A 72,089-nucleotide genomic window follows, 5' to 3' on the forward strand; every position below is an offset into this window, starting at 1 on the left:
CGATCTGTAATATATCTTAAAATCCCAGTTTTGCTCACAATTGTTTTGGTTATTTGGGATTTTTGTGCTTCCATGTGAACTTTAGGATTTTTTTTCCACTTTCTGTGATGTTTTGGTTGAAATTGCATTGACTCTGTAAATATCTTTTGGTAGAATGGTCATTTTTACAATGTTAATTTTACCAGTCCATGAGCATGGGATGTCTTCCTTTTTTCTTTGACTCTTTCTTCAGAGGTTTAAAATTTTCATTATAAAGATCCTTCACTTCCTGACTGTTTATTCTTCAATACTTATTTTCTTTTAGGCTAGTGTTGATGGGTTTGTGTCTATAATATCCTATGAATATTTGTTTGTTTTGTGTACAGAAAGAATATTGGTTTGTACAAATTGATTCTGTATCCTGTCACACTAATGTGTTTGTTTATTGATTCTATATTTCTAGTAGAATTTTGGGGATCTCTAATGTATTGGGTCATATTATTTGCAAACAGGAAGAGTTTGACTTCTTCTTTCCCTATTTATACCCTTTTAATTTCTTTCTTTTGCTTTATTACTCCAGCTACAATTTCAAGCAAAATATTGAAAAGGAATGGGGATGCTGGACATCTCTGCCTTGTTCCTGACTACACTGAAATAACTTCCAGGTTTTCTCAATTTAGGAGGATGTTAGCTGTTGGTTTCTAATGTACAGCTTTTATTGTGATGAGGTATGTTTTCTCTAGCACTATATTCTCTAGGATTTCTATCATAAAGGCATGATGGATTTTGTCAAAGGCTTTTGATATATCTATTGAGATTATAATGAGATTTTTATCTTTTTTATCATATTTTTTATTTATTTTACAATACTATTCAGTTCTACATAATAGCCACAGATTCCCTTGTTCTCTCCCTTCCTGTCCCCCTCCCCTTCCCCCCAGCCCACCTCCCATTCCCACTTCCTCCAGATCAAGGTCTCCCCTGAGGACTGGGATCGACCTGATAGACTCAGTCCAGGCAGGTCCAGTCCCCTCCTCCCAGACTGAGCCAAGCATCCCTGCATAAGTCCCAGGTTTCAAACAGCTAACTCATGCAACGAGCCCAGGACCTGGTACCACTGCCTAGATGCCTCCCAAACAGATCAAGCCAATCGACTGTCTCACCTATTCAGAGGGCCTGATCCAGGACAGAAATCCACAAAGATACCCCCACAAAAGACTGCTGGCAATGGTCGAGAGACAGCCAGGACTGACCTACTCTGGTGATGGGATGGCCAAACACCCTGATAGTTGTGCCATAAACCCCATCCAAGGACTGAGGAATCTGGATGCAGACCTCCACGGCTAGGCTCCTGGTGGAGCGCTGGGAGTCTAATTAGTGAGAAAGAGGAGGGTGTATATGAGTGAGAATTGTTGAAATGAAGGTTGGATAAAGCACAGGGACAAATAACCAAATGAATGGAGATTTTTATCTTTATGTCCATTTATGTGGCTTTTTATAGTTAATGAGTTAGGTATGTTGAGCCATCTATGGATTTCAGGGAGAATGCCAAAACTGGGTGATGGCACATAATCTTTTTTATATTACTTAGTTTGCAAGAATTTTGCTAAGTTCTTTTGAGTTTGTGCTCATCACGAATATGGCCTGGAGTTTTCCTTTTCGTTATCTCTACCCTGTTTGATGGTTAGAATGATACTGGTTTCATAGAAGGCATTTGGGAGTGCTCCTTCTGTTTCTATTTCTTTGGTTAATTTAAGAAGGGTGGGTTAAGCCGGGTGGTGGTGGCACATGCGTTTAATCTCAGCACTAGGGAGGCAGAGCCAGGTGTATTTCTGTGAGTTCGAGGCCAGCCTGGTTGACAGAGAAAGATTCAGGAAAGTCACAAAGCTACAAAGAGAAGCCCTGTCTCAAAAAAAAAAGGTGGGTTATAGATCTTTGACATTCTGGTAGAATTCTTCTGTGAACCCATCTGGAAATGATTTTGGGGGTGGCTAGAAGGCTTTATAGTAGTATTTCAATTTCCTATATTTTTAAAAGAGAATTCAAAGTTAAGAGGGGTTGGAAAGGTGGGTAGTGGAATTGAGAGGAGTTATGGGGAGAAGTGAGAGATATATATGACTAAAATATATTCTATGAAAATCTATAAAAATCAATAAAAATTATATTTTAAAACACTAGTTTCTATTTTCTATACTATACTAAGAGTATATTTGTTTCCTTAAAGAATTTCACATGCTTAGTAAGAGATATTAGGCTAACTCATAACATTTATACTTGGAGAATGAAAAATGAAGCATTCAATAGATCAGGTTCCCTGTTCTTCCTCTTAATCCCTGATCCTACTATCCTTAAGAGCTGAGCGACATGCTTCAGCTTACAAGCCTAAACTCTGTTTTAAGCTAAGCTATATATACAACTTTGGGGTCAATAACACAAGCTAAGAATCTGAGCACATGATCCCCACACACTATTTATGCTGTATGTACATGTCAGTATAGTTTTTAAAAGCTCACAATCAGCCAGGGGGTACGTGGCACATGACTTTAATCCCAAGCACTCAGGAGGCAGAGGCAGGAGGATCTCTATGAGTTTGAGGCTGGCCTGGTCTACAGAGTGAGTTCCAGGATAGCCAGAGCTACACAGAGAAATCCTGTCTCAACCCAACCCTCACCCCCTCCACAAAAATTAAAAGCTCATAGTATACTTTTTATATCTCTGTGAATGGCTGATCTGCTCCTTTGTCATGGAGAATCATTCTTTTCACTTGGTAATATTCTGCTAAGAAACTGCTTAAGGCTATCTCTTATAGAGAACACACCAATTATGTCCTTGATGGGGCTTGTTACCTCTCTGTGTTAAAACACTCTGAATGCAGTCACAAAATACACTTAAAGACAAATGTTTAAATATTAAATTTTTAGTGCTTCATACACATGGTAGACCTTTGAAACTGTTAAGAATTGAATTTCCATTAAAATACTAAGAGGGGAAGTGGGAGAGAGAGAGAGACAGAGACAGAGACAGAACCAGGGCAGAAGAAGGGTAAAAGAGGAATGGAGGAAAAAGCCTTAAGTTTCTTAAAGACAAAAGGGCATTTTGGGTGCCATTTCAAACCTAGTTTGCAAATAATTTATAAGATGAACATAGCTCTCCATCTTCACCATTAATGGCTTGTTAGCCCACATGGAGGACAGGCCAAGAGCAAAGTGTGGGGCACAGGTTAAACATGTTCAATTGCATAGCCCTAAAACTGAAACAGCCTTTGTAACACTCTCAGCAATTCTCAAGTGGAGTTAGTGAGGCAGGTCTAGGAAAGGGCACTCTGGCATTACATAGACTAATTTTAATAGTTATGCTCATGCCCAGTGCATTGAACAGACTCATTTTCTGGCTGAAATAACTATAAAGGCAACAGAGTTGTTATAAACGTGGCTAATAAAGTTTATTTGCCATTTTTGTTCCTTTTATAATCATAGTGTTTGAGAACACTGAAGCATTGGTGTACTTGAAAGACTTTTAATGACTACATTAAACTTATAAAGGGCTGTTGAACTTATACATTTAACTATTTTTTGTGTGTGGTGAATTTATCACATGGAACAATTAAGCAGAATTATAATGATGAGCACATGTGGAGGCTGACATCTTAATAGAGAATAATTTAGTGAATGGCTTAGTGAATAGGGATTGCATTTTAAAACAAAGTCAGTGTGTCAGTAAAGCAGTCCTGGAGTTAGGAAGACTTCTCAACTACAACAACAACAATAACAACCTCAAAATCACTGGAGACTTGCTTTCCCATACCTGCCAACTTAGACCTTTTATTTCCCAAGTTACTTGTGGAAGATCATCAGGGTGGGGTGTCCATCTCTATACTGCAATCCAGAGAAAAAGAATTAGGACATAAACTGTGTACATCCGACGCCCTAGAAAGTTATGAAGGATGATCAACACAAAAGTCATACACTTACAAAAATTATTAGACATTTATGTGCTTTTGTTTTTGAGACTCTAGTGTACTGTTTTCCCATGTAAACTTTGTAGATGACAATGTTGTGTCTCAGAATCAACAGATTCACCACTTCATCTATGTGTTCAATTATGTGGATGAAAGTATCCTGTGGGTATCAAAGGAGCAATTCCATGCAGGTAAGGAACCATATTTACTTGTTACTCAGGTTTTTTTAAATCGCGGTATTATTATAAAATCTCAAGGGAAGCTTAGGCTTAACTTTCCAGGAAAATAGAAGCAATAAGCTGATCTTACTGACACAAAGCAACTGTAAAATTGTGATTAATAATTCAAGTATATAATAATATTTTATGCTGTTTTTCCTGATCTTCTAGGAAAATGTTCATTAATTAATGATTTTAAAATTTGAAATAACTTATTAGGCTACTATGATCATTTGGAATAGTCTATGTAAGGATATTGATTATTTATATCTCTTTTTTTCAATATCCCTGCAGTATTATGTAAAATAAAATGTATCTATTAGATACAATTCTATATCATAATGGGCTTACCAAGTTTTCATATAAGCTCTTTAAAAAGTGAATGAATTAATGATTAGCATATATCGTTTTGTGTTTTTGACTATCATAGATTTTTCACTTCAATAGAATTTTCAAGTAATATAATTAATATAGTCTCATAATAATATAAAACTAAAACACTGAAAAAGTACATTATCACCATCCCAAATCACTAGTTACTTAAACAACTTTTTGAAATTCTATTTTTTTTAAAATTTTCTCACATATATTTACCAAGAAGCCTGGCTTTATAACACTGTTGCCAATTATGTCTTGGAACTTATTTTTGACATGAGCTTCAACTAAGCTTCAGTGGAGGTCATTCTGCACTTTCTCATGCCAGATTAAACTGAAATGTATGAAGTGATCTAAATAGTGCACAATTTGATGATATTTATGCTCCAAAGTAAGCATGTGTGTGTGTGTGGGGGGGGTGTATATTAAAATTTCTTTTTAATGACTTGGAGAGATTAAAAGCATAAATTTTAAAGTTAGCTATAGGTAAAACCACTCTAAAATACTTCAGGGAAAATGAAATGTATAATAAATTATCTTTTACTGCAAATTAAATTAAGCACTCATTTTTTTAAATACCTGAAGCAGTTTTCCTTAGTTTTTCTCTTTGACTCATTACCTGATTTAATCCAAAAGAAAGATGAAAAATATGCTGGATTGGAAATACTTAAAAACAACAAGGTACTGTTCCATTTTCAGTGAAAAAGCAAAGGATTTTTTCTCTAATTAAAATCACTGTCAAAACCAGGTTGGCTGCTGGCAGATCTTCCCTTTGTTCTCCTTCTGTTCCTCCAGATCTAACCCCCTAGTCTGGTCTCCGGCTCTGTCCCAGAAAACATGCTCTGTCTACCTTTCCTCTCTGACCCCATCCTCAAGTGATCAAAAAGATCTTCTCCTCCAACCTCCCTTCTGCATCCACATCCCAGTATCCCAGCATCCAACACCAGCAGACATTCCCTGGGAACACAGCAGCTGAACAGGCCAGGGAAACAGATAAGTAAACTGAAGACCTGAGCCTCTCCTCTCCTCTGAATCCAACCCCACAGTTCCATCTCCAGCTCTGCATCAGTGCACCTGCTGCATCCCTCCTTCCTCTTCTGTCCAAATCTCCTATGGACCCCGCAGACCTTCCCCTCCAAACATCCCTCTCCCCAGCTGTTGCTTTATTCTATCCCACAACTCCAGCAGGCACTCCCTGCTAACCCTGGAACTACTCCTGCAAAAGAAGAAGATAGGCTGTCTGTAGATCTCCTCTCCTTCTGTTCCTCTAGATACAAAACCCAGTCTCATTCCCAGCGTTACTGCAAACCCTTTGGGGTGACCTCTCATCTCTGGCTTCCCCTATTCCAAGGAGATCCTGGCTGAGCACTCTACACCCCTCCCTCCTGTAAACTCTTCTAAACTCCTAGCCTATCCCCATTCTTGACTGTCAACTCTCAATACCCAGAAAAACATTTTACATGGAACCATAGTGGCCACAACTATCTGTTTAAAGAAAATTTCCTACCAAGCAATACATAGCCATCACACACACTCTGAAAGTTCAGAGAGGAAACAGAAATCATGGAGCAAAACAACCATCCAACAAAGACAATCCAGAAATCAGCAACTAGGCCTTTAATCATCCTAATCCCACATATAAAAAATGTAAAATCCTACAGTAGAACAAAACAAAACACAATGAGCAAATAAACAACAACAAAACCATTAATAAAGCCAGGGAAGTATGTCTTCACTAGAGTCCAGATCTCTCACCACAGTAGGCCCTGAGAATTCCAGCATAGATGAACCCAAAGAAAAAAACCTCAAAAGTGCTTGTAATGAGGATGATATTTCTTAAAGAGGAATTTAATAAATCTCTAAAAAAAATGCAGGAAAACACATGCAGTTGGAGGAAATGAATAACCCATTAAATAAATCCAGGAAAACAGTAGAAATAAATAAATAAAAAGGTCCAGGACCTGAAAATGGAAATACAATCAATAAACAAGTCCTATTCTGAAGGAATTCTGGAAATTAAAAATTTAGAAATTCAAGCAGGAACTACAGATGCAAGCTTCACTAGGAAAATATAAGAGATGAAAGAAAGAATCTCAGGCTTTGAAGATACAATAGAAGAAATGGTACATCAGTCAAAGAAAATGTTAAATTGAGAAAATTCTTGGCACTCATATCTGGGAAATGTGAAACACTATATAAACATACCAAAAGTAAGAATAATAGAGGAAAGAGAATCCCAGCTCAAAAGCCCAGAAAATATTTTTTTAAAAAATCATAGAAGAAAATTTTCTTAACTTAAAGAAGGAGATGCCTATAACGATATAAGAACACCAATTAGACTGGATAAGAAAATGAATTCCCCTGGGCACATAATAATCAAATACAGAATGAAGAAAGAATATTTAAGGCCACAAGGGAAAGAGACCAAGTAACATATACAGGCAGACATATTAGATTTACAACTGACTTTTCAATGAAGACTATAAAGCCCAGAAGGGCCTGGACACATGTTATATAGACTCTAAGAGACCATAGACTACTATATCCAGCAAAAATTTCAATCACCACACATGGAAAAAATAATATAGCCCATGATAAATCCAAATTTAATAATATCTATCTATAAATCTAGCACTATAGGAGGTATTAGAAAGAAAACTCCAATGTAAGGAAGTTAACTACACTAACAAAAGCACAAGGAATAAAAAAGCTCAGACCAGCAAAATTAAGGAAAGGAAACCACACACTACCACCACCAATAACAACAAATTGACAGGAAACAAAATTCATTGGTGATTGCTATCACTCAATATATCAACGGTCTCCATCAGCCTATAAAAAAGACACATATTAACAGAATTGATGCAAAAATAGAATACATCCTTTTGCTGAATCTGAGAGACTCATTTTAACATCAAGGATAGATATTTCCTCAGGGTAAGAAGTTAGACAAAGTTATTCCAAGCCAATGGATCAAAGAAGTAAGGTGTTCTAGCCATTTTAATAATTAACAAAATAGACATCAAATGAAAATTAATAAAACCAATAGGGAAGGACCCTCTATAGTCACTAAAAGAAAAATCCACCAAGAGGACATTACAATATTAATATCTATGTCCCAAACACAAGAGCACCAAAGTTTGTAAAAGAAACACTACTACAGTTTAAATCTCATATTGACCCTCACACATTGATAGTAGGAGACTTCAATACCCCATTTTTATCAATGGACATGTAATACAGACAAAAACTAAACAGAAATGCTGCTGTTAACTGACTTTATAAACCAAATGGGCCTAACATTGTAATAGAACATTTCACACAAACAATGAATATACCTTCTTCTCTTCAACTCACAGCACTTTCTCCAAAATCGAACACATATAACAGCACAAAACAAGTCTTAACAGACACAAGAAAATATAAATAACTCCATGTATCCTATCAGACCACCACAGATTAAAGCTGGATATAAGAAAGAAAGAAAAAAAAGAAAGAAATAAAGAAGGGAGGGAGGAAGGGAGGAAGGAAGGGGAACAAAGAAAGAAAGAAAGGGAGGGAGGAAGGGAGGAAGGAAAGAAAGGAAGAAAGAAAGCTCACAAAATCATAGGAAAACAACAACTCTACTGAATGAAAAAGGGGTTAAAACAGAAATAAAGAGATTAAAGACTTTCTAGATGTGAATGAAAATGGATTCACAACATACACAAATGTATGGGACATAATGAAAGCTGATCTAATTGCTGTGGAGTAATGCTTTTGTACACTGGTTTATTAAAAAGCTGATTGGCCAGTAGCAAGATGGGAAGGGAAGGTAGGGTGAGCAGACAAGGAGAATTATGGGAAGAAGAAGGGCTGAGTCAGGAGTTGCCAGCTAGACACAGAAGAAGCAAGAAGTCAAGACAGAACTGAGAAAAGGTATCAAGCCACATGGCTAAACATAAATAAGAATTATGGGTTAATTTAAGTGTAAGACCTAGTCAGTAGTAAGCCTGAGCTAATGGCCAAGCAGTTATAATTAATACAAGCTTCTGTGTGATTATTTTATAAACAGGCCAAGGGACTGCTGGGGCTTGGGGGGACCAGAGAGAAACCTTTGTACTATGTCTAAAATAATCAAATTCATAGAACTAAGTAATTACATTTTTAAAAAATGGATATCGCTCCTACTAGCAACTGAACTTCGCACATGAAAGCTCTAAAATAAAAAGAAGCAATCACACCGTAGAGAAATAGATGGAAAGAGATAACTAAACTAAGGGCTGAAATCAATAAAACAGATTCAAAGAGAACAATAGAAGGAATCAATGAAGCAAAGGGTTGATTCTTTGAGAAAATTGAAAAGATAGACAAATCCTTCTCTAAACTAACTAAAAGGCAGAGAGAGACTATGCAAATTAACAAAATCAGAAATGAAAAGAGGAACATAACAACTGACCCCTAGGAAACCCAGAGAACCATAAGGAGATACTTCAAAAACCTGTCTCTACCAAATTACCAAATCCAAAAGAAATGGATAATTTCCTTGACAGGGACCACCTATCAAACTTAATGCAAGTTCATATAAGCAATATATAAAGATCTATAAACCCAGTGAAATAGAAGCAATTGTTAAAAGTCTACCAGCCAAAAAAATGCCCAGGGCCAGATGGTTTTAGTGGAGAAATCTTCCAGACTTTCAACTAAAAGTTAGCACCAATACACTTCAAATTATTCCACAAAGTAGAAACAGAGGAACATTGCCAAATTCATTTTATAAAGTCACAGTTACCTCGATACCCAAATCACAGAAAGACCTAACACAAAAGAGTATTACAGACAAGTTTCCCTTAAAAACATAGATGCAAAAATACATAAAATGCAAGTACTTTATTTGCAAGCCAAATCCAAATAGACATCAAATAGTTCATCCACAGTAATCGTATAGGCATTACCCCAGAGATGCAATGATGGTTCAATATATGAAAATCAATAAATGTAATCCACAATATAAGCAGACTGAAAGTTAAAAAAAAACACATGATCATTTCATTAGATGCAGAAAAGTCCTTTGACATAATCTAATACCACTTCATGATAAAAGTCTTGGTGAGATTAGGGTACAAGGGACATACCTAAACATAATAAAAAACAATTTATAGAAAGTCTATAGTGTGATGGATGAGCCCCTACCTTTACCTGGGTACTCTTTAGGAGTGAGGAATAAGAGATTTAGATAGAAGGATAAAAGGGAGAGAAACAGATAGAAACACAGAATAGCCTCAGGAGGGCCTGGACCCTTATCCACTGGCCCCTTCTGTCTCTTATTTTTTTAAATTTATTTTATTATACAATACTACTCAGTTCTACATAACAGCCACAGATTTCCTTGTTCTCCCCCTTCCTGTGCCCCTACCCCTACCTGCAGCCCACCCCCCATTCCCACCACCTCCAGATCAAGCCCACCCCCGAGGACTGAGATCGACCTGATAGACTCAGTCCAGGCAGGTCCAGTCCCTTCCTCCCAGATTGAGCCAAGCATCCCTATATAAATCCCAGGTTTCAAACAGCTATCTCATGCAGCGAGCCCAGGACCTGTTACCACTGCCTAGATGCCTCCCAAAGAGATCAAGCCAATCAGCTGTCTCACCTATTCAGAGGGCCTGATCCAGTTGGGGGCCCCTCAGCCTTTGGTTCATAGCTTTTTAAAGGAATGCCAAAGGGTAGAGCAAAAGACCTCTCCCTAGCACAGCCAAGTACAGAGCCTTCCAAACACCTGATAACCATGCATGTGGTCAATCCATCCCCTTATGCAGCCCTGCTGGGTAAAGCAAGCTCAGGTCTCACTAAGAAACCTCTGTGGTCTCCCACACTCTGGCCAACATCAAATTAAATGAAGAGAAACACAAAGCAATTCCACTAAAATCAGGTATAAGACAAAGTGATTCACTTTTTCTATATCTATCCAATATAGTATTTGAAGTCCTAGGTAGAACAATAAGACAATTGAAGGAGATCAAGGGGATATAAATTGGAAAGTAAGTAGTCAAAATAACATTATTTGCAGATGATATGATAAAATTCATAGTGACTCAAAAAGTTTTACCAGGGATTCCTACAGCTGAAAAACATCTTCAATGATGTGGCTGGATACAAGATTAATTTTTAAACGTCTGTAGCCTTCCTATGACAAAAGGACTAAGAAAGAAATCAGAGAACACCTATTACACAGATCTTAAAAGGACAATTCTCAACTTCATATGGATTAATTAAAAAAAAAACCTGCTGGGGGAGGGGGCTGGGAAGATGGCTCAGCGGTTAAGAGCACATACTGCTCTTGCAGTATGTTCAAGATCAATTCCCAAGTTCAACTCCCAACACCTGTATCAGGCAGCTCACAATTGCCTGTAACTCTAGCTCCAGGGAATCTGACACCCTTCTGTCCTCATCAAATCAGACATATACACATACACATACAACATAAATAATAATATAATTAATTCCAAAAATGTATGCATGGTGGCAAAAGCAGACAGATCTGTGTGAGTTCAAGGCCAGCCTGGTCTACAAAGTGAGCTTCAGGACAGTCAGGGCTGTCATACAGAGAACCAAAGTCTCAACCCCCACCCCCGGCCAAAAGCAAAAGAACTGATGGAGGTCTCACCATTACAAGTTTCCAGTTATACTGCAGAGCTATAGTAATAAAACCACATTGTATTTCCACAAAACCAGGCATGTTCATCAACTGAATCAAATTGAAGACCCCAACAAAGACATAAGTCAACATATCAATGGAAACTATTTTTTTTCTTTTTAATAGAAAAGCCAGAAATATACACTAGGGAAAAAAATCATCTTCAACAAATGGTGCTGGTAAAACTGGATGTCTGCATGTAGAAGAATGCAAATATATCCATACTTATCACCCTGCAAAAAGTCAAATCCATTTGGATCAAAGAACTCAATATAAAACCAGATACACTAAACCTCCTAGAACAGAAAGTGGGGAACAGCCTTGAATGCATTAGCACAGGAGACAACTTCCTGAACAGAACACCAATAGTGCAAAAATAATTAATAAATGTGACCTCATGAAACTGAAAATCTTCTGTAAAACACAGGACACTGTCATTTGGACAAAGTGGCTACCTAAGGAATGGGAAAAGACTTTTACCAACTCCACATCCATTAGTGGATCAATATCCAAAATATATAAAGAACTCAAGAAACTAGATATTAAAAAACCAAATAACCAGGCTGGAGAGATGGCTCAGCGGTGAAGAGCACTGGCTGCTCTTCCAGAGGTCCTGAGTTCAATTCCCAGCAACCACATGGTGGCACACAACCATCTGTAATGAGATTTGACACGCAGGCAGAACACTGTATACATAATAAAAAAAAAATAACCTAATTTAAAATGGGGTACAGATATAAATACAGAATTCTCGATAGAGGAAACTCAAATGACTGAGAAACAATTAAATAAACATTCAATATGTTTAGCCATCAGTGAAATACAAATCAAAACTACTTTGAGATTCTATCTTACACTGGTCAGAAGGACTAAAACTAATAACACAAGTAACAGTTTATTATGTTTTCAGAATAAAAAGAACACTCCTCCACTGCTGGTGGAAATGGAAGCTTATACTGACACTATGAAAATCAATATGTTGGTTCATCAGAAAGTTAGAAATCAATCTACCTCAAGATTCAGCTATAACACTCTTGGGAATACACTCAAAGAAATCTTTATTCTACCACAAGGACACCTGTTTAACAATGATAATTTCTTCTTTATTCATAATAGCCAGAAACTGGAAAACAATTATATGTCTCTCAATTAGAAGAATAGATGAAGAAAATATGATAAATTTACACAATCAAGTATTTCTCACCTGTAAAAAAATAGACATCATGAATTTTGCAGACAAATGGATGGAACTAGAAAATAATCATCCTGAATGAGGTAATCTAGACCCAGAAGGATTGATATGGTATGTTTTCACTTATATGTGGATATTTGCCATTAAATAATAACCAACCTACAATTAGTAGACCCAAAGAGATTAGTATAGAGGAAGTGACTAGAAGGGACAAACAGACCTCCCTGGGAGGGGGAAATAGAATTGATTTTATGGGTAGACTGGATGTGGATGGGGATGTTAATGGAGGATCAGGTGGGGAGAGGAAGGAGAGATAAGGTTGTAGGAGAGAATTTGGGGAGAGAAAGCTTGCATTGAGGGACATTTGAGGAATCATAAGGAAACTCAGTGCAGTGTAAACTCCCTAAAATGTATAAAGGCAATATTAATGAGGCCTCCTAATAATGAGGATGACAGAGTCCCAAGTGGCCACCTCTTGTCTAAAAGAGTCTTCTAGTACTAGGACTGGGTTGCATTTAATTGAGTCATTGGCCAAGAGAATCCCATGGAAATCCCCAAACAACTCAGCTGTTGCTAAGCTAAGAGGTTGCTCTCTGCAAACCAATAGCAAAGCCCCTTTGCTGAGGAAAACACCCACACAATTCATTTAACATGGAGAAGTAGAGCTGGACCCTTCACCCCTAAGTTTTAGTGTCTTTGGTGCAGGAAGATGCCCTATACACTACCAAAGGAGAAACATAAACCCAGCCACCAAACCTTTGACTTGTAATTTGTACTCCCTGAAAGCTAGAGCAATGGTGCCAAAGAACTAGTGTGAGTAACCAACCAATGTGTGATTTGCATTAAGGCCAACAGCATAGATGGAACTCATACCTGATACTGCTTTGTAACCAAAAACCAGAGGCCAGATATCCCAGAGACCAAAGATAAAATCAAGCAATATTGGTCTGAAAAAATATTGGTAAAGTACTCCCATGATATTCTTCTATACTCAAAAATTGATGCCTTATCCAGTCATCATTAGAGAGGTTTCCTCCTACAACAGATGGAAACAAATAAAAAGACCTATAGCCAGATGCTACAGAGAGAGAGAGAGAGAGAGAGAGAGAGAGAGAGAGAGAGAGAGAGAGAGAGAGAGAGAGAGAGAGAGAAACTCCTTGAAATACATAACTCTAAATAGAATGCCTCCATCAAATCTCTTCTCTCAGAGCTTAGAGCACCCCAAGGAAGAGGAGGCTGAAAGAGTGGCAGAGTCAGAGATGGAGGGCATCAGAACAAGATGCTGTAAACCAATTGAGCAAAGCTCATATGAAATCACAGATATTGAACCATCATGCACAGGGCTGACAAGGGTTTGCAGCAGGTCCTCTGTGCATATATTGTAGCTTTCAGCTTAGCATTTTTATGGGATTCCTGAGTGTGTGAATGAGTGGTTATCTGATTCTTGTGCCTGCTCTTGGGCTCCTTTTCCTTTACTTGGTTGCTTTGTCCAGCCTCAAAGTGACGCTTTTTGCTTTATCTTATTATGTTTTCATTAAAAAAAAAGAAAAGAAAGAAAATGTGGAGTGAAACCCTAACATGAACTGTAAGAGAACTGTCAGCAGTGTTGGCAGTGACTGCTGGGGATTGGGAGCAGAGGGAAATCATACCCAGCGGTGTTCAACCAATTAATGTATGGTGAAGAATATGTCAGGTAACATAATCAAAGCTAAAAGATTACCAAGTATATTAATGGATTCTCAATATGAGTGGCAATTTCAAAGGTGAATTAAGTAAACAATATTTTCCTTTACAATTGTTACCTTAGTAAGTTCTAGTGTGGAGGATAAGGATACAGGCTGAGAGGAATGTAAGCATGTACGGACTTGTGTATACCATCTGTGTAAACTGATACACTATAATAAAGAGCAAATTGGCTTCTCAAAAGCATTTGTCATTTTTATAAATGAGTCCTATTTTGCTCTGGACAACACTAAAAAATATGCTAACACTATTTGGCTTATAAACTTCAAATGGCTTCCCTATGGTCTTTGCCTAAATATTACTAATGGAAGTAAACAATAAACCTCCTTAAATACATACAAATACTCTAAAGATTTACCTGATCATCTTTACTTTCTCAAAAGTACAAAATGGCCTCCAAAATAAATTAATTACACAAGCAATCCTTCAGCATTACTTATTACAAAATTCAGAGAGGCTTCCTCTGCCCAATTAAGTCCAATTAATTTCTTTATGCTAGCTTTCAGCAAACCAGGTTTAACTTGAACTGTATTTATATCTTAAACTCTTTCATTTATTACCAAGCATGTATCTTACCTAAAAGTGACATTTTCAGCACAGAGCTTCCTTGCTTTGGAGTTATAAGGATTTGAACAGGAAGAAGGTCAGTGTGTGTCCTCCTATTAGGCTGAAGGATTGAATAAGCTATTGGGTTCAATATGGACCCAGTGTAGGTTGAAGCAGTTACAAGGACCATGAGGAAACTGGAGGCAAGAGATGATACAGAGGCCATGGAGGGGTGTTGCCTACTGGCTTGCAATTAATGGTTTTCTTGGCCTGCTTTCTTTTAACCCTAGGACCACCAACCCTGGAATGGCTTCATTTACAGTGGGCTGGGTCATCAGTCAACAATTAAGAAAATTATCTACAGCTAGATATTATAGAGGCATTTTCTCAATTGAGGTTTCCTCCTTTCAGACAGCTCTTGCTTGTGTCAATCCAACATAAAACTAGCCAGCATGGGGACCACTGGGCCATTTCTGTGATGCCTGGTTAGCATGAAAATCCCTACTCCTGTATTTGTTTCTTTCCCTGACAATCTTTGTATAAACTGTATAAGAGATAATGAGAAGGGCAGCAAACTGTGAGTGAGGTTCAGGCTAGCAGGGACCTTTATTGTGAATCCTGACTATGGAGTAGGTAGCCCTGACAAATACTTATGCAGCTCAGCAGGCCCATTAGTCTTTGTCTGTAGTGGGTACTTGCCACTTCTAATATACAGCAATGGCAATGGAGAACAGTGTGACCTAGACTCTTCAGATTTGGGGGAAAGGCATCCAAGAAATCATTTTAACATGTGTTTTAAGAAACAACTTTGGCAGAGATTGGATATATGAAACTGAGGCTTTCAAACATGAAGGCAGCACAACTGTTCATCTACTATGTGTGATAAGAGAAATGACCCAGTAAAAAGGTATACAAAACTGCCCAGTACCAGTAACTTATATATGCTTCGAAAGTCATTATTACTTATAAAATGTAAATTTGACTGAAACCTCAATCTGACAAGAATGCATGGATAAGCTGAGCACATATCCTAGATTCTACAGTCATTCATGATAGCTGTTTCAATGTCATCCACACAGGTTGTACTACATGCTGTGCTGCAGAAGAAAACACCCATTTCCACACCTGAAAGAGGAGGAATTTCCTCAAAGTTGGTGGGTTGCTTCTTCCAGGATATGGGTATAAGTTGAAAATTGGTGGGAGCTACACTTAACCCACATTTTAGTACAGTTTCATGTTGGCAGAAGTTTCTGTCCCCCAAGCCATTCCCAAGTAACCACACAGAGTCTTAATATTAATTAGAAATGATAGGCCAATAGCTCAGGCTTGTTCCTAGCTAACTCTTACATATTCAATTAATCAATATTTTTATCTATGCTTTGCCATGTGGCTTGGCACATTTTCTCAGTACTACATGTCCTTCTTGCTTTTGTTTGCATTGTCACTCCTCTGACTCTGCTCTTCTACTTCACAGCATTCTCTGTTTAGCTCTCCCCTTGACAATATTCTGTCCAGCTATTAGCCAGTCGGCTGCTTTATTAAACCAGTTACAGCAGCATATATTCACACAGTGTAAAGGAATGTTCCACAGTTTCACATGTAGAAAAGAAATAGTTCAGTGCCTGGGTTACAGGTCCTGTTTTTCAAGAATACCAGAAGCCGATTAACAGCAAGATGATGACTCAATTTCTTTATAACTGAAAGGATCTGTTGTTTAGCTTCAGAATAATCTAGAACATTTTCTGGGTAAGTGTTTACCTTTGTCTTCCAAAGCTCTTCAGCCAGTAATATGACCCAGAGACTTATGGTCCCAAGTATGTGATCTATCATTACACAGAATAAAAAAAAATACCATTTCATAATATTGAAGAAGTAGAGAAAGACTCATGTCCACATTGTTAACTGATCAAATATTTCATCCCAGAAAAATGTTCACTAAATTTGCAAGTGACTTCTAAAAGCCCAGTAAATTTTACTCCAGAACACAACATTCTGAAATATAGCAATCATAGGATATCCTCAAACTGCAATGTATACATTAAATAAAATGAGTGTTTATGCATCTTAACTATTATATGTATGTCCCAGGAAACAGAATTAGAAATAAGAGAGTCCCTACACATTCAACAGAGGATTTTTCATTTCCTATGTTCCAACATGTGCTTCTTGAAGTATTGGAGATCAAGACTCCACCACCACAAAGCCCTTAAATAATACAAACATTTACAAGATATTATTCCAAGGAACTCTGTATGCATATGCAAGCAATTAGAAAAAGTAGACATGATCATGGTTGCTTTGACACAGTAAAAACAGGAAGGAAATTTTTAAAATGCCAAGTGATCCATTTATGTACTTCTTCCCTCAGTTGACCCATTGCAAATGTAAACAGGAATAAATAACACACTTGACTTGAAATTAATATAATTTCACATAAACCACAGCAAATGCTTGGGGGGTACATCATGAAGCAAGTCAACAAAGTCTACCAAGGTGAAAAATGAGGACAGAAGACCTTTAGAACAGAGAGTCAAGCAGTACGATAAACTACAGTTTTACTAAGAAATTGAAAGAATGGCTGGGGGGTGGGAGGAGGGAAGATAGCGAATGTGTAGTTGATATGTGAAATGAATAGAAAATCTCTTAGTTTAAAAAAATAGAAAAAGAAAGGAATGACAATTAAATTTCCCTGCATGAAAATAAGGTAGAGGGCTTGGGCACCATGGATATGTTGTGCTAAAAACATGGTTCAATTACCCCATATTGCAGTCATGTAGTGTTTTGCCCATGTAAAATCCTAGTAGTTGTCAGCTCAGAGTTATATTCACATTCTCTTCAAGGATCTACTTCCATTAGCCCACATTCAACAAGAGGGGGTCTGAATGGGACAGTGGTGTCATGGTACCCTTCTTTCACAAAACATGGAGGTTTTCCAGGGGATAATTTTGATTTGAGGATTCCTTGTTACCCTGGTTTAAACAACAACAAAAAAAAGCAAACTAAGAAATAGATATTTAGGAATAAATTCTGGATTTAAAAAAGAATAATTCTGAAAAACAAAAACACCAGTAAAATTATAATATATATATGAATAATATATATATTATATTATGAATATGAATATATTGAATAATATGAATATAACTGAGCTACCAGAGAGTTTTGAAATATCTAAAAATAATTCATGAACATAAATTTAAAAATTACTAAAGAACTAATAAATTAAATAACTAATAAATTAAAATTCAATGGGATTTCATAAAGGTGTTAAGTATATTAATTTGGTAGAAACATGAAGTCAATTTTAAAAGACACCTTGTAATATTTAAATAGTTAAAAAGAGAAAACTAAACTTTTAATAGTAGGATAATAATGCAGATTTATCTAATTTGTGATATGTCAATATATATTTCAAAATTATATTAAATAAAAAGAATTTAAAAATAAACACAAGCTAAAATTAGTGATAGGGCACACAAATTAGAATACACATATAATCGTTTCTATACCCAAAGGAACTATTACAAATAGTTATAAATAAATATATACCATTTAAAAGTTAATAAAATTCAATGCATGTAAATGTGAATGTGAAGCAAGATCTGTCCTAAGAATAAATAAAAGAAAAGAATACAAAGAAATCTATTTGTCTCTGGGAGCCCATAACTGACTCAGTTTCCCAGTTTTAATCTGAAGTCTATTCTGAGTCATTAGAGTTCAAGCTTGCTTTCTCCAGGGCTGTGAGAAAGTCCTGATTAGCCCACAGAGTCTTCTTGAAGGGCTGTGAGAAAGTCCTGATTAGCCCACAGTGTCTCTTTGAAGGGCTGTGAGAAAGTCCTGATTAGCCCACAGGAAGGAACACACTATCTAACTAGACGCAGGCTGCTGATGCCAGCCAGAGGTACATGGAGATAGAAAATGAAACTGCCTGCTCCTTGACGCAAGGCAGTAATAGATAGTGGTTGAAGGCCTGTGTTGTGCATTGTTCTACCTCTGTCCGTCAAGATTGTATATAAGCTGGCTGTGAAATAAACTCAGGGCTGTCCAGCATTGACCAGCAGAACTCTTGAATCTTTTCTGTCTTCTTCATTGTCTCTACAATCCGCCCGTCTTTACCCGGGTACCCAGGTGTGCTGTGGGATGTTCTGTATGTCCTGTGGGAGCCCTTCTTGGGTTCTTTGTGGCATTACCCAGCAGGTCCGTATAGAGGATGATTAGGACCATGAGCCTGAGTGCAGGTGTTTGAGATGGTCTGCACTTGGCTGTGCTGGGGGATGGTCTGTATGTCAAGTTGCTCTGATTGGTTAATAAATAAAACCTGATCAGCCGTGGCTAGGCAGGAAAGATAGGCGGGACTAACAGAGAGGAGTAATAAAAGGACAGGAAGGCAGAAGGACTGACTGCAGCCGCCGCCATGACCAGCAGCATGTGAAGATGCCGGTAAGCCACCAGCCACGTGGCAAGGTATAGATTTATGGAAATGGACTAATTTAAGCTATAAGCACAGTTAGCAAGAAGCCTGCCACGGCCATACAGTTTGTAAGCAATATAAGTCTTTGTGTTTACTTGGTTGGGTCTGAGCGGCTGTGGGACTGGCGGGTGACAAAGATTTGTCCTGACTGTGGGCAAGGTGGAAAACTCTAGCTACACAGATGACTGTCGGCAGCCTCCGACATTTGTCACTTATTTAGAAGACTATAAAAATTGTTTAAAAGGTGTGTAAAGAGAATGAGAAATTCCCTTGAGACTTGGAGGTGGTCCTAATAAGACAAAATTTAATTAGATAAAAATTGCAGTCTGTGAGAGAAGCTCTATATTTGATCCACTGAGACAGGATTAACCTCTTTAGCAATGGTTGTCACCTTTACATGGGCTGAGATCCTGAATTTATTAAAATCAGAAAACAACTGATTGCCCTCTTCACACAACATCCTATCTGCCATGAAGGAATAGATTCCTTCACACTGTGAACCATTGTAAATCATTCCTACATTAAGTCTCCCTTGTCAGTTATTTTGCTGCTTCAGTGAACTAATTAACTAATTAATAGCCAAGAGCACTGATCTAAAGGAAACCTTGCAAACACACCTTCAGTTTCTCCTGTTTGTCTATTTTCTCTTCTCCTTTTCCACCATCTTGTCATGCACCCAGATATTGTATTATAAGCATCAACATCATATAGCATATTTCCTACAGAATTATAAAAGCATGAAGGCAGAGAATACAAAATATAAATTATACTAAGATGTGTTTTACTTGCACTTGATGAAAATGGTTCACATGGCAGATAATAACCTATATAATTGTTTCAAATTTTAAGGTTCAGTATGCAACTCAGTTGTAAAAAATTGCCTAGAATGTACAAAACCCTGATTCTGATCCATACCACTAGATAAATAAACCTCAAGCTTTAAAGATAATTATTAATTAAAAGATATTTATTTAATTTAATAATAAAGATATTATTTAATGATTTATTTAAAGAAAATTTATTAAATGTGATGTTGATTCTAGGTGTGGTGACTATGACAAAGTAGCTTACATAAAGCAGTTTATTTTCTACACACCCTTAGGATTTATTAATGCATTATTTTAAAAATATATTCATTTTTCAGCTATGAGAATAGGAGGGAAGTATACATGTTTAACACTAGGAAATTAGGTTCAAATTTTTTAATGCACTCCACAGTAAAAGCCATGTTAACAATGATTTTAATGAGAAATATTGAAATATTCATAATTTGGGGGTAAGAAGATTACAATTCAGAAACTTGAATATGTAATATATATCTATTTTCTAAAACGAGCTCAGCTGAATGTGTGTAAACTTTATGAAATGTACATTTACCCATTTAATTATTTAATTTTACATAGTTTTCTCCTGTTTGGATGGCTTATTGATGTATGTAAATAAACTGTGTGTGCGTTATCAGCAGAATCAGTTCCCTGATTTTTGCAAGGTTTCTTGATAAGCAGTTAAAAGACTAGACATAGAGAATACATCCCACGCACTATCTTTGTTGTTGAGCTGTAAGGATGTAGAGTGGGTGTTTTCGCTGAGAGCTATTTAGTAAAATAAAATCACTTTGTTGCTTGTTACCCATCGGAGAGCCAGTGTATACCCAGAATCAACCACAGTAAAAATCCCCACACAGGATTCATTAGGTTTTATATGCTTTAAAAGAGTTGTCATGGCATTTTAAAAACAAACAGCACATGATAATAAATTCATAAAACAGTCCCACAAGCTCAGTAGAATATTGGTCTTGGGACTCTATTTGCTGTGCAAAGTTCTGAGTTAGAGGTACCATTAAGAAATAAACAAAACAGAAACAAAACTACTTATTCTAGGACAGAAAAGGATAAAATATGTGAATAAAATTTTGTCAACAATTAATCTTTCAGGAAGCATTTGGTAACAGGTTTTGAGACACAGTGACTAATTAATTGACTGTTCCTAGTCAATACAATTACATCTATAGGTAATGTATACCCAGTCATCATCATACATGGGATATTTTGATAAGTTGACATATGTCACTTATATTTCTTTATGTAATAAAGCTCCTTTATTTATGAATATCAAAAATACTAAACATTTTAACCCTGTATTTAAGGGAATGTGCTGAGCAGACCTGGTCTGAGAAGGAATGAATACAGCATCAGAAGGCAGAGTTTCTTAGAGAATGAAGATTTTAACCTTTGTGAAATCATCGAATCATTAAGTCTGACTCCACAATTACACTCAGAATTTCTTTCTGCTCTTTTTTCTTGACTCTACTATATAGGTTCAACCTTTTAAATATTTAAACATTCTATTGTAAGGTATTAGGAGAAATTAAGGAGGAAGAGATTAAAAGAAATTTTATTAATTTAACCTGAAACTTTAGAGATATCAAGGGGCTGAGGTCTTAGAAACCAGTGTTATGATTTACAGACATGAAAATAGCATCCATGTTCCTCCTTTCCCTCTCCTTACCTCATACAGAAAAGCAAAATCATATAAACTCTCTCAGGTAAACAGAGACTCACACATGCACCACACACACACACACACACACACACACACACACACCACAATCATTTTACGTTGACATTTGCAGATACCTACAAACTAGATAGCTCTAGTCTCAGTTTCTGCACAAGAAATCAACACAGAGAACAGGGTAAATGTCATAGTTTCACAATGTGTTATCCGGAGAGAGATCTACACATAACAACTTGTTTCAGTGCTTTCTGCTCCCTTGAAGGATAGAAAGTAGAGTAGCCAGAATGTCTGAGGAATTCTAGTAAAAGAAATATTACTGTAGGTCTCGATATCCTCAGGTGATAATGGTAGTTTTGAAAAGAAATCATAAACCAAAATTACATTAGAAAGGAAAGGGTCAAGAGAGTGGTTCTGTCTACAGTCAAGCTGGCTTACAGCTCTTGTAGACAATCCAATTTTTATTCCCAGCCCCCACATTGATCAGCACATAACTACTTGTAACTCCACCTCCACGGTATCTGACACCCTCATTATGATAATGCAGGCACCCCTGTATGTGCATAGGCAAACCCACACAGACACATACATAAATAAATAAATAAAATTTCAAAGAAGCAGAAAGCATAGCTATATGAGATTAGGTAGGTAACCTTAAGACATTTCAGTTCTAAGCAAAAGGAAGGTGAAAAACTAGAGAATTTTTACATTTGGCTTGAAAGCAACTGCAACAACAGATAACCAGTGCCCAAGATATGGTTCTGGAGACACCATATGTTTGGCCAAGACAATGTTTGCACAAGAAGTTCAGCAGCAGTGCTCTAGCCCCTTCTGAACTAGGGCATTTTAACTGATAAGACACTCTTCTCTACCGTGGCTTTCAGACCAAACATGTATAAACAAGTTAATTTAGATCCTGAGGTCTCGAGACCTAATTTTGGGAAAATACCACATTTGCAAATGCCCTTTATTTCAATGAATTATCCATGAAGCCATTATATAGATGATAGATATCCCATTTAAAAATATTGAACTTATACTGTTCAATAATATGAGATGTCATTTGACTGGAGAATTTATTAAGAGCATTGTAAAAAAATAAACATGTCTAGGAGAATATTAAGAAATTAGTATATCTTGTTATTATAGAATGATTACCAAAATCATCGTAACCCAGAAACACTTAATAATTTTTACCATGACCAATTGTAGTCCATGAATGCTCAATCTACACCTCCAATTTTCAATTATTGCATATTTGCATATATGAGGAAATCCATTACCATTATTCATATTTTTTCTATTTCTTTCAGTTGAAAATGCAGGCACATTTTCAAAAATTTTTGCATCATTTTCTATTTTTATAGTATTATGGGTTAAGTATGAAGGGTGTTTCTAAAAGCCCTATGTATGGAAAGTTTGAAATTTGGTTGGTTATACTGTCAACAGGTGGTTTGAGCCTGATGATGCTAGCTCATTGATTATGTAATGCATCGATGGATTCTTATTGAATGACCTATTAATGTATGGAGCCCATGTGGAGAATATAAGCCACCAGCATGTGTCTAGAAAGGATAAACCTGGACTCTTTAGATGTTTCTGGAGGCTACAAGATGAAGAGAATTCTTCTTGTGCCCTTCTGATCTGATGTTTGTGACTTGCCTCAGATCTAAAGCAATGAAGCCAGCTGATCACTTTCCAGAACCTCTATACCCACACTTCATGTCCCTGAAATAGTTTGCTTCTGGCATTTTGTTAGAGTGGGACAGTGGCTAACACAGATTAAGATACATAAAACAATCTTCACAGTTGATCCCCTTACTTTCTGGCCTTCATAATTACTTATCACTACATATCTGCCATGTTTGACCCATCAGCAAATCTTCTGTCTACAATCCATCCAGTGTTAGCCCAGAGTGTGAAACCTCAATGATGTTAACTTTATCTTCATGGTTTAATGATAAAGACATTCCAATTTAGGAGTGAACACAAATGAGTAACCTCACCTTGGATTTGTATGTTTATTTTACATATGTGAATTTAAGTTGTTATATGAAACTCAGAAACCTCTGAGAAAATAATATTTCATATACATTTTTCATTAAAATGAACAACTCTTACTGTGCATTTTGATTCCTCCTCCTGGATTCTTGAATGTGTTGTGGTTTATTTCAATAATAATTCAAATTTAAATATTTACTATTCTATGAAACATTAGTTTATCTAACTTCATAGTAAAAAACAAAAACATGCCTAAGAGAATCTTCTACCTTTTGAATGGAGTTACTTTACATTGTATTTGCTAAGATGGGAGCCATTTTCATTAAGCTAAACTAAGTTTAAAGCATTTCATAATAAAATAAAAATGAAAAATTCTGAGTTAGAGTTTTATCTCTTTGAAACACTCTTCCTTACGCTTAACCTTCCTCATGTGTACTATCACAGAACACAGTTCAATATTTGACACAAATGTAATTATTTAAATTTTATGTATATTAAAAGCTTTAACTTCCTCTAAAGACACCAGTGAGATATGAGGAAAAATGTAGGTGACTACAGAAAAATACCAGGAGACAAAAATGAGCATTATCTGCTGAAGAGAAAAATGTGTAATTGCTTTGGAGATTTGTAGGACTATTTGATATAATCTGTATTGATTTCTGATGTTTTGAAGCAAGAATTGCATTTTTAATAATACCTTGCAAAAGAAGGTTTCAGGTAGTACTGTTATTTATTTACAATTTATATCTGTACTTACAATATTTTATAGGTAGCATTTTTGGTTTTCCAAAAGTGTACACTATTTTTAAAGTTTGCTGGAAAGATTTTATATAGTTTTGTTGATATCTTTAAATCTGCTATTAATCCACAGCCAGAGATAAGCAATTGTACTGATATTTCTGTGTGTATTTCAAAACCCTTTGTATGCATGCTGTCAGTGGCTGGAGAGATGAGGATATTGTACAAATCGGAAAGGAAAGGAGGATTTAAAACATCTAGTGAATCACTAAGAAGAGGAGCAATATAATGAAGAGATTTTTTTAAAAAAAATATAGGGTCTTTTCAGATGTGAATATCTCATTTTAACATAGATGCAAGATTACTCAATAAATAGTTTGGTAGAGCAGATGACTATGGGAACAGGAAATGGAATAGCTATATATGTATGTATTATAAATTAGATTCATTAGTTTGGCTTTTAAAATCAGGGATGGTTAAGATGATAGTTGATTGTCCATTGAAGAGGCAAAAAAACCAGTAACTGCCCAGCCCAAGAACCTAGATACCACAGCAGCCAAAAATCTATGTTGAAAGCCCGGAATTTCCAAAGAATCACAACTATAGAGTCCTTATTGGTACTAGTAGCCCCTTGTCAGTAGCTGAAAGGCAGCATCAGAGAAAATCACACTGGCTCAGAGGAACGCAGGGAAGGTAGCCAGGCAGACCTGTTTCTTAGACCATGTTCTAGACTGGTCACTAGACAGAAGGTTCTACCCTCTTTGAGAATGGGTCTTCCCTTCTCAATTATTTCTCTTTGGAAAACTGTTCACAGACACATCCAAAAAATTATTTCCTAAGTGGCTCTCAATCTCATCAAATTGACAAACAAGACTATTCCATACTCAATATGTAAGTAGGAAGATAGGTACGTAGACTGGTAGGTAGTTGACAAGATAGATAATTAAGGGATGAAATTTATATGTGAAAGCACAATAAGTAGTTCTTTAGAAATCAACTGTATTTGGAGACGGGTGTTTTTCAGAAGTAATTATTTTAAAAATAAGTATTTAGGATAGTCTCTAAACCCATCTCCCAGGTAGTTATACATATATGTTCCTTGAGTTTTTGTGAAGACCCAGAGTGTGAATATTTCAGATATTCTTCAATGACTGCTCATGCTATTTTTTGAGATATCATTTCTCATGAAACCTGGAGCTCACATATTCAACTGCATTAGCTTGTCAATGAATCTCAAGGATATTCTTATCTCTATGTCTCCAGCACTGACATTACAGGTGCTTTCCAATGTGGTAACATTTTAAACTGCATGTGGGGGATTGAAATTCAGGTCCTTAATATTTTATGGCAAGGGATTACACACTAAGACATCATTCTACCACCTTGATGGCTGTAAATTGGAAATATGTGTGATGTCCTATGTGAGCATGCCATGAACAAAACAAAGGAATATTATTGTGGGGTTATATCCACAGTTTCCAGGAGTCCTTAAGGTTCAACAAGAAGTAGTTCATCTTTTCTTCTCTCCATGAGAGATATAGGAAGTGGTTCTGTTCCTATTGTTGCCTGGGAATTACACAGTACTACACACTGGCAAGTATTAAGGTGACTGTAGAATTGGCATAAGAGAGAAGGTTGGTATGAGGCATAAATACTACGGGAAACAGGACTAACTCACAGGAAATCTATAGTGGCACCAGGAGCTGGTTGGGAACATCATTTTTAATATGATATACTGTAGGATATAATTCCAAATCTCCACATCAGGGCAAAGGAACACACATGGACACAGGACTTCTCCAGCAAAGGCCTCTTTAGCTTTCTTCTTACCATGAATATACATTTAGGTAGAAACAGAGAAAGAGGGGTCTTAAAAATACCTATTTGAAAAATATCTAATAGAATATTAAAATGAAAGGTAATGTGGCATATTTAAATTATATTAGTCTGCTTTCTTTGAACCAAGGAGACCATGTATGCCAGTGGAGACTTATATTCCATATTTAATCAACATACAGCCCAAGAAACTGTAATTATCCATAAATTTCCATGGCCTGTGTATGCACATAAAGCTCTGCTACAAGCATTTGTTTCTCTTTTTTTATCTCATAAAAATATTTTAAAATATTTTATATTTATTTGTGCATGTGTTTGGATGTGGACACATGCCCACAGAGGTTAGAAGAGGGCATTGAATCACATGGAGCTGGATTACAGGTTGTTCTGGGTCACCTGATGTATGTGCTGGGAACTCAACTCCCACCCTTTGCAAGAACAGCAGGTGCTCTTAATTGCTGTGACATCTCTACAGTCTCTAAAACAAACTTTTGACTATGAACTTTTTGAAATATTTGAACTGGTATAGTTGCCATGTCAGTGATATTTGAGTTTATTTTGAGAGAAGAGATTAGATAGTAAAAAAATAAAATCCAACAAGTATGGAGCAAAAGGCTAAAGAGAAATCAATTACCTACTGATACTGTATGTACTTTGTAGACAATGTCAGCTACAAGTGGTTCAGAAAATGGAGTGACTATGGTTCTGTGTGGGATGCACAAAGTGAGGCAGGTATAAGTGGCTGAAAAGAAAGTGATGAAAAACCAATAAAGGAGATGAAAAGAGGAGGGAAATACAGTGAAAATCAATTATATATATATATTTTTTTTTGGTTTTTTTTTTTTTTTTTTTTTTTTTTTGAGACAGGGTTTCTCTGTGTAGCTTTGCGCCTTTCCTGGAGCTCACTTGGTAGCCCAGGCTGGCCTCGAACTCACAGAGATCCGCCTGGCTCTGCCTCCCGAGTGCTGGGATTAAAGGCTTGCGCCACCACCGCCCGGCTCAATTATATATTTTTAAGCACTATTAAAATACACTTCTAATTTATATAATATCGCTTCAAATATTTTCTCTAAAAATCTATTTTACATGTTTATTTTAAAAAGATCTATCTGAATAGTTGGTTAATATCAAGTGCTTTTCTCTTTTTTTCTGAAGATTTATTTGCATGCAGTTATAATGATTTTCTTCTACTGTCTCCTTTAATAATAATACAGTGGCAGATAGGAACAGTTTCTACAGAGAGCTATGTCTCATAAAGCCTGACATACATACTTCTTGGTCCCTTGAAGAAAAACCTTGTGAGCCTCTCGACTGAGTTTAAAGGTAATTTATATTTTCAATGAGCTTATGTTCATTTTTTCTTACACATTTTCAATACACAAAGAAACACACACAACAGAGAGATTGCTCTCTTGGCTTTATATTGCATATGAAGATGTTGTCTCCAGATATCCTGTTTCCACACCCTGCTGCCATGCCTTGGCCAGTATGGGTTCTTCCTCCAGAACTGTATAGAAATAAATTCTTTCTTCCATAAGTTGCTTTTGGTCATAATATTTTGCCACAGCAACAGAATAAAAATGAATACAGTTACTTGGTATTTCTAGCTCAGGTTTCTCAACATTGTAACTCTTGTGTCATATATTTACAGGAAGCCAGCCGCATATCAGGTGTGGCAATGAACTACATGTAAAAGTGATATTTTCCACTTCTGGAAAAAAATTGTTTAGCCATGGAAAACCTTAGTGCTGGTTTTCTTCTGCTAATTTTCAGATTGTGACTCCTTAGACTTACAGATTCAGCCTCAACAGAAACATAACTTGGATGTTCTTATTCTCACAGTGTTGTGTGAGAAAACTGGGGAGATGTAGTGCGTAGCTGTTCCAGCCTTGAACTTGAAGCGATTCCCCAAGTGAAGCAGTAGATAACTGCCACTTCCCCTGGGGCGTGGCCAAGACCAGACCCTTTAAGACCCAAGATATGTATGTTCTGGCTCTCTTGGCTCCTTGTGATCCTGGATACTGGATTACAGACCAAGTCAGAGTTCTCCTGAGAACCACACTGGACTGCACCTCACCTCTCCCAGATCCTGCAAGTGACCCTTTATTGGTTGTAAGTTACCCTGAAATAAACTGCTTTTATTTTTTTCTCAGTGTAAACAAATTTATTTATTTATTTATTTATTTATTTATTTATTTATTTATTTATTATCAGCTTGATACAGTAATTCTTATCCCAATAGTGAAATGTTTCATTGAGGCTTGCCCAGTAATTGAGTAAAACCAAAACTTATTATAAGCCATAATCATCCTAGTTTCTCCCCTGCTATATAGCCTCCCTGGTTCTGTGAGTTGCAGTCTGATTGTTCTTTGCTTTATATCTAGAACCCACTTATGAGTGAGTACATACCATGTTTGCCCTTCTGGGTTTGAGTTACCTCACTCAGGCTGACATTTTCTAGTTCCATCCATTTGCCTGCAAATTTCATGCTGTCATTGTTTTTCTCTGCTGAGTAGTACTCTATTGTGTATATGTGCCACATTTTCTTTATCCATTCTTCAGTTGATGGGCATATAGGTTGTTACCAGGTTCTGGCTATTATAAATAGAGTCCATATCTGTCATCATGCACAAAACTCAAGTCCAAGTAGATCAAAGACCTCAACATAAATTCAGTTACACTAAACTTAATAGAAGAAAAAATAGGAAATACTCTTGAATGCATTGGCACAGGAGATCACTTCCTAAATATAACACCTGCAACACAGACACTGAATACAATAATTAAGAAATGGGACCTCTTGAAACTGAGAAGCTTTTATAAGTCAAAAGCCATGGTCAATAAGACAAAAAGACAGCTTACAGAATGGGAAAGACTTTCACCAATCCCACATCTGCTGTGGGATGTTAATGTATGTCCTGTGGGAGCCCTTCTTGGGTTCCTTGTGGCGTTACCCAGCAGGTTTGCATAGAGGATGATTAGGACCATGGGCCTGAGTGCAGGTGTCTGAGATGGTCTGCACTTGGCTGTACTGGGGGATGGTCTGTATGTCAAGTTGCTCTGATTGGTCAATAAATAAAACCTGATTGGTCGTGGCTAGGCAGGAAGTATAGGCGGGACTAACAGAGAGGAGAAATAAAAGAACAGGAAGGCAGAAGGAGACACTGCCAGCCACTGCCAGGACAAGCAGCATGTGAAGATGCTGGTAAGACACGAGCCGCGTGGCAAGGTATAGATTTGTAGAAATGCGTTACTTTAAGATATAGGAACAGTTAACAGGAGGCCTGCCACGGCCATACAGTTTGTAAGCAATATAAGTCTCTGTGTTTGCTTGGTTGGGTCTGAGCGGCTGTGGGACTAGCGGGTAACAAAGATTTGTCCTGACTGTGGGCAAGGCAGGAAAACTCTAGCTACACACATCTGACAGAGGACTGATCTCTAAAGTATATAAAGAACTCAAGAAACTAGACATCAAAATACTGAACAATCCAATTTGAAAAATGGGCTAAAGAGCTAAACAGAGAATTCTCAAAAGAAGAATCACAAATGGCTGAAAGACACTTAAAGAAATGCTCAACATCATTAATCATCAGAGAAATGCAAATCAAAACAACTCTGAGATACCACCTTACACCTGTCAGAATGGCTATGACCAAAAACACCAATGACAGTCAATGTTGGAGAGGATGTGGAGCAAAGGGAACACTCCTCCACTGTTGGTGGGAATGTAAACTTGTACAACCACTGTGGAAATCAGTATGGCGGTTTCTCAGAAAACTGGGAATTGATCTACCTCAAGACCCAGCCATACCACTCTTGGGCATATACCCAAGGAATGCTCAATCATACCATAAATAAACCTCTTTTAATAACCAGATAAACTATGTGGAATTGCCGCTATAGGGAGATGTACATATATTCACTTCAAATAAGGAACCCATGATAGAACAACTTACCAATACAAACAAAATCTATGTTTGTGAACCGAGGAGTTTTATTGGGGTTACTTACAAGACTATATGGGTGAAGCGTGGTTCATAGGAACAGAAGACTTAAAGACAACTGCATCACCAAATCCCACCCCAATATGAATGACAGCTAACAAAAGCTGAGGATCTAGAACACACTTTATAGCCTCCAGGCAGCTCAGTAGTTGAAGTTTATCCTTTCCAAGTGATACAGCTGATCTAAACCTCTTCTGGGCAGTTAGACTGGTCCCTGGTTCTTGCTGGCATCCGGTCTGATCTCGGAGTCTTTGCAGCTCAGTTTGTCTCAGAGTCTTCTTTGTAAGTTGGTTTGTCTGAGAGTAATCCTTATCCATTATTATTTACTCTGGGAGGGAGGAAACTTGACAGTTTCCTGAACTTCATGAAGCTCTTTGATTGCTGTTTACCTTCTGTTTGAGGGAGCTTCCTTGCAATGTTTCATTCATAAAGGAAACTGAGAGCCAACACACAGTCTAGCAGTGATGACCGCAGATGCCAAGGAAGCTAAAAATCACTGACTTCCCATGGATTCACTGAAGAGTGCAGGACAGAGAGAAAGAGATCACTACAAACACCTGGAAAGATAAGACACACAGCACACCACAGGTGAGATCCACATGCCTAAGTGCAACAAACTTTAAACAGTAATTTTGATAAGCTGATAAAAACTAAGTACAGAGTATCAACTTAAGAGGTAAAACCCCAGAGACCATACATTTGGGTGGGTATAGTTTAGGGCATTTTAAAAGGAAACCTGACAGTATTCTCCCAGTTCAGAAAACACAAAATATTCTCTAGTTTCAGTAACATGCGGGGAAATGCAAAGATAAAATGGGATAAAATAACAACAAAAAAGAGTTCACAGAATATTGAAACTTCTCACTTAAAACTACAGTAAATTTTAAACACAGCTCGGCCTCTCACCTGATAACCGAACAATGGCCCATTGCAATCAGTGGGCTGGTAAATGTTTGCTAAATAAGAATGAGGACCTGAGTTTTTATCACCCAGCCAATACCTAAAAGTCATTGTTTTTGTAGCCCATTTCTCTATTAATAATGCAGACACCAAAGGCAAGCAGATCCCAGGAACTGGCCAGCAGTATAGGCAATCTGTCAACCAAGTTCAGTTAGAGACCCTGACAAAAAAAATTGAGGAAGATGTCCCTGTATCAACTTCTAACATCCACAGGACAATGAATTTACATTATTTATGCTACATTGGCAAATTCATATCTGATTGAAATCCATCAATTAAAATATTGACATAGTCAATAAAAATACACAACATTATGTATATATAAATAATCAAATATGAATATAAATATGCAGTCAGATTTAGAGTAAAGAGTTGAAGGAAAATTGTCTAATAGCAAAGGATAGAAAAGGCTGACATTACTATATAGTCTCATAGAAAGTAGATTTCCTTTGCTTAACATCTTATCCACTTATGAGTGAGTACATACCATGTTTGTCTTTATGAGTCTGGGTTACCTCACTCAGGATGATATTTTCTAGTCCCATCCATTTGCTTGCAAATTTCATGATGTCATTGTTATTTCACTGCTGAGTAGTACTCCATTGTATGTATATAGATCCACAGCCAAACACCATGCCAAGCTCCAGGAGATCAGTTGAAGAGAGAGAACAAGGATTCTATGAGCAAGGGGCATCAAGATCATGATGGGTAAACTTACAGAGACAAGCAAACCAAACTAGTGGGGACTCATGAAATTTAGATCAACAGCTGTGGAGCCTGCATGGTACTTGACTAGCCCCTCTTCGTAGCAAGAGAGTCAGGTAGCATGATCTGCTTAAGGGCCCCACTGTGTAGGATCAGAATCCATCCCTGGTACATGAGCAGGCCTTTTGGGGCCCACTTCTACAATGGAACACCTTTAACAGCCTTGAGGCAGGGGGAGGGCCTTGGACTAGTCTCTACTAAATGTACCCCCTCATGTGAGTCCTTACCTTCTTGTAGGAGGGAATGTGGGGGTGAGTTTGGAGGGGGAAGATGGAGGGGCAGGAGGAGGGAAGAGGAGGATCTTTGTTATGTAAAATGAATAAAAATTCCTATTACAAAAAGAAAGATTTCAGTATAAGAATATATCATATATAAATATAAATGTTGCATTACATGGAGTGTTGATTGTCTCAAAAGACATAACAATGTATAATATACATGCACCTCATGTGAGTATGACAAAATTCAGGAGACAAAAATTGATCAAACTGACAAACAATAGGTTAATAGAAAACTATACTTGTGGGAGTTGATGTCCATATCAGTAACTGATAGATCTAGTCCTTGAGAGAAGAAATGACCTAATCAAAACCTACAATCACCTTCTCTAAAAGTCAATGTAGAAAACAGCATCTAACAATCAAAGAAACATACATTTTAAAGCTGACTTAACCATTCACTGAAGTAAATCACATCTGGTTCATAAAATATATCTTAATTTTATAAATTTATTTATTTTATAAAAACCATTAACAATGCAGGATTTTACAACATGATAGAATTAAACTAGAAACCAAGAAGAAAGAGAAGCAGCTAAATCCCAAAGTATCTGAAGATTGAACATGGACTTAAATACAACATAGTATTCAGATAGAGTCTCTAAAGAAATTACAAATATAGAAGCTAAAGAAAATATAACTTCTCAAAAATTAGATACCAACAAGTGTTAACAATTTATATCATTGAAAAATATATTAGAAAATAAAAAATAGAATCAATAATCTAATTCCTAAATTTAAGAGCTTGATAAGTAAAAAATACACAAAAAATGAATTTTAAAAGATTATATCAATTCAATTAAGGAAACTAATAAAGGAACCAAAGCCTGTTGTTTTTAAGATCAATAAAATTGGCAAGCCTTTAGCCAGGTGTACAATGAAAGACACTAGACACAAATTACAAATGTCAGAAATGGAAGTGGAGCACTCACTAGAAAGAAGATAATAGAAAAATATTGTTACCCTGCTGTTGGATTAAATAGACAAATTTCATGATAAACACAGACTACCAAAGCTCACTCAAAGAAATATAAATAAGCTAAATGGGACTCTAGCTACGAAGAAACAGAATCAATATTTAATTACTTTACAGAAAAAGAGAGAGAAGAAAACACTAGGTTTGTGCATTTATGGAGAGTTTTACCTCATTGAAGGAAGAAATGTTAACAGTTCTCTATGGTCTTCTGAGGAAAATAAGACCAGAAAGGACACTTTCTAAATCATCTACAAGGCCAGCAATTCACTCTCATAAAAACAACACAACCTCATTGCAAGAAACAATTATAGACCAGTATCTCTCATGAAAATAGAGGAAATTTCTTTATAAATACTCAGTAATAGAATCCAACAATATATACTTAATTACACACAATGATTAACTGAGTTTTTTCCACATATATAATGGAGGCTGATGTATGATTTATGCCGTACATGCCAAGGAATTCCTGGAACTTCTGGATCTAAGATAGGAAAAGAAGTATTTTTCCCAGAAGTATTGGAAAGAAGAGCCCTGCTGCCATCTTGATCTCAGAGCTAATTTTTCTAGTATATCATCCATATTAAACCAGTAAGTTCATGGTAGATCATTAAAGCAGACATAGTACAATAATATTTAGTCTACTAATTCAATAGTTAACTCCTCTGGTAGGTATCTGTAATATGTTGAAGATTCTTAATGGATGATCTATCTGGCCTATGGAGGTACATTGTCCTGGAATATCTGTTGGAGCTAAAAGAAGGTTCTTAGAAGACAGCCCAAACCCTGTTCTAGTCTGTGCAATCTAGAACGCTATTGATCTCAGATTTCAATACAATTTTTCAATTTTAGATCAATAGGATGTCTTAGTTTAAGCCCACAGGATACTGTAAACCAATGTCAGTATTAAGACCCAAGCATGGGATCTTGAGCTGCCTCAAAAAGAATCAAATTTTTTTCAGACTGGTTATAAGTGAAGATAGTGGAAGTAGCATATTTTAAAATCACCAATAGGGACATAGAGGAAAAGTGATTTGCAAAGAAGTCAGAATTGATAAAGGTGAGAATCCCCCGACCCTGTGGGCAGATCCTCTGTTGGACAGATACTTCTGGCCTTTGGACATATACTGCTTCTATGAGAAACATTGTTTGTTCCAGTTCTCTTTCCCCTTGTTGACTTCTTCTCAACTAGGCTGCAAGAAAAATAGGGACTCTTGTAAGTGTTTGGAAAATAAAAAGGGTTTTAAATTAATATTCTATATCCCCAGACAATTGCCAGAATTTGTCTTAGTTTTCTTGGAGGGTTTCAACTACACCTAGTGACAGGGTAGCTAAAATTATACATGTTTACTTCTTGGATTTCCACATTTGGAAAGTTCAAGTTTAATACACAAGCCAACTTGTTTATTGGTGAGAATTTTCTGTTCATTTTGAAGCCACCTTTATGTATGCTTAGATTGGAGAGAAAGATTATCTACTAAAAGTGCCTTTTCATTGTAGTGATATTCCATCCAGATCATTCCATTCCTGTGACTTAATTACTCACATAGACCCCACATCATATAACATCTCACAGGATTAGAGCTTCCACGTGTGACTACATGAGGGTACATAAACATTAAGGATTAGCAGACCTCCTAACACATGCTCTCAGATGAAATTTGGAATATGGAACTGTGAATGACTACTATTGCTTAGTGCAGAGAATAGAAGTTTCAAGCAGGGTTGTTGTAAGGGTTAAAATAAAATATTCCCACTGAAAGGAAATGGAAGAATTCATCAATAATATTTGCCATCTACTCAAAACTAGTGAGACTGATTTTACCACATTGAGCTAATTGCCACATTCTGGATTTAAATGAATAAAATTTTAACAAAAGGATTTTCATGCTAAGAACTGTCTTTTGTCTTTATTGCCTGTGGGAAATGAGCTTTAAAGATATATTTAGTCATCATTCAAATGGAGTGTTTGAAAAATAGTTTGAACAGATGGTAGAAAGGAGAAAAAAATTTCAGCAGGGTGTATATCCATTCTTAAATTTTACAGGAGCTCATTATTTCACATTTATGTGCCCCTTCCATAGATACTTAAATATGTTTGAGAACATCTTTTGCAAAATAAATGGTCTTCAATTATAACTTGATAACAATTAAGAAACAACAAAGTGGGTAGCCACTCCTTCATAATAGAATAATGCAATGCGATTTTCTTCAAAAACTTTAGAAGGGAACGGACTGTTGTGGCTTCTGCTTTAATCTTTGCCTACTTTTCCTTCTATCTGCAATACTGTGATAGGCCAGGGTGAAGAATGTACAGCAGATACGGGTGAAAAAATCATTCATAAAATAGAAGAAATTCCATGTTATCTATGAGACTCTGGGTTTTGTTGTTTTGTTTTGTTTTTTGTTTGTTTGTTTGTTTGTTTTTGGTTTTTCAAGACAGGGTTTCTCTGCGAAGTTTTGTGCCTTTCCTGGAACTCACTTTGTATACCAGGCTGGCCTTGAACTCATAGAGATGTCTGGCTCTGCCTCCCGAGTGCTGGGATTAAAGGCATGTGCCACCACTGCCCGGCTGAGATTCTGTTTTTTATTCCAAATTCCAAACTCATGCAAATGTATGTGCACAAATGTGCACAGACACGCACAAAATCATGTATTTTATACAAACAAATATATGTAAATGTACACACAAATAGTGATTCTGGAATAGTGAAAAGCAGTCAGGTCAGGTGTTCACAAATGTACTGAGTTATGACATTGGTACTAACTACTTATTTTACCTGATTCAATTTATAAAATAAAACTATGGTTATTGTGGTAGTTTGAATGAGAATGTCCCCCATGGGCTTACATATTTGAAAGCTTTTCTCCCAGTTGGTGAACTGTTTGGAATAGATGAGGAGGTCCAGATTTTTTGGAATAGGTGTGACCTTGGAGGAGGTGGGGCCTTCTTGAAGGAGGTGTGCCACTAGGAATGGGCTTTAAGATTTCAAAAGCCCATGCCATATGTCCCACGCTGTGTACTTCTCTCTGCACGCTGCCTGTGTGTATATCTCTCAGCCACTTCTCCAGCATTATGTCTGCCTGTCCGCTACCAAGCTGTCCCACAATGATGATAATGGGCTAACCATCTGAAACTGTAAGCAAGACCTGACTAAATGCTTTCTTCTCTAAGAGTTGCCTTGGTCGTGGTATCTCTTCACAGCAACAGACCATTGACAATGACAGTTATGTAAGTGCTTCTGTGTGAGTTCTATTCTTATATGGATTTATCAAGACAGCTTTAGAATAGAATCAAGAAGAATGCAGCCTTGTTAACAAACAACGTCAGAATATGCCAATAAGAACAAAATAAACTTAAATAAATGACAAACTCAATATTGATTATTATCAGCTTAAAAAATAATGAGTTTTCAAATTTTCTTTTTTTTAAATGAAGACTAATTTATGGGTGAAATGAGAAAAACAAGTACAATGAAAATCAAGAGAACAATTGCATACAGTTTTGAATGATGTCTGACTTTGAATATTAGTAAAATGCATTTAGTTACATATGTTTTTATTTTAATAATTTAATACTAAATTCTTTTTTATTATTATTTTATTTTACAATACCATTCAGTTCTACATAACAGCCACAGAGTCCCTTGTTCTCCCTCTTCCTGCCACCCTCCCCTTCCCCCCAGCCCACCCCCCATTCCCACCTCCTCCAGAGCAAAGCCTCCCCACCAAGGAGAACTGAGATCGACCTGATAGACTCAGTCCAGGCAGGTCCAGTCCCCTCCTCCCAGATTGAGCCAAGCGTCCCTGCATAAGTCCCAGGTTTCAAACAGCTAACTCATGCAATGAGCCCAGGATCTGGTACCACTGCCTAGATGCCTCCCAAACAGATCTAGCCAATCAAATGTCTCACCTATTCAGAGGGCCTGATCCAGTTGGGGGTCTCTCAGCCTTTGGTTCATAGTTCATGTGTTTCTATTCGTTTGGCTATCAAATTATCTATATGTGTGTATGTTGGTGTATTTACCTACATATGTGAATAGGCAACTGAAAAATGCAAATTCCCTTGGCATATGTATCATGGAAAAAAAACTTTTCTAATGTTTGTCTTCCAATATTTGTAAGATAGTTTTTAGATATGTCACCACTAAATACCTCCTCATCATGAAGACCAAATCCTTGGTACCTGCATCATGGTGTCATACATTCATTATACCATCTTTCTATGTCCTCTAGCATCTCCCAAGAGCCCTTGCAGCTGTGAAGAGGGCAGGAGGGAGAAATGGCTTGAAGCCCTAGTGAGGGTCCTGGAAACTTGCTCTGATTTTACAATGGAACGCCAATTATTCCGTTATATGTAGCCACCTCTTCACCGTTCTCCTGATTTTGTTGTTGTAGGTCACAGCTACAGAGCAAGGTTTTCTCTACTTCAGGATGGGTGTGGAATGATATTGCTCTACCTGGAGGAAAAAGCTGCACTCCAATAACCCAATATACTTTCATAGCTTTGAGAAAAAACAAAACAACAACAAAAAATTGCTAGCACTTTGTCAATATTTGATTCTACTTTGTTTACATTTTTTCAGTTTTATGTATATGAGTGTGTTTGAGTGTGGGTTTGTGTACATGAGTGCATGTTATAGAGACGACAAGAGGGCATAGAATCCCCGAAAGCTACAAGTTCGGTGAAATGCTTCCTCTGGAAGAACAGTAACTGTGCTTAAATTCTGATCTTATCTCTCCAGCCCTTCAGTCTTTGATTTTCATTAGTGATTTACTGAAAATAAAGAGAAGCACATCAGAATTATTTGTGACAGAATAAAAGTATGTCCCCGAATTCTGTATCATTTTCACTTTGGTATATTTCATATTGCCAAACTTATATTGTAAATCTCTAATCTGTAATGTCCATGTATTATAAAATAAATAACAATTTTCCTGATTGATGATCAATGCCTAGAGAAATCAGCATCAAATGTCAAATGAACAAGCCACAATAGCAAATAAATGAATAATAAATTAATGTGTTTGAAATACATTATGATCTGTTAGAGAATGAAATAGTTTAATTTAACCAAGATTTGAGGGAAAATACATTTTTTAGCAACTTCAAAAGCTTCTCTAAATATTATTTATTCCCTTTTATTTTGTGAATCTTGCTATAGATTTAGTAAAATAATTTAAACTGGCAGGCGAGAACCATGTGTACCTTAACTTTATTACCAATATATCTCCTTATATTTCATTAATTATTTTTAAAGATTTGCTTTACTTTTTTATTTATATTCATGCATGTGTACCGTTATGTATGTTTGCAACATGTGTGAGAATGCCCACTGGGGCAAAAGTAGGGAGCCAGACCTCCTGGAACAGGAGCAACAGTCTGTTGTGAGCCTCCTGACATCCATGGCAGGAACCGAACTTAAAAGTCTTTGGTGAGAGCAGCAAGCACTCTTAACCAAAGTGCCATCTCACCAGTCTATTTAAATTTTTTATTGAAGATATTTTTCAAGAAAATGTACATATTTATAACTAAAGATTTTTAATCTACTGCAGATTAGATTTTTTTTTTTTGAGACAGGGTTTCTCTGCGTAGTTTTGTGTTTTGTGCCTTTCCTGGAGCTCACTTGGTAGCTCAGGCTGGCCTCGAACTCACAGCAATCCACCTGGCTCTACCTCCTGAGTGCTGGGATTAAAGGCGTGCGCCACCACCGCCCGGCTGCAGATTAGATTTTTTTAATCTGCCCTGAAAATAAATACAGGTTTTAATATTATCCATGTATCATTTTGTTGCTTTAAAAAGTTATATTTACAAAGTAAGTAGAAAATTTTAATATATTTCTCAGCCTACTGTCTCTATAATTACTCTTATAAATTAATATGAATGGTGTTTATGAGTGTTGGGTAGCAGTAACACATCATTAATAATGGAAGCTCACATTTTATATGAATTTCTTAATTTTTAACTAGTGTCAGTTTATTTTGGTTTCAGGTTCCCATCTAAAATACAGTACTGTGTCTACCAGTTTTAACTTCTTCTAGGCTATGACATTTTCAACCTTTTTGACAACTCAGAAGATTTAAGTGATAGTGGTAAGGTTTTATTTTTTTAGGATGCCCTACTATGTAGTTTTGCCTAATTTTGTGTCTCTATTCTCAACTGCTAGATAGGATTGTGGGATGAAGGGAAGGGAAATCAATAACCCTCCCTTCTTACGTCATTCTATAAGTGTAGCATATCAATGTCATTTGGTATTTTTGGCATTAACTCTCATCTAAGTGAAAAGATAATGGCCATGTTTCTTCACTGTAAAATCCCTGTTTTCTTTATTGTAGACAGTAGGTTCCAGAAGTGACTTGTGCAGCCAGAACTTAAAGGCAAGACAATTGCAGTTGAATATAGATTATTATATATGTAACATATAATATAAATGATCAGAGTTACTATTCATCTACTAGAATTAGTATAGACCTACAAGTAATTTTTAATCATTTTCTTAAATTGGTTATATTTAAAGGGCACTTTGATATTTTCTGAACAAGTATACATCTGTCAGTTAATGTTATTACTAGTTACATAAGTGTACAAGTCAATGGCATGAATTCTCAGCTTTTAAAATATCACGCTGATTCATGAAGAATTTGTAATTACATTAAGTGTTGGAGAAGTATACAACATCTGTCAGTCATCTTATGTTATTACCAGTTACATAAGTGTACAAGTCAATGGCATGAATTCTCAGCTTTTTATATGTCACACTGATTCAAAGAGAATTTGTAATTATGTAAGATATTATAGACAGATTTGTGAGCAGTCAATTGTCAAGATATTTTCTAATTTCCAAACTGGTATTTTCCAACGAAACATTAGTGCCCATCTGTATTAGGGAAAATTCAGGGTTCTCCAGAGGAACAGAACTTTCAGAGTATATGACATTTATAGGAATTTCTTAGAGGCTGTGGTCAAGCTAATCCAACAATGTCTGTCTACCAAAGAAAGGTCCAAGAATTCAGCAGCTGTTCAGTCTAAAGGACTGAATGTCTTAGATGGTCCTCAGTTAGTGTCAGAATTCTGAAGAAGCACACTCTATTCAGTGAAGGAATGAACTTGTCAGCAACAGGGAGAGCAGGCAGGCAAAGAATGAGAGAGCAGCTTAACCAAAAAAAAAAAAAAAAAAAAAAAAGAACAAGAGAGCTTGTTTCTTCTTCCATTTCCTTTATATAGGCTGCTACTAGAAGGTAAGGGTCAGGTTAAAGGCACATCTTCCCACCTCAAAAGATCTGGATTAATATGTATTTCCCCCACTTCAAACTATTTAATTAAGAAAAAAAATACTCATATATGTGCCCAGCTGCTTGGGTTTTAGTTAATTCCAGATGTAATCAAGTTGACAACCAAGAATACACATCACAACTCCACCCCTTTTCAACATGATACATAATCATATTTCCTCATTCACGCTTAATTTCCAATTTAAACAATAACCAGGCCATAATTACACCTAACATAACTATCCTATGTACAATTGCAAGTGCATGATATATTTAATCAGGTCATAATTACTCCTAACATGAAATAACTACCCCCATACAACTACAACACATTATAAATTTTAGAATAGCTGGTATTTTTGGTATTTCAAAACTCAAATATGATAAACACTGGTATTCTCTTAATTGATATTTCATTACATGATAAAGAAACCATGGAAAGAAAACATAAATATTTCTACAAGTACAAATTCTTAACAAAATATGACAGAAATATTCATGTCAATTATAATACTAGTTTCTGCAACTGGTTACGTGTCCTTAACTGTTATTTAAAGCTACCCTCCACCTCCTTACACTTTCACTCCTTCACCACTTTAACTACACATTCCATCATTGTTCCCACTTTCCACCTTCATGGCAACTATGTTCTATTATCTTCCTTCCTTTATGATCTTTCTTCCTTCCCCCGTGACACTTTTCCATTTCCCTGGCTTTTACAGGTAGTTATTCCATGTGCAACATATCAATCTAATGGCTTGAAGCTAGGATTCATATATAAGTGGTATTTGTATTTCTGAGTTGGGGTTACTGAACTTTGTTTTCCCAGTTCCATTCATTCAGGTGAAAATTTTAAGTTACTGCATTTCTTTATTATTTATTAAAGATTCAACTGTGTGTATGTAGAACTTTTTCTTTATCCATCAGATGAAGGACATCTAGGCTGATTCCATCACTAGCTATATATAGTAAATAGAGCAGCAATAAACATGGATCATCAAGTATCTCAGTTTGGGATATAGAAAGGAACATTTGGAAATATGTCCAAGAGGGGTAAAATTGGATCATATGGTAGATATGCATTCAGGTTTTTGAATCCATATTGTTTTGAATAGTGGATAGAACAATTTACACTCCCAGTGATACTGAACAAAGTTTTCTTACACCCAAACAGCATTTTTTTTGGTTCATTTATTTTCTTGATCTCAACTATACTGACTTGTGCAAATGAAATCACAAAGTAATTTTAATATGCATTTCATTGAAATGCAAAAATGCTAGAATGTCGAACATTTAAAAAAAAATTTTCTTAGCCATTTGTAATTCATCATTTGAAAACTCCCTGTTTAGTTCCAGAATCCATTTTCTAATTGAGTGGCTCTTTACTTTGCCTGGTGGGTTTTGTTTTGTTGTGATTGTTCTTTATTTAGTCTACATACAAGTCCTCTAGCTGTCAGAGATTTTCTCCCAGTCTTGGGGCTGCTTCTTCACTTAAATAACAGTTTATTTGAAGTATTAAAACTTAAATTTGATGAGATTCTGTTTCCAATAATTGGTCTCATTTTCTGGCAACCAGTGTCTTATTTAAAAAGCCCTTACACAGCCTGTATCCTGAAGTGTATCCCCTACTCTCTCTTCTAGAAGTTTCACAGCTTCAGGTTTAACATCAAGTTGTTGATCCATGCCGGGCAGTGGTGGCACATGCCTTTAATCCCAGCACCAGGGAGGAAGAGCCAGGCAGATCTCTGTGAGTTCGAGGCTAGCCTGGGCTACAGAGTGAGTCCCAGGAAAGGCACAAAGCTACACAGAGAAACCCTGTCTCAAAGAAAAAAAAAAAAGATTGTTGATCCATTTGGAATTGATTTTTAGGTAGGGCAAGAGAGAAAAACCATTGTTCAACATATTTTAGTTGCATATATTTACTTCCTTAATTTGTGTGTATCTGTTTTGTGTGCACATACATGCTATAGAGTGCATGTGGAGGTCAGAGGAAAATTTTAAGGAGTCAGTTCACTCCTATTATGTGGATACATGGCATGGAGCTCAGAGCCTCAGATTTGGGATCGTGTGTCTTGACCCTGAGTCAGATGACTCAGTCCAAGTTTCTTTCTTATACATATGAATATGCAAATTTCCCAGCAATGTTTGTTGACTATGCAGTCTTTTCTCTAATTTAATTTTTGGCAATATGTTTCAAAAGAGAACAAAACAAAAACAGGTAGTTGTAGGTGTGTGTAGTCTATCTCATTCTTTAATTCTGTTTCACCGATCGATGTGTCAGCTTTGTGTCAGTACAATGCTGTTTTTATGATGATGTCTCTGTCATATAACAGGGAATGAGGAAGAGGGATATCTACTGCGGCGTTTTTATTGTTCACAATTGCTTGGCCTTTATGGAGTGTTTTGTGTTTCCATACATATTTTAAGATTTAATATTGCTCATGGATATTTTAAGATTAAATATTGCTCGTGGATATTTATCTTAATGCCTAAAGTTTATTTTTCTAAAAGTGCATGCATAACAACATAATTTTATTTAAAAAATGTAATTGGGAGGTTATTAAGTATTATAAGAAAAAATATAAGAAATTGGAAAGCACTGTATTAATGAATCTGAGGCAAAACCAAGCTCTTTATTGGTTTACAGTGTAGCTCTGCTCTGATTTTTCTCTTCAGAGAGAGAAATTGCTTTTTAAAGAAGGTTTGTAGACTGGGCGTTTTCAGCCTGTACCTGTACCAACTCTGCTATCCTCAGCACGGTGGATTCATGATACTGGGTAATGTAAAAATATTATTGTTAAAATACTGATTTCCCAATTGGGCAAAACAAATGACATGCATAAATATTTTATGTTCTCTGTCATTATTTCCTCCTTGGAAACAAACACCTGGGGAGTAGAGTTCACCTTCCCTTGCCAAATCCCTTTACCTTGTTTGCCAGAGTGTGTGATGCACTTCTATAGCCTGCTTAGGTTCAAGAAGACTAAGTTACTACTTCTTTTTGGAGTATTGTGAATATATATATATATATATATGTATATATATATATACATATACATATACATATATATATATATGTACTACTCCAAATAGCATTGTTCACAATAAATTATAATAATTAATTAAAAGCTGATTGCAGTAATTATTTTCTCAGTTTTGGAAGTGGTGGTACACACCTTTAATCCTAGCACTTAGGAGGCAGAGGATGACAGATCTTTGTGAGTTCAGTGTCAGCCTGGTCTACATAGTGAGTTCCTGGATATGCAGAGCTATATCGTGTGACCTTGTCTCAAAAAAAATTTTTAATAGTATAAGGTAGTGTCAAAAATAGATGCTATCTAAAGGTAATGATATATGATACTTAACATACATGATGGATATACATTTAATGAGGTTCAGAGTGTGTTACATGACATAAATATGATTTTCTACAATCGTATAATCTAGTACATCTTGTATCTAAGTTTGTTTCTTAGAAATTGATATTCTTAAAACTTACTAAAAAAATTTAAAAATACGTCAAGTTCAGAACTACTACTCCTGCATCTATATCCCAAACACAATCAGATTACTCTTGAAATTCTTGAATACCTATATTATCACTGCACTTTTACCATTGTTGAAGTATCCATGCTGATCAGTCAAAACTGTACTATGTAGACACAATGTGATCAGCCATAAGGACAATGACATCATTTAATCTGCAGGAAAACAGCTGGAATTGAACATCTTCAGATAAAGTGAACTAAACCAGTCTCGGAGAGTTCTTCATGGTTCCAAGTATTTGATATATATTTATATATAAATATATATATATATACATAAATAGAAATATGTAGATATACACGCATGCACATATGTGTGTACATATATACATGAATATGTGTGCATATATATGTGTGTGTATAGATAGATAGATAGATAGATAACAGATAAATGGTAGATAAATGATACATAGATATATTGACTAGATAGATGAAAGATAGATAAAAACTGGGTATAAATATTGATAGGTACATAGATAAATGATAGATAGATAGATAGATAGATAGATAGATAGATAGATAGATAGATAGATAGATAGATAGCTGTAGATAAATAGAGAGGGAGAGATAGAGAGGAAGAGAGAGAGAGATAACTGTCATCCTGTCCTATAAAACTGTTTCAGTGCCAGGCATCATGACATACAACTTTAATCTCATATTTGGAAAAGAAGAGGGTTGATCTCTGTGAGCTCCAGTCTAATCTGGATTATGTATTAAGCTCCAGGACAACACAGGCCACAAACAAACAAACAAAACTACATTTTTTACAAGCAAGTCAAAATAAAAGCATGCCTATGTGAAAAAATTCTCAGAAATGTAGTTGCTAGTTTTATTTTTTTTATAGAATAATTTTATTTTTTGCAATTAAAATAGATTACATCACTTTCCCATTCCCTTTCCTCCTTCTAACCTTTTCCATGTACCATACTTGCTCTCTCAGATCCATAGCCTCTAATTCTTGAACTATTCTTTCACATGTGTGTATTTCTGAAGAAAGAAATACAACATTCTCATAAATACATACATATATATGTTAAATAATAGGTCATGAATTATAGAGGAAATTGGAGGTACAAGTAAGTAGTTAGGGAGGGTAGTGAGAGGGATAGAAATGGTGTAAATGTAAGTACTCATGTAAGAAATACTCAAAAACACACAGCATTTAAATATTAATATAAATGATTATATGTGCTGAAAGCAAAGTAATTCAAACCCTAACAAAGAGTGTCCATGAACTAAATTATGCATACAAAAGACAGTAAAATTGCATATTTTCCCTTGCTTAGCTACAGGCTTAAAGTGCAATTACATAACTCACTGTGTGGATAATTATATTCTTTGCCTGGTAAGGTATAGAAACAGAAGGTGTTTGACAACAATAGTACCAAGGAGAATCGTTATCCTGAATGCACATCATAGAAATTCCATGGTACCAAATAGTAACCCAACTGTGAGAGATCCAGCAAGAGCAAGGGAGTTTAAACATAAGTGTAACAGAGCCAGCCCAGTAAGTGGAGACTCACATTCATTTCCTCTCCTAGTCGCTCTAAAATAGCAAGATATATACAGATAATTAATGACTATCTTATATAGCTAGATATAGCATTCACACTGCACTAATAACACACTAAAATAGTGTGAGGAACAGGACCATGGCGTGGCAGAACTTATTAATTTATCTTTTTGTATGTTACTAGATATCTGAAGTAATGTAAAATGTGTGTTAAAGCTGTCCAGAAAGCTTGTAGGCTCTCTAAACATCAAACTAGTTTTTGTTTTCCTGAGGGATTGCTGTGATAATGGAGGGTGGCATCCACTAAGCCTTTTAGATCTGTGTACAATCCAGTCTGTCACACACACACACATACACTATTCTTCACATTTTTTCTTTTGAAGCTTTCATGCATGTGTGCAACGTACCTGGCCCATCTCTGCCCCTGCTTTCTCCTTTCCAGCCTCCTTTCTCCCTAACATGTTTCCTCCACTTTCATATTCTCTCCCCTTTTTCTTTTCCTTTCTTTCATTTTCCCATATAACTCAGAGCCTAATCAGTGCTACCCAGAAAGTGCAAACTACTGATTAGTTTAAATCTTGGTTTGAAATCCTGATAATTTGCTGAAAGAATCTATTAGATCTTCAGGTTTGGTGGCAAGTGCTCTTGCCTGCTGAGACATTTCACCAACCCAAAAAAGAAAATCATTATATGCATGGGAAATGCAGGCACTTTAGGTTCTGAAATCATTATTCTAGAAGGTTCTAAGGAAGATTTTCACACCCATGTCATGGCTCCGACTTTCTTGTGAAAACAAAGCTGTAAAAAATGACTCTGTATATACATTTTAGGCATGTTATTGTATGGTGAGTGTTTAGTCATTATAACAGAGTTCTATATATTTCATGTATGGAACAATTCAGAATATGAAATATGGGATAATAATGTTTTATATTTGTGTTTTACCTCCAATTACAAACAATAACTTATATGTGAGTTCTCTTAATAGGAAGTTTCATGTTAATAGGAAGTGTATGGTTCTCTTAATAGGAATTTTCATATTCACCCCCCATCTCCCTCACACAGACTCACATGCACAAGGGTATATAACAAACAACTACTAATTGAAATGTTAATATGAGTCAGAATTGTATATCTTATTTTTGTTAAAAATAATATAACATATTTTAATTTAGTAAAGCTTATTGAAGACATCTGTAACCCCTCAGCCCCTGACCAAGACAGCCTGGCTGTTCTGTTTGTGAAGGACCTGTAAGCATGCCCTTCTCCCATATGATGTGGTACAGAGCAAGGAGGGATGACTTGGTGAGGCGAGACATGGCTGTGGCTTGTCCTATTCCCTGGTCTCTCAGTTTTTCACCCCAATATCTGGCTCTGAATTTTTCATTAATAAGACTATTTAGCAATTTATGTAACACCTAAATGTCACAGCATGCAGCATGGAAATAGTATCCCAAACCAGGAGGGTTTTGGGGGGGACTAAGAGTGCCCAATGGGTCAGGGAGAAGAAGAGCTAGACTTACAACCTCCTGCCATGGTAAATGGTGCAGTCCTAAAAGACCTAACTCACTCAAAGAGACAAACACTAGTCTCCTGTGAGTATGAGATGCTCCAAAGAGAGAATTTTTCCCAAGTCCCCATCACTATGAGTATTAATTTAAATTAGCAATTTTGAGTTTTGAAGAAACAACCCACACTCTTGACAATAGTAAGTCATTCCCACCATTGGCATCCTTCTAATTTCTTAAGGAATTGCAGAGCATAACACCTCTCAGAAAGACCCTGATGACCAGAATGAATAAATTTCCTTTCTCTGTTATGCCTTAGGCATGCATCAGAAGAGTTGTCAGGTATAGATCAATCACATTGTATATGTGAAGTGGCTGATATGTTAGTTAGCACACAGTCCAGGACCTGTTAGTGGTGCAGAGGGAGAGGGTATTTTAGTAACTATACTGAGGTAATGAACATAAACTGGTACTACTTGTATTTATAATTTCCACAGCTCATATCTTAAGAGTCACATGATACATGAACTTTCACCATCTGTTAAGATAGTATCTATTTGCTAGTTAAATAACTGCATGTTAGTTAAAAAATGGGGGCTCTATAAACAAATTGTGTTCCATGAAAGATTATCCAAACACTTTCCTTATGAAACTCAATAAAATGAACACAATTAATTTTTCAATTATACAGGGATAAAAATTAGATTCTTTCAGTGCATATTTTTTCATTTATATTTTCCAATAAGAGGGAGGGTGCTCTGTGTCATGGATGTTACTCAGTTTACAAAGTTTGTTCTTAAAGAATGACTCTACTGTTTACAAGAATCATCATTTTTAAGTGTGAAACTATGAATATATTAATTCATTTACAAAAAGGCAATCCATGGCTATGAACTGTTTTTGGTTAAAACTATTTTGTACAATGTATTTCTTTTTTAATTTTATTTTTTTATTTTTTTTAAGATTTATTTATTTATTATGTTTACAGTGTTCTGTATGCATGTATCCCTGCAGGCCAGAAGAGGGAGCCAGATCTCATTACAGATGGTTGGGAGCCACCATATGGGTCCTGGGAATTGAACTCAGGACATCTGGAAGAACACTGGAAGAACAGGCAGTGTTCTTAACCTCTGAGCCATCTCTCCAGCCCCAATTTTATTTTTTATTAAGAAAGTTTTATTCATTTTACATACCAACCACAGATCCCCCTTTCTTCCATCCTCCTGCCCTCCCCAAGCCTTCCCTCCCAACCCCAGCCCCTCCCTCTAAAAGGTAAGTCATAAAGCCAAAAAAGTCATAACACAAAATGTCCAGGAAATCTGGGACACCATGAAAAGGTCAAACCTAAGAATATTATGGATAGGAGAAGGAGAAGAATACCAATTCAAAGGCACAGAAAATATATGCAACAAAATCATAGAAGAAAACTTTCCCAACCTAAAGAAGGAAATGCCTATGAAGATATAAGAAGTTTAGAGAACACCAATCAGACTAGACCCCCCAAAATCCTCCTGCCACATAATAATCAAACCACTAAATATACAGAATAAGGAAAGAATATTAAGAGCAGCAAAGGAAAAAAGCCAAGTGACTTACAAAGGCAGACCAGTCAGAATAACACCCGAATTCCCAATGGAGACTCTGAAAGCCAGAAGGTGCAGGACAGATGTTATGCAGACACTAAGAGACCATGGATGCCAACCAAGACTACTATACCCAGCAAAACTTTCAATCACCATAGATTGAGTACACAAAATATTCCAAGACAAAAACAGATTTAAACAATACCTATCCACAAATCCAGCCCTACAGAAAGCACTAGAAGGAAAACTCCAACCTATGAAAGATAGATGCATCCATGAAAACACAGGCAATAGATAACCCCACAGCATCAAATCACAAAGAAGGGAAATACAAACACACTACCATCAAAAAAATAACAATAGCAGGAATCAACAACCAATGGTCCTTAATATTCCTCAATATCAATTGACTCGATTCGCCTATAAAAAGATACAGGCTAACAGAATGAATATAAAAGCAGGGTCCATTCTTCTGCTGCATATAAGAAACATGCCTCTTAAAAGACAGACACTACCTCAGAGTAAAAGGTTGGGAAAAGACTTTCCAGGCAAATGGACTTAAAAAGCAATCTGGTGTAGCTGTTCTAATATCTAACAAAATAGACTTCAAACTAAAAGCAATTAAAAGAGATTGGGATGGACATTACATATTCATCAGAGAAAAAAATCCTTTAAGATGAAGCCTCAATTCTGAAAATTTATGTCCCAAATACAAGGGCACCCACATATGTAAAAGAAACATTACTGAACTTAAATCACACATCAAACCCCACACACTGATAGTGGGAGACTTCAACAACCCATAGTCACCAGGTTTTCCAGAAAGAACAACTATATGGCAAGTAAATTTTATTTTTAGATTATTAGACTTATACAACCACAATGTAGTAACTATGCTGGGGAAAACTAGAGAGTGTGTTTAATATTAAATACATGTTTAAGGCAAGAAAACACATGGAATTAGTTTTTAAAAGTTGGCAAAAATTTAATATGTCCTTAAGCATGTTTTCTTAGACTAAATAAGAAGGTTCTCTGTAAAGTACTTAGTGTTAATATTACAAGTGCACAATCTATTTATTACATACAATAGTTCAATGAGACTTGTTCTTTCTTTTACTCATTTCTACATTTCCACATTACATTGCAATATCATGTATTTTAATTTATATCTATAGCTAGAAAATTTAGCATGAGTAAATTAAAATATCATAAAGCATTTAAAGCATTAAGTTACTATATATATACTGTTTTAAATAATAATCAACATGCAAGCACACAGATATGTATAAAGGTTTTTATATATTATCTAGTTGTGATTACATCTTTTGTTTTTCAAGATGTGATGGCTCATGAATGTAGCCTCAGCATTTGGAAGGAGAGAATTGCCATGAGTGTAAGGCCAGGTTGGATTACACAGTGAGTTCTAGCATATCCAGAACTGCAGATGAAAATAAATAAAAACAAACAAAAAGTTTAATTACCATTAATAGACAAGTACTGTGGCCAGTCCTGCTGCTCTGCTCTGTTCTAAAATCAATGTTGAAAACACCTACAGTTATAAAGAAACATTATCAAATATCAAATAGTGAATCAATACTGAGGTCTGGCAAGAAAATCTACTTAATCTGAATCATATAATATAAACACCATAAAGTATTAAGTTACTATATATATATATATTGTTTTAAATAATAATCAACATGGAAACACACAAATGTGTATAAAGACTTCCATGTATTATTTATTTGTGATTACAATTTTTGTTTTTCAAAATGTAATGGCTCATGAATATATATATATATATATATATATATATATATATATATATATATGTGTGTGTGTGTGCTAGAAACCAAAGATTTCTGTATCTATAGTATATATTTTAAACATTGTGCATTAATTTGTAATAGGAAAAGGAAAAAAGAAATAATGATACAAAATTAAATGAAAGGAAGGGGAAAGGAGAGAGAAAAAAGCTACAGAAAGAGGAGGGAAGGAAAGAGGGAGGAATGAACAGAGGGTGAGGCCTGAAGGAGGGAGACAATAGGGAACAAATGTCTGGAAAGAGGTTTAGGCAGGCTGAATTCAATTTCTAGCCTATCAGATTAGCATTTACACCTGAATGAGAAAACTGCTTGTCGAGCAGTCTGTTACCTCTTATATGAAGTCGAGTATTCTACTCTCTTGATTTTAATTGACCTAGTATTGTGTGTTATCACTTAATTTATTGCTTCTACAATTTTCTCTCTGCCCCTTGCATTTCATTCAGGCCCTTCACTGAGTTTGCTCATGTCACTTTCTATAAGTTAATTTGCCTTCATTGAAAAAAAAAACTCAATTTGGAGTTAATCATAGTGAAAATTCATAGGCATTATGAGACACAGGTACAGCAATAGAATGGTCCTTGACTGACTGATACCTGAATATGTACTAGACATCAATGTGTCCCAGTGTGAGATATTTAGATATTACTTTATTTAAAGTAAGAAAATGTATTGTGTTTACCAGTGTTAAGAAATATTTCCCCAATTTTCAGCACTCCTGAAATTCTTATCACACAAGGTACACAGCCACAATACTAAGCAGTAGCACAGTACTAACTTCTCTCTCTTTCTTTTCCCAAGAGAGGAGATTTACTTATTTACTTACTGAATTAATGAGGAATAAGCCATGCAGGGTTGGCATGTACTGTATGGATGAGCTATAGCCTTTTGCCATCTTTCATATCTCCAAGTAACAGCATTACAGTAAGAAGTAAAATAGAAAGAAGCAGGAGGAGAAACACAGAGAACTACAAAATATGTATACCATTTGAATAAGCTACATGCTAGATGAATAATTTTAGTCATTCATGCATCATTTCAAAATGTAGACAATGATTGTTATTCAGGTATTTTAATCCATGGATTCACGTACCTGTTAAACTTTAGAATCTCCACAACAACATGTGGGTTATGCCCACGAGCATACAGAATCGGGGAAAACTTGGAAGGGCCCAACTTGCACGTTTGTAAATGAGGAAAGAAAGGTGATGTGAGGATTTCTCACTTCAGGCATCAAACCGTAAGCAAATCTCCTTGTGATGCTTTATTTTGCACTATAGGTTTTATATATTTTTCATTTGTGACCTTTTGTTGATAGGTTGGGTTTTGCCTAGGTTTCATTTAGCATACTACTCAATGGATGAAGGTTTTCACTGCCTTATACACAAAAGGGCCATTGCAGAAAGCTCCTCAATAGTGGGACTACAATGCTACCATCTGTGAGTTCAATGTTAATGAACCAAGAATACATGCAAATACATGCTACAGACAGTGGCTCCACAGAGATATAAACACACAAAAAGGAGTTTACAAAATGGCCAGGTAACACTAGAATCTGTTCTGAACTTACCAATTCAGTACTATTGGTATACAGCAAGACCAATACCACAAAGTGTGGGAGCTTCAGGAGAGGCCAGAGAGGGGAGGAAACCTCTCTTCAGTGGGGCTCTTGATTTACTAGGTCTCTGAGGTTGCTTCAAGAGTCCATGGCAAACTTGCACTTTAATAATAGAAAACCTGAAGATTCACATAGCCAATTGTGCACTGCTCACCTTTACTTCATTGAAATATTCACCACCATCAGAATAAATTAGGTTTCATCTTTTCAAACAATTAGAATTTGGAAAAATTTGTTTACAAGTACAGAGAGCTTGAAATGCCCAAACAAATGCCAAGGTTACACAAAATCACATTAACTTAATATTCTTAATATATTAATCAAATTGTACAGCAGAATTTACTCTGAATCAGTCTTAATACTGATGAAATTTGCTGTTTTCAGTGGTACTTTATGATATATTAATACCATGGGCATTAATAATAACTATAACTATATATATATATGTATATATATATATATATATAAAATCATACACACCCTGAAAAGCAGAATATGTCAGAATCCTTTACAAATATAAAAATAAATCCTTTTAATAAGTAGCATTTACAGTAAGTAAAAATTGAAACAAGTTATCATTTTAAATTTCCTCTACATACACAAACACAATACATTTTAAGTTATATCTAACTTGCTATAAATTGGCCCAAATTTATAAAAGAAATTTTGTACTATGTATCAAAAAGTCAAATTGTTCACGAGAAATCAACTACATATGAAATGTTTTCTACAAAGACACTCTTGTACTTTGGATTTAGAACAATTATGTTCCAAAAGGCCAGAATTAGTATTCCTTTCAAAATAGGAAATAAGATAAAATAACACATAGCACAGAGCTTAAATACTATTAGAAATTTATTTCATAGAATCACTCCTCTCTTGTCAATTGAACTCCTGGAGCTCCACCTGGGCGCCTGCTGTGGATCTCTGCATATGCTTTCAGCATTCACTGGATGAGGGTTCTGTGGTGACAGTTATGGTATTCAGCCATCATCAGATCATCAGAGTAGGTCAGCTCAGGCATCCTCTTGATCATTGACTGTAGTCTATGGTGGAGTCATCCTTGTGGATTCCTGGGAACCTCCCTAGCACACTGCTTCTCCCCATTCCCATGGTGCCTTCATTTATCATGGTATCTCTTTCCTTGTTCTCCCATTCTGTTCACATTTCAGCTTGAACCTCCCACTCCCCTAAACTCTCATTCCATAATCCCTTGCCCTCAATTAACCCTGTCTCCCACAATTTGCTAATGTAGATCTCATCCATTTCTCCATTGTTGGGTGATCCATGCATCCTTCCTAGGGTCCTCCTTACTAACTAGCCTCCCTGGAGCTGTAGGTTGCAGTCTGGTTATCCCTTACTTTACATCTAGTGAGTACATACCATGTTTGTCCTTCTGAGTCTGAGTTACCTCACTCAGGATGATACTTTCTAGTTCCATCCATTTGCCTGCAAACCTTATGAAGTCATTGTTGTTCTCTGCTGAGTAGCATTCCATTGTGTATATGTGCCATATTTTCTTTATCCATTCTTCAGCTGAGGGGCATCTAGGTTGTTTTCAGGTTCTGGCTATTACAAATAATGCTACTATGAACATAGTTGAGCACATATCTTTGTGGTATGATTGAGCATTCCTTGAGTATATGCCCAAGAGTGGTGTAGCTGGGTCTTGAGGAAGATTGATTCTCAGTTTTCTGAGAAACTGCCATACTGATTTCCAAAGTGGTTGTACAAGTTTGCATTCCCACCAACAGTGTAGGAGTGTTCCCCTTGCTAAGCATCCTCTCCAACATAAGCTGTCTTCAGTGTTTTTGATTTTAGCCATTCTGACAGGTGTAAGATGTTATCTCAGAGTCATTTTGATTTGTGTTTCCCTGATGAGTAATGATGTTGAGCAATTCCTTAAATGTCTTTCAGCCATTTGAGATTCTTCTGTTGAGGATTCTCTGTTTAGCTCTGTAGCCCCCTTTTTTAATTGGACTGTTAAGTATTTTGATGTCTAGTTTTTTGAGTTCTTTCTATATTCTGGAGATCAGCACTCTGTCTGATGTGCGGTTGGTGAAGATCATCTCCCATTCTGTAGGCTATTGTTTTGTCTTATTGACTATGTCCTTTGCCCTACAAAAGCTTCTTCGTTTCAAAAGGTCCCATTTATTTGTTGTTCTCAGTGTCTGTGCTACTGGTGTTATATTTAGGAAGTAATCTCCGGTGCCAATGGTTCAAGACTATTTCCTGCTTTCTTTTCTATCAGGTTCAGAGTAACTATATTTATATTGAGGTCTTTGATGCACTTGGACTTAAGTTTTGTGTATGGTGACAGATATGGATCTATTTGCAATCTTCTACATGTTGACGTCCAGTTATGCCAGCACCATTTGTTGAAGATCCTTTCTTTTTTCCATTGTACAGTTTTTGCTTCTTTGTCAAAAATTAGGTGTTCGTACTTGTGTGGATTAATGTCAGGGTCTCCAATTTGATTCCATTGGTCCACATGTCAGATTGTATGCCAGTACTAAGTTGTTTTTATTACAGTAGCTCTATAGTAGAGCTTGAAGTCAGGGATCGTGATACCTTCAGAGGTTGCTTTATTGTACAGGATTCTTTTAGCTATCTTGGGATTTTGTTTTTCCATATGAAGTTGATATTGAGACCATGATTAGAAAAAGTACAGAGACAACTAGTCAAACTAGTGGAAACACATGAACTGGACCAATAGCTGAGGAGCCCCCATGTACTAGACTAGGCCCTCTGGATAAGTGAGACAGTTATTTAGCTCAAACTGTTTAGGGGGCCCCCAGACAGTGGGATTGGGACCTGTCCCTAGTGCATGAGCTGGCTTTTTGGAGCCTGGTGTCTATGGTGAAACACTTTATGCAGCGTTGGTGCAAGGAGGAGGGGCTTGGTCCTGCCTCAACCGAATGTACCAGGCTCTGCTAACTCCCCATGGGATCCCTTGCCTTGGAGGAGGTGGGAATGGGGGTAGGTTGGGGTGGGCAAGGCTAGGGGTGGCAGGAGGGAGGACAGGGGAATCTAGCTGATATGTAAAATGAATAGAAAATCTCTTAATAAAAAAGAAATTTATTTCAAATATTAAAATATTAAATAGATGAAAACCAAATGTAATTGGGAAATATATGAGAAAAATTATTTCAAAACCTAGATTTATGAGAGAAAAAATAGAGATAAATTGACCAAAGGACATGCAGCCAAGTATTCTGCTATGGACTGCATCTATCTATCTGTCAATCTAATTATATATATATATATATATATATATATATATATATATATTCCATTCCAATCAATCTAATAATCATTGATAAATATAGAAATAAACAAAATCTGCCTGATTTAGACTTGGGATCCATATTTCCCACTTTTTTTCTCTGTTAGGTCAATGCAAAGGCTTCAAAGGCAGGTGTATTTAACCACCACATAGCACTGCCAGTTAGCCTTGAGATTAAACAATGTTATTGATGCTGCAGTAAATTGTATACTTTCCTGACATGATACACTCTGGGACAGTGTTCTTTTCTTCTGAAGTCTTTGAGGTGTAATAGGTATGTTTATATGACCTGGAAATAGAAGAGGCAGAGGGTACTTAACCATCATTTGGTTCAATTTGAAATAATTATTTTCTCTATGACCTCAAATAAAAGTAATGCTTTTTAAAATAGAACATTTTGAACATAGTAGCTACTGTTCATAAGTGAAAATTTCTTATATCAAACAATAGCCAACATGTCTAATATTTAAAAAGGCATACCCCAGAAAGAAGCTAAAAGGGGGTTAAGTGGAGTTCACACAATACATCTTCTTTTACTAAAATCAAAATTTCCCTAGGATGATTTATATATATCCACAATCCAGTCCCCCATTCCTACCTCCTTCAAGGCAAGGTGTCCCCTGGGGAGTCAGCCCAGCCTGGTAGACTTAGCTGAGGCAGATCCAGTCCCCTCCTCCCTACACCAAGAATGAGCAAAATGGCCCAGCATAGACCCCAGGCTCCAAAAAACCAGCCCATGCACCAAGGACAGGTCCCAGCTCCACTGCCTGTGGGCCTCCCAAACAGTTCAAGCTAATCAACTGTCCCACTTATCCAGAGGGCCCAGTCCAGTTCCATGGGGGATCCTCAGCCATTGGTTCACAGTTCATGTGTTTCCACTAGTTTGGCTATTTGTCCCTGTGCTTTTTACAATCATGGTCTCAATATCTCTCGCTCAAACAATCCCTCCTCTCTCTCACTGATTGGACTCCCAGAGCTCAACCTGGGGTTCTGCTAGGATGATTTTTAAACTTAATTTTATAAAGAAGATCAGCTGGACATGTGTGTATACAACTGTTGTTCAAAAATTTGGAATATTGAGGCAGGAGGATGGTGAAGTCAAAGTTAACTGAGACTTCAGCAGATTCCAGTCTTTAAAATAAGTTAATAGAGAAATAAGTAAATAAAACATAAAATATTTCTGTGGCATTGAATCTACAAATAGTAATGACAAGAAGAATATTGTAATTCTGCTTTAATATTAGTCTCTTTATTGTAATGTCTAGAACACCAAATGGAAGCCATATTTATATAACTTATGTATATTACATAAATATTATAGGAATCAAAACTAAATAAAAATTATAAATTATTTTATATACCCAAGTTAACTTACTAAATATATATGTTCTCTAGATATATTAATATACCAAAGAGCTAACAAGTAGATTATTGCTGTGTGTGCTCAGAAAGATATAATTTTATTCATTCTGGGGCTGGTATACTAAATGTAAATTAAATAAGGTTATTATTGGTATTTATGAATGACTCTATATTAAAGTAGCTAACTTACTTGGGGTTATAATATAACCACTTATGAAGAAAAATATCTTTTAACTCCTGCCCTAAACAGCAAGAACCCTCTTCTCCCAATACCTGGAGCTTTGTGGAGTGTTTTGTAATAATATAGCACTGTTTTCTTATTATGCCTACTTTAAAACATTGCCTTTGGTGGTGTATAATAATTGCTCTTAAACTTCTTTTGGATTGTCAAGTTCATTATGTGTCTCACTTCTGCTTCAGAAAGGAGAGAGAAAGGAAGACACTGTTAAAATTGTGCAGTGAGTTTTCCAGTTCCATGAGAGGAACAAGGATCAGTTTGCACTGAACTTTCTTTAAGAGAATTAGTAGCTCTTCAAATGTGAATTTCTGGATTCTAACACTTGCTCATAGGTAGTTATTTTCCATACATATTTATGCCATGTGTATTTTGTCAGTGACATAGCTCTATCTTATTGCCTGTGTTGTCAAACTTCTATGTTCCTGTCTTGTTTTTGCAATTAAAAACAAAGGATATTTTTAAATTATATATATATATATATATATATATATATATATATATATATATAATATATTATATATATAATGTATAATTATAAATATATACATACCCATATCCAAAGCTCAGCTACAGGCCACCTCTACTTGGAAAAGGGTTGATTCAAATACTAAGAATTTAACTTTGTTTTTAAAATATGTAATATTATGCCTCATTATAGAAACTGTGCTGTCCTCTCATACTGGAGTTGGTTATAAACAAAACAAAAACAGTGTTCATTCTGTAGTATAATTAGAAATGCAGAGGTTACAGATACAAGATATTTCCATACCTCAGTGGTTCTCTTTTCATAATTTGTGTCTTTTCTTTTCTGTGGACCACTGCATCATCCTCCTTAAAAAGAAGAAGACATAACAAACTCACACAAGAGAATTCTATATTTAAAAAAAGGAAACAATTATTCAGTTAATTTAAGATAAATACATTAATAACTGAAAATTGCAAAATTTAATATTAAAATTCCAGTAACCTTATCAACATTTAAAAGATTGATATCATGTAGCATATGCACTGTCAGAATGCACACCAAAATCCAATTAAAATGCCAAAGGTACAAAGTCAGAACTCTGTCTGGAAGGTCTTAGCTGTAGCAGAATTTCTAATGGTCTGATTAAATAAAAAACATGGAGCCAAAAATTTGTGTTAAAGCCTTAGAGAGATCAGGGAAATATGGGAAGCCACCAGCTAACCACACCTCACCAACTCTGCAGCTTCCAAGGAGCAAGTTACCTCCTGTCTACCCACACCTTTATTGCCTTGCTGTTCTGCCCTCTCATTGGCTCTCTTAGCCCAGATATCTCACTTCCTCTTCCTACACAGCTCTGTCACTTTCTGTCTTTCTATACAGACCTCCAGGTCTCTATGATTGGTACTGAGATTAAAGGAGTGTGTCACCACACTTGGCTCTGTTCCCTAGTGTGTCTTGAATACATAGAAATCCTGCCTGCTAAGGAATTCAGGATGTGTGCTACCACTGCCTGACTTATTTGTTTACTTATGTTGGCTTTCTTTTTTCTCTGATTCTCCAGGCAAGCTTTATTTATCAAAGCACAAATAAAATATTACCACATTTCAGCACAAGTAAAATATCACCACACTTAGCAATAATAAATTAGGGATCTCTGATTTTGTAAATAAGAGAGTAAAATGAAATATAAAATTTAAAAAAAAATTGCAAGTTTCATGTACTTTGGATATGATAAATGTAATGAAAGATCTAGGGTCAGAGATATTCCCATCCTATTTCCGTCCTCAACACTTCTTTTTAATTACACATCACATTGCATTTTATTGTGTTAGTCATGAGAATAAAATAGCCTATTACACACAAGAGTGAATTGTTAAAGAATATCCTGAGTTATTCCCAGAGGCAACAACTGTAAAGAGGAACAGAATATCCATGTCACAGGTCACATGCCATTCATCACTGCCCAGTCCATATGAGTGATAAAAGAACGCTGTGGAGGTCTTGGAGGAATCAACTCTGCTGCATTTGCAATTACTGGTTTAAGACTTCGGTTTTGCATTGAAATATTAAACAGAGGATGAGATGTCCAAACAGGGAGTCCATTGCTTGCCAAGCTTTTAACTCCCTCCCCAGAGCTTCAGCGATGCATTCCAGTTTTAAACACCCCCTTTGATTACTCGTCAGTAGAGGCCCTTCCTTTTTAACCCCTTTAACTAAGCAACTGACATCCATTGCTTAAGTATGAATATAAAGTCACTCTCCATTCTGAAGACATTTGTCTTCCCATCTGGTGAGCAAGTGTCTCTGAATTCCTGTCAGCAAACACACTAGGAGCACAGCTCCAAGAACGTTCTGATCAGAGCTTCCTGCCATGCTTCCCGTAAAGCAGTGCACGTGGCATGTCAGCCTCACATATGCTACTGGGACTGTCATTTCCCAAGGAAATATGCTGCAAGATTAGACCCAGGAAAGGAAAATCATTCTCACAAATTGTTCTGCTCTTTTTCATATTCATAGCTGGAACTTTTGCTTGTCATTTCTGCCTTGCCAGCATGCTTCTTCTCCTGGGATCACAAAATTTAGGTTAAAGCAGAAATGAGGCAAAATAAACAAAATTTTTTCCTACTCTCATTCCATGGGATTAAAATAAAACTAGGTCTCCTGAGGGACACTGGACCTAGACACGGTTAGACAAATTGGCTCTATTCACCTGCTGTTTCTACTGATTCTGTAGTGTCTCTTACCCAAACCTGTTTAAACAATACATTTGAGAATGTATGGATACACAACCTTTTTTCTCTATGTAATCTAAACCTAGGACATTAGCATGTTGTTGCTGTCAACAACTACATAGGCTCTATAACGGTGACATTTTAGAGCAGATAAATCACAGCAAAAAAAGACTGAATATGATTAGTGTAAGACTGGGTTAAATCCTAGACAATTCCATGTCTGTGTTCTTCACTTAATTGGAACAAATTATCTTCCCTTATGAAGTGTTTTTTTTTTCCCCCTCAGTTTTACTATCACTGCTGTCAGGCCCACTCTAAGTGATAACTCACATTATATTAACCACGAAACAGAGAATGAAAACATGGATATCACAGTCAGTTCATGTTACAATGTTCAGGAAAAGATACACTTGAAGATATTTTGTAAGATATTTTGTGCGTTCTAGCTCATCTGTCCTTCCTACTGAAGCCACTGTGGCTTTCTGATGTCTATGATCCACAACTTATGACAGGATGTAGACAAGGGGTCTTTTTAGAGTCAGATAAATTGGAGTTGTACTTATCATTTTATAGAGAAGTGTATATAGGCTTATTAAAACTCACTTTGGGCTTTGTATGTTTCTGGCCTGTAGTTGCAAACAAACAATTAATGATGACACTGTATATCCAGTCTGAACTTTGAGAAATTCCAAACAAAGATGTTGAATAATGGTCAGACTCATCATTTCAACTCTGGTGCTGCAACCTCTTCTATGTGTAAAAGAAATCTCAGCAAAATTAGAAAGACTGAGTGTTTCCGTTTGCTTTAAAATAGAAAAAAAAGCAATTCATCATAGGAGTTGTGTAAAAATAAAGCGTTCTCACATATAGTTTTATTACAAGCAACACTGGGAAGCATCTGAGTTTCACAATTGCGAAATGCCGTGCAGCAAAACTTCAACTACAGACTGTGCGTTTTAGTTACTGAAGGGCTTTATGGTGAATGTGATATTGACTTAATATCTCTTATTTCTCAACTACTTCTTTTAGATCAAAAGACTTGTACTGTTTTTAAGGGTTTTTTTGTTTATTTGTTTATTTTAGAGTGCTCATTGGCATAAGAACCTCCACTCAGCTTCTTCTATTGTGATTGTTAGTTTTAGTGAACTAGGTAAGCATTTTAATTACAAGTTAACAATGACTCAAGAAGTAAGGTACATGAGTAATGGTAGGGACTTTAGAAATATTTTTAAGGACCTTATTATTCCCTTATAAATGCTGGGAATGGATTCATATCACCTCCTCATTGAAGAGAACAAAAAATTTTTTTGGTATTGCAATTCATTGCATACCCATCTGGGATTCCTACACATAAACGTGATTTATTAAAATAAATTGCGTGCTTGGAGATTCAGATCAATCATGACATTTTTCGAGAGCTTCATAATGTAAATACATCATAGAATGAAAACAAAACAACTATATTTTAAAAGTAGAAAACAGACTGAGTCCCAAATTGCCCAGAATAAGAAAACACAAGACACTCTTCCAGGTTGGAGAAATGGGTGAATCCACACTCTTGGATTCTCATGTTAATTAATACTGAGTAAAGGTCATTTCATGCAAGCTCCAGTCTTAGTCTCCCCTATCTTTTTACATTTTCTTGATCATTTTTTATTTCTTAGTCTTTTGCCCCTCAGAACATGAAGTCCATACTTACTGTTCTGTGGAGTCACTGGCATTGCTCTTGAAACTCAATACTCTGACTTGCCCCATGCCACTGAATGGGCCCCTTTAATCCCATACACTCAGTATTCCTCAGTGCATCCTCTTAGAGATAAACTTCGGGAACTCATTCACTGTGAGATGGTTCTCTGGGTATGGCTTCATAAATTATTTTGTGTGCATTTCCTGGTATAAATACACAGAGGCTGTATATGACACTAAGAAATGCCAGATGAATTAGCTATTTCTCCCTGGCATAGATGTAAAATATGAATCAAATTATGTAGAATGAGATAGAAAGCTGGAGAACCATAGATAATCAGAGATTGGAGCTCAAATCTTAAAGGCCATGACAAAGAGAGTCTATGCTGAAGTTCTAGTCTGGAGGTCTACAGGGTCAAATCCAAGAAGCATTGAGGCTTTCTTAGGAGTTTGAGGTCAGTAAAACAAGAAGAATGATCTCTTATTTGATTGGGGGAAGTTCAAACTACTTGTAGTTTTAGGCTTTTCCAATGACTGAGATCTAGCCACATTGCCAATAGAAAGTAACTTCCCCTAATTTAATAATCCAAATGTTAAAAACAACCAAAAAAAAAAAAAAAACTTCTCACAGAAACACACAGGCTCCTTTGTAAGACAGTCATATTGAGAAACAGAATTAATCATCCAATAGTAATTGAGGAAAAAAGAACAACTCTATCTATCTATCTATCTATCTATCTATCTATCTATCTATCTATCTATCTAGAAACAACACATAAATATATACACATACATACCTGCATACAAATATACTTGTATATTTGTATACAAATATACTTGCATACAAATATACTTGCATACAAATATACTTGTATGTATGTGTGTAACATGTGATAATAGTATATACCAGGAAATGCACACAAAATACTTTATGAAGCCATATCCAAACAAAAAGTGTGCTTAGAATAATACTGTTTTATGCATCTAAAGAAATCCATTGTCAAATGATTTTTCTATTCCCAGTGACTTGGTGATTTTAAAGTGTGTTTTGAGTTTTACAAAGTACAGGAAGTCAAAGTGTTTCTTTTGCATATGATGCATAGTTTCCATACATTCAGGTTAGGGAAAACTACCTCATAACTAGAAACATAGAAACGAATGAAATCATATTGGGATTTTGTGCTTTCTTCCTCAAATATTTTTAAATGGAATAGTACTGTTTTTACAAAGAAAAATGTGACATTTGGAAATAATAACAAAGAAAATCAATAATAAAGTTCCCTTGAGATACTTAAGTGAATTGTACTTGGAAATGTTCTTTTAGGAGACCATAAATTATTTTCAGAAACAAAAATAAATAATTCATCCAAAGATTACTATAAACACATTTTACAAAGACAAAAACCATTTCATTAAATTTTGAATTTCTGTTCCATTATGGAAGATGTCACCAAAGCCACAGATTTAAATTGAAATGTCAGGTGCCTATTAAGACCAAGGTGTACAGGGAGGTCTAAAGTTATTTTGACTTTTAACCATATTGATTTCTTGATGCTACTGCACTTTTATTAACCTTATTTTTCTATTTTACTTAATAAATATTAATTATGTACATTTATGGAGACAGTGTGATGTTTTGGTGGAGATATGTATTGCAGTATTGAGTTTTTTAGTTTATTCATCACCTCACAAGTCACTGATAGAGAAAGAAAGAACATTTTAAATGTATGGCTTTAGCAACTAGAAATACAGGATAAATTATTACTGACTTGCTCGCTTCATCCCTCCTGTATATCTGAAGCTTTCTATACTCAGTCAATTCATCCCTACCCGAACCACCACAGCATCTGGCTACCAGCACTCTACACCTTGCATCATCAACTTTGACTTTCTGAAGTCACATGATATTTGTTGATGCACTTGGCTTTATCACTTAGGACACTGTATTCCAGTATATAAAATATAGTGTCATTTACTTCAAATGTATGTATATGTGTGAATTTTTTTTCCAAAAATTCAATCATTGTTGATGACATGGGGTAATTCTCTGTCTTTATAAATAGAATGATGCAGCCAAAATCACAGGAATGCATCTATCATTTCAAAATAATCAGAGGAAAAGCCTGTTTCACCACTGAGTTAGCCCTGAGACGATCACATGGTGTCTTTTATGCATTTCTTTTTGAAGAATGAACACTTATTAATAGAGACACAAAAAAGAAAAATATTACAGACTTTTTCAGATATATAAAGTATTATTTTAGCTAATTAAATCCAAACGTCATTCTTCTTCACTTTGTACAAACCTGATTTCCCATAGAAATCCATGCCAAATATAGTATAAAACATTTGTGATTTTTTTATTAAATCATTTATATAATTGCAAACCATGAGAAATTAATTCAGTTATCATGAAAATCTAAAAGTAATGAAATATTTCAATATTTCCTTACAAAAGATTTCCAAACCACAACTTTTGTAAAACATCCATGTGAATAATTTTGTAAATGAAATAATACTGTAAGAAGCAAATCGCCAGGCGGTGGTGGTGGCACATGCCTTTAATCCCAGCACTTGAGAGGCAGAGTGAGGCAGATCTCTGTGAGTTAGAGGACAGTCTGGGCTACCAAGTGAGTTCCCGGATAGGCTCCTAAGCTACCCAGAGAAACCCTGTCTCAAAAAAACAAAAAAAGAAGCAAATGAATGGCAATACTTTTTCATTAGTGTCATCTCTTTAAAAATATATATTGAATGATTCCCTGTTCCTATAGTTTATGGTTTCCTAGAATATATGAAATATTGAAGTATTTTATTTACTTGGAATGAATGAAATATTGTAGTCAGAAGAAGTGCCAGTCCAAACCAAGCAGAAAGAAACAGAGATTTTCCACCTACAAAAACAATTCAGTGTTTCATTTTTTTACATACCAGGGATGGTATTATATATAGGGAGACCTGCAGTCAGCAAACTGAGGTAGAAGAAGAACGAATTCATGACCATCCTAGGTTATATAGTATATTATAAAATTAATTCTAAAAATCCGTGCATGGTACCACATGCCTGTAATCCCAGCACTTGGGAGGCAGAGGCAGGCAGATATCTGTGAGTTCAAGGCCAGCATGGTCTAGAGAGAGAGAGATCCAGGACAGGCACCAAAACAACACAGAGAAACCCTGTCTCAAACAACACAAAACAAAACAAAATGAAACAAAAATAAATAAATAAACACATTGGTTGTTATTATTACTGTACAATAAAAGTTCTTAAGAGACAATCTCTTAGACATATGTCTTAAGCATATGAAATATGTCCTTATTTTACCCATATGGCTTTATCACCAAATTGGAAATGCAATCCTGCTTTCAAGTTAATGTTTCCTCAGAATAAGGAAAATTTTGCTTTAATGTGCTTTCCTATTTGTTATTAATTTATTGAGAATATATTTAGTCCCCACTAGTTCCAAACCTGTTATGTTAACAGGTTAACCTGTTAACATCAGACGTTTGGTTTCAAAATATTTTTGTTCAGAAGTATTGGATTACACTTAATGAAGTTTCACATGGATAAAGCCTAACTTGAAATCACCTGTTTTTCCAACAGTTGAACATGTAGTAGATCATTTCCAAATTGAAAGTTCTTACTTTTATATATTTCTTAAAAATTTTCAAATTTTCTGTTAGTACATAGTCTTATTTATCTATTTGTTCAATTGCCACTCCAGGAATCCCACTATGTACAACTGTCATTTGATTTTTATCTTCTCTCAAATAGCTAAAGAACAGTACACCTGGAATTTTGAGAAATATAGATCAAATTGACTCAAGAGATTAAAGCAATTGACAGTATAAAGCAATTGACAGTATAAAGATTTTACTGTATTTGTTTTAACCATAGATATCTCCCTCTTTCCTCCTCCCTCTCCCCTGCAGCCTTCCCCCACAACACATACCCCATTCCCTACAACACAAAGGTAAGGCCTCCTATGGGGAGTCAACAAAGCCTGGTACATTCAGTTGATGCAGGTCTAGGTACTCACCTCCCCTTCATCAAGGCTGTGAAGGTGTCCCACCATAGATAATGAGCTCCAAAAAGCCAGTTCATGCACCAGGGATAGACCTTGATCCTACGGCCAGGGGGCCCCTTAAACAGACCAAGCTACACAACTGTCTTGCTTAAGCAGAGGACCTAATCCAATCCCATGGAGGATACAGAGCTGTTCATCTAAGTTCATGAGTTCCAATTAGCTTGGTTCAGTTGTCTCTATAGGTTTCCCTATCATGATCTTGATGCCCCTTGCTCATAGAATCCCTCTTCCCTCTCTTTGACTGGACTTCTGGAGCTCAGCCTGGTGCTTGGCTATGGATCTCTGCATCTGTCTCCATCAGTTACTGGATGAAGACTGTATGATCACAGTCAGGGTATTCACTAATTTGATTATGGGAGTAAGCCAGCTCAGGCACCCTCTCCACTACTGCTAGTAGTCTAAGCTGGGATCATCCTCGTAGATTTCTGGGAACTTCCCTAGCATCAGGTTTCTCCTTATCCCCATGATGTGCTTCTGTATGGCAAAGGATATGATTAATAAGACAAAAATGACAGTCTACAGAATGGGAAAAGATCTTCACCAACCCAACATCTGACAGAGGGCTGATCTCCAAAATATAGAAAGAAATCAAGAAACTAGACATCAAAACACCAAACAATCCAATTATAAAATGGGCTACAGATCTAAACAGAGAATTCTCGACAGAAGAATCTCAAATACCAAGAAAACATTTAAGGAATTGCTCAACATCCCTAGTCATCAGGGAAATAAAAATCAAAATGACTCTGAGATACCTCTTACACCTGTCAGAATGGCTAAGATAAAAAAAAAACACTGAGGAGAGTTGTGTTGGAGAGGATGTGAAGCAAGAGGAACACTTGGCTAATTTTACCCAGTGATACCTGGCTCTGCCACTCTATTTGGCAGCATAGTGACTTGGCTATTGTTAATGACTGAGTGTATATTTCAAAACAGTGAGAAGGATGTTTTAATACATCAATAACAAAAATATTGTAATTAGTAAATATTCCATCACTTGATGAAATCATTGCAACCTGTATACATGTACCACAGTATCACAGTCTGATGTATGTATAATTATTAGTGAGAAATAGGCATTTTTATAAATATCAATTTTAAGATTTTTTTTAAGGAGAAAATACTCTTTTGCATATGAGGAATATTTTGGTTTTTGAAAAGTTTCTTAGACCGCTTGGATTTTAACACATTTAAAAAAGTTTTTAAAAGTCTTTTTTCTCTTAGGTTTTATATCTAAACATATACGCACAATACTTACAGTTATAGGCCAAAATGTATACACCTCATTTCACAAATTTAATCAAATGTATGACCATTAAAATACACTTTCTATAGAGGAAAATATAAAATGCAAAAATTTTAAAGAAATATAAGTTTTTAATTTTCAATTGGTAATAACTTCAAACTGAAATATACCTGAAGCATAATGCACTAAAATACATAAAAACTTATTTTTAATCTGTTCAAATATTTGCACTAAAAGTGGTAGCTACAAAGTAAAGCAAAAATCTGTTTACTATGGTTGTGAAAATATATGCTGGTTTACAAGTTAAAAACTGGATAAAATATTCTCTTTCTGTTAGTAATGATATAAGTATACACATTCACCCTAAAAATACATAATTTATACCATGTAGTTCAATATACCTAAAGGTGATAGCAGAATCTCAAGAACATGCATTGTTTGTGGCTATATATGAATATTGAATATTAATATGAATACTATATATGTGGAATGCTGAGTTTTTATATAGATTGATCCATTTTGGAGAAAATACCCAAATGGCCCTTCATTTATTCATATATTCCTTAAAAACACAATTCTAGGACAGGACTTAGGATGCACGAGGGACTATATGAACTTTTATCTCTGAACTTTTTAGCCTGGGGAGAGGGAGTCAAAAGCAAATTGTAGATGAATTTCTAAATGGTCTTATTAAATAAATAAAAAAAACACAGAGCCAGATATATGGGTAAAAGCCTGAGAGAGATCAGGGAAATAGAGAAAGCCACAGCTAACCTTACCTCATCAAATCTGCAGTATCCAAATGCCAGATACTTCCTGTCTACCCATGGCTATATAACTTGCTGTTCTGCCATCTAATTTGCTCTCTCTGTTCAACTACATCACTTCCTCTTCCTGCCCAGCTCTGTCATTTTCTGTCTATCTTTACAGACCTCCAGACCTCCATACTAAACTAATGTTAGAATTTAAGGCATGTGTCACCACATCTGGCTCTGTTTCCAATGTGGCCTTGAACACACAGAGATCTACCTGCCAAGTGATAGGATTAAAGGAGTGCACTAACACTGCATGACTTCTGTGTTGTGGCTGGCTTTTTCCTCTGATCTTCAGGCAAGCTTTATTTATTAAAGCACAAATAAAATATCACCACATTTCAGCACATATAATATATCACCACATTTCCCCTTTTTTGTCTAATAAAAGTAAAAACAATAAAAAGTTATAACTAGTATAAGAAAAACTATATACAATAAGTACAATAACTATTTTCAATACATACAAGCAATAAATACATCAATAATGTCTAGTCCATTTGCATTTGAAAAATTCAGCAAAAATATTCCATTATCTATCCTATTTTGGTAAGTCTAAAATGTACTCAAATCACTTTCTACCTAACTTATATTACCAACAGAAAACTATCTTATGATATTCTTCAATCTTACACACTTAACACCTTTTAATGAGTTTTTTTCTGAGTTTCTTAACAAGGAAAACTATAACTATAACTATCTAATCTTAAACTTCCTTAGAGAACCAAGGAGGAAATAATTTTACTTAGTAAACCAGGAAGTACAAACAAGGGAATTTCAAAAAGTGTAAGTGATGACAGAAACAGCCAGCTTCCTGGACAGTTGCCCAAGGTTTCTCTGCAGTGTTGGGGCATCATCTTTGGCCTATAGGCTTAGCATATCTGACAGACTCATTTGTAAAGGAAGATGTATGCAAGATCTACAACTCGACCTCACACTTGATGCAAGTAGTCCATGTACCAGATAAACTTGAATTCCACCAGTGTCTTGTCACGATTCAGGACTTTAAATTCTGGAAATTGCTGGTGTTTTTGGAATTCAGCTTCCCATTCTTCTTGGCTTATAGGTGGCTTCATCTCCTTTATTTAATGCCAGTCTACTATTGAGAGGCCAGACTCCAATAGACAAGTTACTCTTCCAAGAATAACTGGTTCAGCTACTGTTCCACTGCACACGAGGAGCCACTGGTCCACTGCCTGTTCATTTGCCTTCTAAGGAAGGGGCACTGTACCTTTTCTGGATTGCAAAGCCACTTCAGCGATGGTGCCATATTGTCCTGGCCTCAGAAGATGCTGGTTGCGAAAGCTGCAGCCAAACTTGTCTTGGCAAGGATTGGCAGTCCACTTTTTTTTGTCCTGCTTGTCCATTTTGGATAGCATACTGTCAGCAGTTGATGAGAGGGAATTTTATTGCCCAGAGGCTAAATTTTGCCACAGTGAAAGTTAACTCCATATGCAGTTTCTTCAATGCCCATATCTTCTCTGAAATAGCTTAGTACTCCCAGGAGCAGACATATTTCAAAGTCATAATAAAGAGAAAAAAATCTATGTTATTTAAACATTTTAAATGCCATATTCTGTAGATCTCTGAATGGTTTAAAGATGACATGTCTACCTAAAATGTATCTCTGCTTGACCTTGAAAACATAAGTAATATGACTACAAGTTCTATTGTAATGTCTAACTACTAACTTTCATTACTTTATATACTAATAGTTGGTAATAATAACATTCAAGGATTAGCAAATGGCATTACATTGTTAAATGAACTGTATAGGTACAATATCTTGAACAAGATTAGAAATATATGTACAGTATTTTCTAACAAAACCAATCTCAAATTTGTATGAATATACATAATTTGTGTACAATGTACAAAAATCCAATCCAATGTAAAATATTTAAAACTAGTAGTTGATTTATAAGAAGTAGATTTCTATGATGCCAGATAGGTTATTTGCTAGACAGATTACCAGAGTAGACCAGTCCAGGCACTCTCTGGACCACTGCCAGCAGACCAAGGTGGGGTCATTCTTGTGGATTCCTGACAGCCTCCCCAGCACCCTGCCTCTTCCTATTCCCATGATATCCTCATCTATCATGGTATCTCTCTATCTACCCTCCCATGCTGTCCCTGTTCCAGCTTGACCCTCCCATTTCCCTATGTTCTCATCCTCCACTCCTTGCCCTCTGATACCCCCCACCACACCCAGTCTGTTCAAGTAGATCTCATCCATTTCTCCTTGGCAGGGTCATCCATGTGTCCCTCCTAGGGTTTTTCCCTGTTAGCTAGCCTCTCTGGAGCTATGGATTGCAGTCTGGCCATCCCTTCCCTCACATCTAGTATCCACTTATGAGTGAGAACATACTGCTTGTCCTTCTGAGTCTGGGTTGCCTTACTCAAGATGATATTTTCTAGTTCCATCCATTTGTCTGCAAATTTCATATCATTGTTTTTTAATGCTGAGTAGTACTCCATTGTGTATATGTGCCATATTTTCTTTGTGAATTCTTCAGTTGAGGTGCATCTAGGTTGTTTCTAGGTTCTTGCTATTATGAATAATGCTGATATGAACAGAGCTGAGCATGTCTCCTTGTGGTAAGATTGAGCATCCCTTGGGTATATATGCCCAAAAGTGGTATAGCTAGGTCTTAAGGAAGACTTATTCCCAATTTTCTGAGATAGCACCATACTGATTTCAAGAGTGACTGTAAAAGTTCACATTCCAGCTGGCATCATAGAGCCTTTGTCCAGTGACTAATGGAGGCAGATGCAGAGATCCACAGCCAGTTACCAGGTTGAGCTCCAGGAATACAATTGATTAGAGAAAGGAGAGGGATTCTGCAGGCTGGGGACATCAAGATCATAATGGGAATATGTGCAGAGATGACCGGCCACACTAGTGGAAACCTATGAACTGGTGGCTGTGGAGCCCCCATTGGACTGGACTAGGCCCTCTGGATATAGAAGATTGTTTGGCTCAAACTGTTTAGGGGGCACCCAGGCAGGGGGATCTGGATCCATCCCTGGTGTATGGGCAGGATTCTGGGATTCCAGTGTCTGTGGTGTGATGCCTTGTGCAGCCTTGGTGCAGTGGGGAGGGGCTTGGACCTGCCTAGGCTCAGTGTGCTGGACTCTGCTGACTCACGATGGGAGACCTTGATTTGGGAGATGTGGGGATATGGGTTGGCTTGGGAGAGAGGATTGGGAGGTAAGCGGAGGGAGGAGGTGGGATCTCTGGGTGGTATGTAGAGTGAGTAGAAAATTTCTTAATAAAGAAAAAATGAAAAAAGTAGATTTTACTAATCTGCATTTTATCTATATCATATCTATGTATCTCTGTGGTGGTATTGTGTTCCCCAAAATATTGTGTACTCTAATAAATTTATCTGGGGTCAGAGAACAGACAGCCACTAGATACAAAGGCTAGAAAATGGTGGCACTCACACCTTTAATCCTAGCATACCAGAGATAGAAATCCCTCTGGATCTCTGAGTTCAAGGCCACATTGGAAATAGCCAAGCATGGTGACTCACGCCTTTAATCCCAGAAAGCCAGCCTTTAATCCCAGGGAGTGGTGGTAGAAAGCAGAAAGATATATAAGGCGTGAGGACCAAAAACTAGAAGAATTTGGCAGGTTAAGCATGTGGCTGGTTAAGCTTCAGGCTTTCCAGCAGCAGTTCAGCTGAGAGCCATAGGGAGGAGGACACAGAAGCTTCCAGTCTGAGGAAACAGGACCAGCTGAGGAATTGGCAAGGTGAGATAGCTGTGGCTTGTTCTGTCTCTCTGATCTACCAGCATGGACCCCAATAACTGGCCTCGGGTTTGATTTTATTAATAAGAACTTTTAAGATTCCTACTACATATCTCTTTTTTCTTTTCAGATTAGATTCAATAATCTACCTCTTATCTATATCCTCTTTTTCTTTCTTTCTTTTTCTTTTCTTTTTCAAACAAGAACTTTAAATCTAATTTCCTTTGTTTAGCCTCTTTCCTGACCATTAACAATAACAACTTGTAACCAACTATCTTAAACAATGACAATTATCCCAAACCCCAAACCCATTGAAAGACCAAAAACCACCTCCTCACCTCTTGGGAATGTCGGTGTCATGTTCTTAAAGTTGCTTCCTGCTGTTTGTGGATGAAGGCATCTTTAGGGGATCCTGAAAAAAATTTTTGGTTTAATTATCTAGTCCTGAGAAAGGTAGCTATATCATTTGTTGTCCAGTCTCTGCATAATGCAAAAGTGCAGAGCTTATCTCAAGTTCTCACTCAAATAGTCTGTGAGGCTGGATCATCTTAGCTAACCATCTCGAAATTTTCCTGAGTAGTTTATAGTCTAAAGCTGATTTGTGGGTGATGTTTATCAGCTTAGTGGTATTATTATTGCCCATGTGGAATCGTCATTGTGGGGACCCATCATCTTTCTGGAGATTTCAAATTCACTGTTAGGCCTGGTCAAGATTCCCTGCAGAAGACTGATAGACACTCCAAAACAAAAACATGTATAGGCAGCTAAATGAAGAATTTTTTCTAGAATTAGTTAGTATTCTATATGACCATTAATATCATAACAAAAGTTGAA

This window comes from Peromyscus maniculatus, chromosome 6 (genome assembly GCF_049852395.1).
Source record: "Peromyscus maniculatus bairdii isolate BWxNUB_F1_BW_parent chromosome 6, HU_Pman_BW_mat_3.1, whole genome shotgun sequence".
In the NCBI taxonomy this organism is placed as follows: domain Eukaryota; kingdom Metazoa; phylum Chordata; class Mammalia; order Rodentia; family Cricetidae; genus Peromyscus; species Peromyscus maniculatus.